The sequence below is a fragment of the Balaenoptera acutorostrata genome, chromosome 3, assembly GCF_949987535.1.
Source record: "Balaenoptera acutorostrata chromosome 3, mBalAcu1.1, whole genome shotgun sequence".
Taxonomy (NCBI): Eukaryota; Metazoa; Chordata; class Mammalia; order Artiodactyla; family Balaenopteridae; genus Balaenoptera; species Balaenoptera acutorostrata.
Window position 1 is genome coordinate 46,366,752 of NC_080066.1, and position 72,089 is coordinate 46,438,840.

General features: G+C 42.3%; 1 long non-coding RNA gene across 1 annotated transcript; it reads left to right on the forward strand.

The window, feature by feature from the left end:
* Positions 1–18,421: 18,421 nt before the first annotated feature.
* On the forward strand, positions 18,422–55,693 carry LOC103019044 (uncharacterized). The gene is made up of 3 exons (XR_449551.1): positions 18,422–18,521; positions 53,184–53,318; positions 55,474–55,693. It is a non-coding gene; the product is annotated as an uncharacterized LOC103019044 (long non-coding RNA).
* The last annotated feature ends 16,396 nt before the right edge of the window (positions 55,694–72,089 follow it).

Sequence of the window (72,089 nt, forward strand, 5' to 3'; positions counted from 1 at the left end):
CTGGGTGGACGAGACCTCAGGCTCAGGGCACAGGCTCTTACCTGCTGAGAAGGCTGGGCCTTTAGCATGCAGTCACCACACAGCAACGCACGGCAATTGGATTTCCTAACCAAAGGCTTACTCAAGTTTTCCAGGCACTCAGGGCCACCTGCCTGGCCCCTCTGCGGCAGTTTTACAACCTTACTGGACTCTCCCTACCTGCTGAGAAGAACCCTCTTGTGGGTTCATTGACGGGCCCAGCAGAGGGCAGGTGGGAGCCAAAGGACTTCCTGCCACCTCACGTGGCCCAGCCCCGCAGGCAACTCTGATCCCAGCTGCAGCTGCCACTTGTTGTACTGCCCCAAAGTAGCTCCTGCCCCAAGATTCCAACTAATTACTCTTGCTTCTTCACTCTCAGGATGGCCAGGCCGTGGAGGAGGAGGGCAGGCTAGCCTTGGGCTCAAAGAGATAGTGGAAAGGTGTTGCTTACAGTGGCTTCCCCTGGGGTCACAAATGCACTCAGCTCTAAGAAACATGAACTTGTGCCTTTTCTCCTCACCACTGCTCTCTTCTGGGCTTCTGCCTCGAGTGGGAAAGTTGGGGCTCCGTCTCTGATTTGATTTGTCTTTAATAAAGCCCTTATGTTTTTCTCCTGGGAGCTAGAGGCCCATCCAAGCAGAGCTGGCTTTGGGCCGCAGGGCTTCTTCTGGACACTTGTTGTACTCCTGGAACAAGTCATAATTTGTTCTTTCCTCATTCATTCATTCATTCCTTCATCCATTTATTCATTTAATATCTATTGAATACCTATGTGCCAGGCGTTAGCTAGGTACTGGGGATACAAAAAGTGTCAGGCAAACAGAAATGGACTTTGACTTGAGAGAGCTCCCAGTCTAAGGGGCCACCTGTGTGATGGGAACAGGATGTGTGGGGCACCTGTCTGGAGGGAGCTGTGTGAGCTAATGGTGTGAGTGAAGGCTGGGAAAGGACGCCTAAGTGCTAATGAGAACTGGCAGACCAGGTTTAGAATTTTAGTTTTGATCATAGAAGCCTTGAAGAACCGTTGAAGGATTTTAAGCAGAGGAGAGAAATGATCACATTTGGGTTTTTTTTTTTAAAAGGAAGGCACTAATTGTGTGGAACACAAGTTAGAAGAAGGCAGGAGTGGAGGTCAGTCATGAGGCCCATTGGGCAAGGCTGGTAGCTGGGATTGGAGGGGCTTGGGGAGCAAAGGTTGGAAATGTTACCCAGTGGTGGAAAATGGCAGGCCATGCGGGTGGATTGCACATGGGGCTGGGGAACGGTGATCACTCAACAGTAAGCAAATACAGGAGGAGAGCTCATCTGAGGGAGATGATTGTGAGTGAGGTCTGGGGCATGTTGAGTTGAGGTGACTTTGAAAGGACGGGACATTCAGGTATGGAACTTGTGCGAGAGATCTGACCCGTAGATAGAAATTGGTGAATTATCTGCTTATAGGTAATACCTCCATGGGCATTGGGGAGCTTGCTAAGGTGAAAGACTAGAAAAGTGCGGGGGCCTTAGGGGAATGGAAGAGGCTCCTGTAAAAGGAGGCTGAGGAGGAATGGCCAGAGAAGGAGGGACCCCAGGGAAGAGTATCTTTGCTGCTCTCCACAACCATTCACCTTGGAAGATGATTTCATCACAAACACATCTCCATCATCCTGAATGTGAGATGTAGGGAGAAGAGTGGGAAACACTGCTCATGTCCTCTGGGAAAGGCAGGGAGGCACTCTTAAAGTACAGGGCAGGAGGACCAAGAAAGTCTCTGGCAAACTCCATTAGATCTAGTGACATAGTGAGAGGCATGAAGAAGCTGATGGAAGTTCAAGGTTGGGTGGCAGCATTTTCTCTATCTACAGGTCCATGGGCTGTGAGTCAGGGAGATTATAAAGAAAGGAAACAAGGAGGCCAAGGGACAGGAGATGGGCAGGCTCTTTGGGGAGGTTGTCGGGATTAAGAAGCTTAATTTGGGGAGGGTGGTCTGGAGGGAGAACAATGTTAGCTCTGACCACCGGCCTCTAAGAAGTGCCAGCTTCCACGGCCTGTTGGGTCTTGAGATAGACAGAAGGTCTTTTCTTTTCATCGCATAGGCATGTTTCTTAGAGAAGGAAGAAACAGAAGCAGTTTGTCACTGTAAAAGGTAAGAGAACAGTCAGAGGGCAGGAGAAGATAGAATATCCTCTTTTTGAGGTCCCAAGATCCCTGAAGGAAACAGGTCAGGGTCACAGGACTCTGATTTCAAATTTATGCAGGTTCCGAGAAAAATCTCTGAAGCCCACCCAGGCTCTCTGTCCCTCCCCCTCCCACACCCCTCTGCCTTTTTAGAGCTCCCCAGGGCATTCATGGGGTCCAGAGAAAAGGGGTCATGGAGAGACAGACCACTCCAGAGGCTGGGAAGGGTCAAAGATGGTCACAAGTCAAGACAACCTCAGCAAATAGAGGCAGCCCATCAGATCCCCTCCACCACTCCCTGGGCCAGCATGCCATGTCTCAGGGCAGGCAGGCCCCCACTCAAAGCATTGGGTCCAGCTGCCATTTTGTGCCTGGACATTCCAGACACCCCACAACTGAAGCCCCACCACGTGGAGGCAGGGAAGTCCTGCCAAGTCGCTGGCTTGAGGCCATGGCCTCAGAAGGAGGTGGGAACAGTGAGGGAGGGGGAAGAATGGGGTAGAAAAAACACTTTCAGACCCCCTTTGGGGTGTGGCTTCCTCATGCCCTCAAGGCAAGACATATAGGGGGGCAAAGAAATAGAGTTTTAGGGGGGAACAGGAGACTCAACCTGTGACCCCATGCTGCTCAAAAAGTAGGCGATCCAAGTTCATGATTGAATAGTATTGATAAGATTTGGTTTTAGGCTTACATGTGAGGATTAGTATGGAGAATTTTTTTTTCCAAGAATGCTTATTAGAGTGGGAGGGATACAGAATTAGGAGCCAGAGGACCACAATTACATATTTGAGTCTCTTCCATATGCTGGGACCAGCGCTGGGGGCTGAGACTTCTTCGGCCATCAAGAGAGAGATGGTACCTGCATTAACAGAGCTGATGACAGTTGGGAGACAGGCAAAATATTTTTTTAAGTAACTACAAAATATGATTAACGCTGTGAAGGGGAAAAAGACTTAATGGGAATAAATAAGATGAAGGTTACCTAACTTTAGGTCATGGAAATCTTCTCTGATAGGGTGACATGAAGCCGGTTATCGGCCACCCAAAAGCTGGGGCGTGGCTGTTTGGGAGGTGGGGAGAACCTTCTGGGAAGAAAATGATTTCCTGTCCCAATTAGGTGATCTTAGACACCTCTGTGAGCACTGATTTCTACATTTGTAAAATGAGGATAATCTTACCTGTCTAGCTGACCACACAGAGCTGGGGTGGGAATGAGGGGAAATGATGTGAGAGAATTCTGTTAACCCCAGACAGATGGGCAGACAAAAAGTCTATGAGGAAAGAACTGACTGATAAATTTCTCTCCCTTTTTCTATCCATTAAATTTGCTTCCCCTGTAGAACATGGCTGTAATACGGGGTGGTATCTCTGGGAGGGGCAGTGGCTGAAGGTCATGTTGAGGAGAAATGACCGTGGAGTCATGAACAGCAGTGAGAGCAGGTGAGGTTGTCCAAGAGAGATAAAGTTGATTCTCTGGACAGGAGATGCCTGAGCTGAGGCTGGCATGATGTAGGGGAGATTCCAGGTTTTTGTAAAGCTGAAAGGCTGACGAAAATGTTAGTGCAGGAGCATTGGTACATATTTCAGTGTTGAGTAAACACCAACCCTTCTCGGACCCTTCCTAGGGGAAGGTCATTGTTAGTGTTCATCTTTGCCAAGCCCCTATTTAGTTTCAGAAGCAGAAAGGCAGACGTGCTTTTCCCTGGGTGCTCGGAGTGTGACTTCCATCTGGTAGATCATCAACAAGTGTTTGGTGAATTGAAGGACATGCCAAAGATGAGAGGCATCCGAGGAAAGCCCTGCCAGACTGCCCTGCAATCCTTCGCCTGTAAAGGAGTATGTGGAATCAGGATCAAAACTTTTCTGCTGGCTTGCAAAAGCATCTTCTTTCACACGCACAGTGAAACAAGATAAGTGCTAGAAATGAATGAATCCAGGAATGGCCCTCCTCTGGGGAGAAGGCCAGTCTCCCTGGGTTGGACAGTGGGGCACTGGCCACTGCTTCGATTCCTCTGTTTGGTCAGAAACCCATGGACCGTGCCACGCTGCTGATTATGTCAGAGAGTCACTGGGAACCTTGGTGACCACCCAGCCACCGCCTACAGTTTCTGAATGGTGTTCTCTGTGTGTTATTGTATTGGTGATTTTGAGAAACTTTAGGGAGAAAGAAACATCAGCTGGTTGGTGAGAGATTTGCTTACAGCAGGACGGAGCAAAGGTCATACCACGAGAAAGACATTTTCTCAGCTACATGTCCATCTCAAAAGACTGAAGAACTACAGGATTCTAGCCAAGGGGCTTTCAGGTGACCTTTAGGTGAGAAGGTAGAGAGGGACCCATTTGAAAGGAAGGAGGTGGGAAGAGAGAAGGTTTGTTTCATCCAGGAGGGGAAGGTCAAAAGGAGAGGCGACTGGGCTTCCCTGGTGGCGCAGTGGTTGAGAGTCTGCCTGCCAATGCAGGGGACACGGGTTCGAGCCCTGGTCTGGGAAGATCCCACATGCCGCGGAGCAACTGGGCCCGTGAGCCACAATTACTGAGCCTGCGCTTCTGGAGCCTGTGCTCCGCAACAAGGGAGGCCGCGATAGTGAGAAGCCCGTGCACCGCGATGAGGAGTGGCCCCTGCTTGCTGCAGCTAGAGAAAGCCCTCGCACAGAAAGGAAGACCCGACACAGCCAAAAATAAATAAATAAATAAATAAACTTGAAAAAAGACCACAAGCAAAAACAAAAAGACTCACAGCAAATATCCTATATAAAAAAAAAAAAAAAAAAAAAAAAGGAGAGGCGACTGACTTTTGCTATGCCATGGGGTTCAGGTTTTCTACGGTCTGTCTGGGGCTCTTTCCCTCCTGAGTCTGGGCCCCATGCCCAGGGGCACTTCCGAAGGGGTCCTTGGAAGGCACCTTCTCAAGATAAGAGGGCTTTTAACTTTGGGAATTGTAAATGTTAATTTTTATGAATGACCTAGCGCAGGTGAAGAGGAAGGGATACAAAAGTGTAGAAAGGGCCGAGGTAAACTAAGAGCTCTGAACAAGAGAGGGAGTTGAATCAAGAGAGATGCAAGAGTCCGGAGGAGTAGATTCCCAATGTCAGGAAGAAGGAAGACAAAGGTATCCAGTATGAGGTGAAATGACTTAGATTGGCAACAGGGATCACAAGGAGGTCCAGGGAAGAGTTTATCTCTGCCTCTTGCAGAGGCGGGGGAAGCCAGGGGCCAGCAGAGAGCTGTTTGGGCTTGTAGAGGAGCAGGGGAGGACAGTGGGCCCAGAGGTGAAGGGGTTGGCCATTGCCTGTTTTTCACGTTTCTCCTTCCCCACCAGCAGTGCCCACCAGCAGTTGGTGGGTTGGCTCTGGACACAGCAGGAGCTGCTGTCAATGCAGGGACCCACTGCATCTCGTTGAAGGAAGACCTCCCATTGCCAAGTGGCCAGTTCTTCCCAAACGAATCGCATTTGACACAACTCCAATCAGCATTGCAATGGGAGGTTTTTGAACTTGGAATGACATTTCCAATATTGATTTGGAAGAATTTATTTGGGAAGAACAAGTAAAATTCGCCCAGAAAAAGAAGTACACCAGCATGCAAAAGCTTGTATTGTTAGATTTTAAAGCATATTTTGCATCTGAAATCGTTTCAACAGTACAAAGCTGGTGGCCAAATAGACCCATGACAAGAAAGTCAGGATACGGGTTTATTTTTGCCTTACCTGCTTTTAGAGGAGTGGGTGTTGTCATTTAGAACTTTGAACGATAGACGATGCATCACTGTTGCGAGCAAAGCAAGGGAGGTGCCCCATTCACTGCCACCGTGGTGCAAAGGCTGGGACGAGGCGGGCACCAGCCAAGAGCCACATTGTTCCCTCTCCGGCCACTGGTTCCCCATAGTTTCATGTCCTGTCACACTGTGTTCAGCTGCTTAGCCATCTTCCTTTTGGTCTTGAATACTTTTTCTACCTGGAACCCTGAGATGTGTCAGAGCTCTGTGCATGCTTACTAGAAGGTGCTCTTGATTTCCTTTAAAGATATGAAGAGAAGGGGGAAGGAGGGTTGTGTGAAGCCTCCGACATCAAGCAGTGCTGCAGGAGTGGATGCAGCTAATGGGAACGGCCTTCCTGTTTCCTGAGCATCACCTGTACATCATCTCCCAACACCGCCGTGGTCACTCTGTAGACTACAGATGCAGGCTTTTGCCCTTGAGTATATCAAGCAAGTAATTTTCCTGAATAAATGTGGCATTCCAAGTCAGGAAGTAAAGCATGAATCATGCAATTATTCATCCAGAAATCACCCAATTATTATTTTTTTCAATGAGTAATTACCGAGTGCCTGTGTTGGGGGTGCAGGCCAGGCATTGTTCTGGGTGCTAACAACCCGCATGTGAACAAAACAAATGAAGTCTTGGCTGTCCCGGGGAGTTGGGAGTTCCTGGGGGAAGGGGAGACACATTGAGCAACCAGTATAGAACTTGACAGGGGGCTGCAGAAATGCACAAAAGCAAATCTGGCCAGGAAGCCCCAAACTGATGGATGTGGGTGTTGGTCACAGAAGACCTCTTGGATAAGGTGGCATTTGGGCAGTGGCCTGAAGAATTGCGGGTCCACGCCCTGGGGCTATCGAGGGAAGAATGTTCCAGAACATGGGTGCAGCAAATGCAAAGGTGCAGCTGGTGGGTTGGCTACCCAAAGTGGATCAGTTTTTATGTGACCTCCTCTGTACAGCAAAATTATTGTCAGTAATCATGTAATAATTAGGAATCATCATCTTTTTCTTAATTGGAGTATAGTTGATTTACAATATTAGGTAAGTTTCAGGTGTACAGCAAAATGATTCTGTTATATATATTTATATATATGTAAACATCTATAGTCTTTTAAAAATTCTTTTCCATTATAGTTTATTACAAGATATTAAATATAGTTCCCCCTACTGCACAGTAAATCCTTATGTATTTTATATATAGTAGTGTGCATCTGTTAATTCCATACTCCCAATTTAAGGAATCATTTTCTTGATTCATTCTTTTATTTTAAAACAATTTAAAGAGTATACATTTCAATTTTAAAGGTAAAATTTGATTTCAGTGAAATATTGCATAACGAACTTACTGTATACATTGGTCCTTACAAAAACACTGCCCCTTACAGAATCACACTGTGTTCACTGTTTACATTTTAAACACAAACGATTCCAAGTGGTCAGAGAGAATGGACAGAATGTAGACACTCAGGTTCTAATTTTTGACTTGATAATCATTGTGTATTTTGAATCTACTGCTTAAAACTCAAACTTAGGGATATGCAGGGCTATAAGGAATGGAGACACGAACTGCACCAAAGCAAGCTCAGATAATGCTAAACCATTATGAACCCAACTCTCAAAACACATGTAGATCAGCCCATGTTGACAGAGACTTAAAATTTATTTGTATCTGTGTGTGCATGTGTGTGTATGTGTATGTGCCTTCCTCCCTGCCCGCCTCCCCCAACCTCAAAAAATGTGCTTAGTCCCAGCCTTTGCCATTTTTATCCTGGCTTTCTCTTCTCCTCCTCAACACAGATGTATAGATTTTCCTCAATCACTTCAGTAGCTGAAATTAGATTAAGTTAGGTAGCTCCCAGCTCACTTCCTAGTTTGTGGCAGGCCCTTTGATACTGCCATAAGACGTCCTCTCAGACCTGTATTTCTACTGCTCTGATTAGATGAATGAAAAACTGGTCTTCATCGTTAGCAACTATCTGAGTTTTTTTGTGTTTGACTCTCCCATGGAATTTTACTGGTAGGGGATCAATTTCCATGTCACATTCTCCAATCACTCACCCACCCTGCACTCTTGTGTACTGGGAATTTCAGTGCCCTAACGGAGTAGCAAGATGAACAGAGGTGATGGGGTTAGAGCACCACCGTGGTCACATCGAGGGCATCAACAGACTTCCAGTGTTCAATCTGGATGGATCCCAACTCTCTGACTGGGTAGCCCTGCAGGGAGGTGGGGGAGGTGAAGTCTGTTTCTACTTTCTTTAAAGAAGGTAGGCAGCATTAGCTCATGTGGTTGAAAATGCAGCAGCTTTGGTTGTTTTCACTAAACTAATCCTGTAAGCTGGCAGAAATTTCTAAATGTCACTCAGTTTACCAAAAGATTGCTTCTCGGTCATAGTGTGTATGTGTCTTCATGTTCATCTTTACTTGTTTTGGGAATTTAGTAGGTGAACAGGAGTGTATGCCTTTGCTGTTTTCAGCAGAAGGTCTGGGGTACCTCACCAAATCATTTTCTTGGTCCTTAGTTTATGTCAGTGCTTCTGCCAGGGAGAAGGTGGAGGAGGGTAAGGTTAAGAGGGACTTTATTGTCTCTTTATAGCCTTGCAGTTGACAGAGAAGACGGCGCCCAGGAGTGTCACCCCTCAGTTTGCTCACAGGGGGCGGTATGACTCCAATCCTGTGAGTCAATCTCCGGAATGGGGTGGCCTTTTCCAGGAGTATGACTGATAATGGTCCCCCTTAGTGTTGGCAGTCTGTGCCTCAAGACTGTTGTGATTGCTCTGTTCCTATAATGTGTCTAATTGTTGTTGGCTTTTCAACGAAGGGTTTATAGGCAAGGGGTCTGTTTGCTTAAGAGTTGAACGTTGTCTGATTTGGGATAAGCCAACCAGGCTGACAGAACTTGCCTCGACCTCTAGGTGGATCCTTGCATTACCAGGTGTGTGTACCCTGAGAAAATAGCCCCGAGTCTCCTGGTTTTCTGACCCAAGGCTACTTAAAAAAAAAAAAAAGGTTTTGACTCTAGAAAAGCGTGTTTATAAATGTGTGTTCTGAAAAGGAGACTTTGATAGCCAACGGAAGCCACTCCGTCCCAGGGCCTCAGACAGAGCGGCAGTGTGAAGTGAGCCTTAACTGAAGCGCTTCACTCCTGCTAAGCCAGGACAGCTCAGGTTCACTGTCAGCCTGAGGGAGAGCAGTCTTGTTTAGCGCTCTTTATTTTTTACTCACAGCCTCTTGTCCACTGGGTGATAGGAAAGACGCCAACTTGTGTTTGACGTTATTTACTTTTTAAGATCCTAATTATTCTCCATCTGGTGCTGTTTATGGAAGGGAAGAGGCCTCGGATAAGCACAGCTGGGGAAGAGATGTCCCTGCCCTGCTGCTCTGTTATTTTGCTCACTTTCTACCAGCACCAAGGACTGTCCTTGATCAGAAGAGTAAAAGGAAGTGTGAAGACCGGATGTCTCTTCCCACTTTCCAGTCAAGTCTTCAGATTTGGGTGGAGATAGATGAACAACAGGATCCAGAACTTCCCACCCCGAAAGATTCTGAAGGAGCCCCTAGAACTCACAGCCTCTCCTTTAAATGCCCACCTGTCCTCCTCCTCCTCCAGCTGCATGCTAATGCTTATCACGTCTCATTGCCCAACTGAAGAATCAAAAGGAAAATTCAAGTATTTGTGATCTCAGATGGGGAAGGGAATCAGAGGAGTCCTTACACCCAATATCCTGTTTTGCACAGACTAATCTGAGGTCCGGTCACCTGCATGATATACCTGTGTCTTTTAAGTGATCAACATTGGTCTATAGGTAATGTGTAGGAAACACATCTTGTTGCAAAGGACAATGATTTCTTTTCTTCATGGCCAGGGATATATGAAGCTAGAATCAGAAGTCTCTGGGCCTTTAAAAACCATTCTGTTTAAAAAAAAAATAGATGTGGTGTGTGTGTATATATATATATATATATCTACATACATATAATGGAGTAATACTCAGCCATAAAAAAGAATGAAATAATGTCATTTGCAGCAACATGGATGGACCTAGAGATTATCATACTAAGTGAAGTGAGTCAGACAAAGATAAATGATATCACTTTTATGTGGAATCTAAAATATGATACAAATGAACTTATTTACAGAGCAGACAGACTCACAGACACAGAAAACAAGCATACCAAAGGGGAAGCGGGGGGTGGGATAAATTGGGAGTATGGGATTAACAGATGCACACTACCATATATAAAACAGATACACAACAAGTTCCTACTGTATAGCACAGGGAACTATAGTCAATATCTTGTAATAACCTATAAGGGGAAAGAATCTGAAGTTGTGGTCATGAGTGTTTCTCTGCGGGAGAAGCCACTTATGTGGCAAGGTGGGAGGAAAGTACCATTGAAATGAAGGTCATTTGGTGATGAAGCTGGACATCTGTTTCCACTAGGAGAGGCTCATAAAATGCTAAGGAGCCTCTTTCATGAGGAATGCAGGAATTCCAGAGGCAGGCTTCCTTAACAGTCTTACAAAGGTGAGGGTAAGGGGAAATGGTCTGTTGCAATGGGGGCCAGCGGGGAGACATAGGAAGGATGTAACAGTGTGGAGGTGGGGGGAGTACGCAGCCCTACAGGTGCTGGGGTCAGGAGTTTTCTGAGAAAGCACATTTGAGGCTGTTGTATTGGAAGCCTGGGGTTTCTCACAACAGGTACAGTTACAGTTTTAAGCGCTCTGCGCCTCAGCCTGAGCACCAAATGCATGACTCTCAAAGGGACTGTTTGACGTATGTGCTTCTCACCTCACTTCCTGACCGGGCCTAACGCAACTTTCAAGGGGCCTCCTCTGGCTTATGGTCAAGGATGAAGACAATGGGTACGTCACGCCTGAAGAGACCACCACGAAAAAGTGGGGAGGCGGCTGATCTACAGCTGGTTAGGTGACTCTTGACCCTCTCATCTATATCAAGGGTATAAATGAGTCAGCACGGAGATTTTGAGGACAAGTTTTTTGAGAAGGAGATTTTTGGAAAAGAACTTTGCTGTGAACCCTGTATTGCCTCATGTAGAGCAAGGAGTGTGTATGTGTCTGTGTGTGAGTGTGTGTGTCTATATGTATGAGTGTGTGTGTCTGTGAGTGTGTGCCTGTGTGTGTGTGTTCTCTGTATGTGAGTGTATGTCTCTGTGTGTGTGTGTGCATGGGGTGGGTGGTGTTGATTCTTCTTCTTTTACTTCAAGTCAACAAAACTGTGTAGAAAACTTGGCATCTGTCACTTTCAGTAAGAAGCATAGTGGCCTGGTGCCTGGCTCCTTCTCAACCAAAGGACAAGAACTGATCTAGTCAGGTGTCGCTGGATGAGCTGACAGCAAGAGGGCTGCTTTGTATGCACGGTGCTTCTAGAGACAAACCAAGTGTTTCTCTGGACCAGAAGTGGACCCTGTGTGAAACCGAATGCGAGGTTATCTAAGGACCTGTTCAAAAGGACCTACTGTGAAGGTAACTGGAACTCAATGGAGAGAAGCTGAAGGTGTTCATTGCTGGATTCTTGAAAATGACAGAATGAATAAGTGGTCATCTGGAAAAGCCAAGTGTCTGAACACATAAAACAAAGTGAGGGGGCTTCCCTGGTGGCGCAGTGGTTGAGAATCTGCCTGCCAATGCAGGGGACACGGGTTCGAGCCCTGGTCTGGGAAGATCCCACATGCCACGGAGCGACTGGGCCCGTGAGCCACAATTACTGAGCCTGCGCGTCTGGAGCCTGTGCTCCGCAACAAGAGAGGCCGCGATAGTGAGAGGCCCGCGCACTGCGATGAAGAATGACCCCCACTTGCTGCAACTGGAGAAAGCCCTCACACAGAAACCAAGACCCAACACAGACATAAATAAATAAATAAATAAATAAATAAATAAATAAATAAAATATTAAAAAAAATACTTAAAAACAAAAACAAACAAACAAAAAACAACAACAAAGTGAGGGATTCCTAGCGATGGTTCAGAGATGGATTCTAAAGGACCATGAAAGCGTCCCATCAGAGAAAGCATCGGGTAAATACATCTGCCAAGCTCGGAACACAAGGCCAGCTTCTAACAGTGCCAGGTAAGTGAGAACTTCCCTTATTTCTCTCTCTGTTTCATCCAACCAACCCTGGAAGTGTCAGCACTGCATCTATTTGCAGAGGGAGAGGTGGACAGGAAAGAGGGAAGTAGTACAACAGACACCGTTCTCCTGCCTACAGGGCTGAGAGGGGACAGGCGTTAAAATGAAGAATGAAATGTAAATTCTTTTATGAAACAACATTCAAATTTCTGAATTTCTGGGTATTTATCCAAAGAGAACAAAAAAAAAAAACTAACTTGAAAAGATGTATAAACTCTCATATTCATTTCAGCATGGTTTATAATAGCCAAGATATGGAAACAAGTGTCCATGAACCGATGAAGAAGATGTGGTACATATATACAATGGAATATCACCCAGCCATAAAAAAGATTGAGCTCTTACCATTTGTGACAACATGGACAGACCTCAAGGGCATTATGCTAAGTGAAATAAGTCAGACAGAGGAAGACAAATACCGTATGATCCCACTTATACGTGGACGCTAAAACAAAACAAAACAACTGCCCCCCCCAAAAAAACCCTTCAAGCTCATAGATACAGAGCACAGATCAGTGGTTTTAGAGGCAGAGTGTTGAGGTGGGAGAAATGGGTGAAGGAGGTCAAAGGTTAAAAAAAAAATGGGATGGGATTCTGGCATCAGTGTCTGGTTATTGAATCCTAAGTCATGGAAGAGTGCTCTCTCATGTATATATATATATATATTACATATGTATCGGGGCAGAGGGTTTTTCCTCTTCCCCTGATATATTAGGCTGTTAACAAATGTATAACAGCTTTCCTGCCTTTTCATAGTTTATTGCATTTTGTGTGTTTTGACTGGAAAACAAGGTAACTTGTTACCTTGTTTATGTATGAGCTAAGGGTAAATTGCCAAGGAGGGCCTGCTTAACGTAAGGGACTTAGATTTTCTCTCCAATCTTTTCCAGATAACACTTTCTAGTTTTATCTGGACAAAGTATATTAACATCTAACTTGCGATTTTGCAGAGAAGTTAAGGGACCTCTGCCTGTGTTCAAATCCTATGAATGTGGACAGTTTTTTACTTACCTTTCTCTTTGCTTCAGTCTCCTCACCTCTAAAATGGGAATGATAATGATCCCTAACCACTTCGTAGGATTGTTATCAAGATTAGACGAGCTAGTGTATATCAAGCACTTAGAACACTTGGGGATCTAAAATTCTATGAGTTAATCATTTGTAATGGAAAACCAGGGGTGTGATTACCTGTGTATGATAATCTATGAAGACTTTCTTGATCTATAATGTTGCTGAACTGCAGCACCAGCTGTAGAATAAAATTTCACCATGCATCCGTGATACTGTGTCTAGGGGAGAATGTGCCTGAGGTTGCAGTTTGTCGCTTTAGGGACATCCCTGCATCACGTGGACAGCAGAATCTCGAACTCCTTCCAGCAGCCTATGGAAAGGAGCTTCAGAATTGTTCCGGGCGTTACTTTGGACAGGAACGTGAAGCCTTCGCGGCAGTCAGCCTGGGTGAGAATCTGGGCCCCGGAATTGTGCACATAATTGCTTGCTTCTTCGAATCATAGTTTTCTTACTTATTCCTCTTGTGTTGGACAGAAAGAGACCCTGGGGCATAAGACACAGGTGGGGCCTGCAAGCTGTTGATAGTCTATTAGGGGAGACAGATACTTTAAAAAAATTATCATACATAGAGGTTATCATATTAAGTGGAGTAAGTCAAAGACAAGTATCATATGATATCACTTGTATGTGGAATCTAAAAAAATGATACAAATGAACTTATTTACGAACTTATTTATAAAACAGAAATAGACTCAACAGATTTCAAAAAAAAACTTGTGGTTACCAGAGGGGAAAATGTGGTGGGGAGGGATAAATTAAGAGTTTAGGATTAACATATACACACTACTAGATATAAAATAGGTAAATAACAAGAACCTACTGTATAGCACAGGGAACTATACTCAATATCTTGTAATAACCTGTAAGGGAAAAGAATCTGAAAAAGAATATATTTATGTATAACTGAATCACTTTGCTGTATACTTGAAACTAACACGACATTGTTAATTAACTATACTTCAATAAAAAAGCAAATAAACAGATACATGGCATATCTTCTTAAATAAGCAAACAAACAAAAAGTTATAGTACATGATTATAAGAATATAAAGGAAACACCATCAAGGAGGGGGAGTACAGAGGGGAGTTTGACTTTATCTCGGTCACTTGGAAGAGGTGGCCACGAAGCTGGGTTTGGAAATCTCAGTGGAAGCTGAGCAGGGTGGAACCAAGAACCACCTCTTTGGGAGGTGAAACCGATGGTGTTTGTTGACTGCTGACCACAGGAGTGGGGAAGGAAGACTGCCAGGCAAATCTTGGGTTTACAGTTTGAGACTTGGAGTCAACAGGGAGAGAAAAACTACTCCCTAGGCAATGTATGGATTCTATGAGGTGATGTCTGGGAAGGGCCAGACACATGGTAGGATCTCAATAAACGTGAGTCCTTCCTTTCTCCCGGGAGGTGTGAGTAAGCTCTACATTTATTATTGTTGGGAAATAAAATGAAGACATGTGGGTTTATGAAATGGCCAAGTTTTCTGTTACAGTTGGGTTGGATTGCATCTGTGCTGCCTTTGGCTGATGAAGCTGGGTCCTGCTGAAGGAGCTCGTGGCAGTGATTTAGCTCTGCTCAGCCATCTTTTGTAAGTGACCACGCTGACTGACAAGTCGATTAGCATAAGGAAATTGGGGGGAAATGATAAGATGCCAGCATTGCATCTGATGATGCAATGTCTTTTGACTTTTGTGTAAAAGACGCAAACAGAGGTTCTGGTTTTCTTTGGTGCAACCCTCTCTGACCCTCAGGGTTCCTTTGTCTGCCTATTATCAGCACTATGGAGACCCTGAGCTACACCTGAGACTGCATTTAGGACCCTAAGCCCCGTAATAGCCCTGGTCTCTCTCCCCACCCTCACTACCATTCTTGGGGGCAGGAAAACAGCTCTGTTTGCTCAGCCTCGTGCTTCATTTAGATTCCCAGCTCTGAGGACCTCCTTTAACCCTGCCCAGATCTCTGTCACTGTTACCCTCACCCCTCCTCCTGGGCATTTCCACCCCAGCATCCCAGGGACCAAGGAAAGGGAATTGCCCGCAGGTCCTTCTGGCTCCCACTCCCAGCCTGCCCAGAGCTCACAGAGCTGTCTGTCTGAGTGGAAGGTAGTGTGTAACTCAGGCAGGCAGGCTGGTTCACATTCGCAGGTGCTCTTGGCTGTAGGGTGAGCGCCTGGCCCTTTGGCACTGACACTGTCTCTAAGAGGGGGCTGGGGGTCCGGGCTGGGAGAGGGAAACTCAATCACAGTGCAGGAGGGGGGAGGAGGCTTTTAGTCGAAGTGCCAGTCACTGGGGGCAGCTGATACCATCGCCCACCAGGTCTGGTTACATCTCCCTGCCTCCCTGGAGTGCTCACGAGAAGCCAGCAGTGGATACCAGAGAATGCAGTTCCCCCGAAAAAGCGGGAAGGGGGAAGGGGCAGCTGAGAGGGGGCAGGAGGAGTAAAGCGGCAGTATGACTCCAGCAAAAGCATTTTGTAGTTTTGTCTCAAATCATTCCGTTAACAGAGATGGAGATCGCTTTCTCCACGGGAAATTGGTAGCGCCTGAGAAATTAAGAATCTCTTTTAAAAACCACGAAGCTCTATCCTTCTGGGACAGATCATACCAGTTTTCATGGCAGGAGCCCTTCTCATCTGCACCGATGATCGTTGCTCTATTTGTCCTGCAATTGCTAGAAAACGTGTGGGACCTTCTCCTGCCTCAGTCAGCAGTAGGTTACTGAGGGTATCTTGTAGCCAAGCTCCGGCCACAGTCAGAACGCCCAACCCTGCTTCAAACCCTTCTCTCTGGGGTGGCAAAGGAGATGGGACTGTAGAATTCTGGATGCGTCAGTTTGATTCTCTGTTCATTAATGTGGAACTAAAGCCAAACTCCTCTTACTGGCCACAGTGTCATCTTTCCTTTTTAAAAAAGGATGCCTTCTTTTTTTTTTTTTTTAGGATGCCTTCTTTAAAAAAATGTTTTCTCCAAGCCTGGTGCCGGTTAAATGCTTTGCATTGCATGTATATCTCATTGATCCTCACAATAAGCCCACCAGATAGGCATTGTTTTTCAACTCCCCTCCCATTTTACAGATAAGGCAACTGAGGATTAGAGAGGTGAAGTCACAGGCATAAGTTCATGACATAACTGAGGTGTGAGGTCACTTGAGCTTTCTGACTCCCAAGCCTCTTGACCTAACATCAAAGTGCCCTCTAGTTAGTAGTTGTTACCTGTCACCACTTGAGACAACTCACCACTGCCTTTTCTTCATTCCTTCATCTTCCTGAGGAAGCTCTTCTGTCCTCTGGTACTGGGGACAAAACTGTGTAAGAGGAAGGCTCGGTGCTTGAGGAATGGCAGGAGCTGAACCCAGGACCACCACAGAGGAAAAGCCCAGGGTTGTAGGAAGAACGATGAAGGAAACCTGAGTGCCCAGGAAGGTGTCTCAGGGTGGCCTCAGGGAAGTTTCCAGAGAGAAGGCACAGCATGGGCAAAGGCCCAGCAAGGGGGGTTAGAGGTCTGAAAGGGTTGGGGCCTCGGGTGGGCTGCATAGAGCCAAGTCAGGAAGGACCCCGCTTGCCATGGCTATTTCCTCCAAGGATGAAAGGAGATCCCCGGTAGCTCCAAGACCTGCTCCGGGGATGCATGCCCTGTGGAGGGACAAGAGCCTGGATAACCCCCAGGCTGACTCTAGCCCACGGGTCTGATGAAGTGCAGATGCTTCTGGAGAATTCTGGCTGAGGTGTCCCTTGCCACTCCTGAACTGTATTTCATTTTCCTCGCAGGGAACTTTTCTTTTTCGGTCACCATTTGAAAATGCTTCGTACATGTTTAGAAAAGTCCAGTTCAGGCACAGAAAAGACTTGGGGATTTGATCTCAAGACCCTGCCTGGGGGTTTGGCCACATGGTTTCCACTAGACAAACTGTCATAATTGTGCATGGGGATCATTTTTTTGGAGCCTTGGAAATTCTCTTCTTCATGAGTCCCATTAAGTTTGGGAGGCACCAAGGCCCTGCTTAGAATTTCAATGATAAAACGTCCTATTATTTTGAGTAATTTTTTTTATTGTGCCCAACCTCACAGCCTCACGGGCTGTGAGTCAGTCTCACCCATGGTTCCTCAAACACAACCTACTGACATCTGGGGCCAGATAATTCTTTGCTGTGGGCAGCTGTCCTGCACATTGTGGGATGTTTAACAGCATCCCTGGACTCTACCTCTCAGACCCTAGCAACAGCACCCCAGCTGTGCCAACCAAAAATTTCTCCAGGCAAAGTCCCTGGGGACCAAATCACCCAGGCGGAGCACCGCTAGTCTCACCTATGTTCGAATCCTAGCTTCTTTACTTCTGAGTTGCATCGTCTTTGGCAAGTTGATGAAACCCCAAGAGCCCCAGTTTACTCACTTGCAAACTGGTGATCTTTGTTTTTCCCTTTCAGGGTTGCTGTGAGATAATGCTTGTTAAGTGCTGACCATTTCACTCAATTCTCAGAAAACTGGAGTCCACTTTCCCCATCACCAACCCAACGTTCATGATATAGAAATCCTTTCCACTATTCACATGGGTCTAGGTTTCCTCCGACGCCTCTCTGCCCATGAAATCGTCAAATTCAGCTACATAAAGGTGCAAAGGGATGGACTCTCTCTCCTTGATGGGCAAATGATTTGCTGGCTGGGTCGGCTTTTTGTGTCTCCGTAGCTGAGCATCCTATTTGAGGCAAGCAGCTTATGAGCTGCCCTCTGTCCCCAGCCATGGAGCAGAGTCTGGTCGAAGTTGATTTCAGCATTCCAAGTTGCTGCCATTCTCATTCTTCCTTGTCTACTTTCCACAGATCCTGTCCTAGAAGTTATTTTTCTCTTTTTCTTTTTTGGGAACCTTCTTTCTAGATCCTTCTTTCCCTCCGTCTCGGACTTGCACAGTGCACAAACAGTTAAGGGCACTCAGCTTGGCTGCCTCCCCAGTCCCTGTAGACTACCCTGGAAGGATTGAATGAAATTGATAGGACTAACATTACATTGCTCAAATCCCCAAAGAAAGAGTATCTGGGCGGATAGAAAGAATGACCCCGAAGAAAACAGCTGTCAAGGGCAGCTATTGGTTTATCTTTCATGGAATGGGAGACATAATGAATTCTAAATTAAGATGAACCAGAGGCAGAGCAGTTTATCTGTCTGGCAAGGCTGCTACAGCATGAGATGGCACTCTAGCTGTACCCACTGGTGTCTTGCTTACACTGAATCCTGGGACCGTCTGTCTAGCCAGCCATGTCTGAAGAAGGGTGTTTGTGTTTCTTGCAGAAGAACAGCTTTTAAAGGCCTGGGAGCCTGCACGGTGGGAGTGCTGACACTGCCAGTTTGGGCCGGCAGCCGGATGTGGGCCACACGCAGGTGAGGCCTGCATGCAGGCTGGGCCCACGCCTGGGGATCAATTACACAGGGCTTGGCCCCAGAGGACCACGCAGGCCTCCTCTGGCTCCTTTACTGCCATTCTTTCTGCCTCTGCTCTGTGCACTTATGTTTCCCCAGAACAGGCACAGGCAGGCGCTTTATAAGGGAGGCTGTGAATTTGAGCACAAGGAGGTTGGCCTTTGGCGGGAAACTGACCCTAATTTGAAACTTGCCTCATTTACCTTTTATTTTTTTATTTTTATTTCTTGACATTGTTTGGAGTTTTATTTATTTATTTATTTAAAAAATTTATTGGGGTAGAGTTGAGTTTTGATGTTGTGTTAGTTTCAGGTGTACAGCAGAATGAATCTGTTATACCTATGCATATATGCACTCTTTTTTAGATTCTTTTCCCATATAGGCCATTACAGAGTATTGAATAGAGTTCCCTGTGCTATACAGTAGGTCCTTATTAGTTATCTATTTTATATATAGTAGTGTGTATGTGTCAGTCCCAATCTTCCAATTTATCCCTCCCCCTACCCTCTTCCCTCTGGTAACCATAAGTTTATTTTCTACATCTGTAACTCTATTTCTGGTATGTAGATAAGTTCATTTGTAGCCTTTTTTTAAAGATTGCATATATAAGTGATATCACATGATATTTGTCTTTGTCTGACTTACTTCACTCAGTGTGACAATCTCTAGGTCCGTCCATGTTGCTACAAATGGCATGATTTCATTCTTTTTTACGGCTGAGTAATATTCCATTGTATATATGTCCTACATCTTCTTTATCCATTTCTCTGTTGACGGACATTTAGGTTGCTTCCATATCCTGGCTATTGTAAATAGTACTGCAATGAACATTGGGGTGCATGTATCTTTTTTGAATTATGGTTTTCTCTAGATATATGTCCAGGAGTGGTATTGCTGGATCATATGGTAGCTCTATTTTCAGTTTTTTAAGGAACCTCCATACTGTTCTCCATAGTGGCTGCATCGATTTACATTCCCACCAACAGTGTCGGAACATTTCCTTTTCTCCACACCCTCTCCAGCATTTATTGTTTGTACATTTTTTGATGATGGCCTTGCTGACCCATATGAGGTGATACCTCATTGTAGTTTTAATTTGCATTTCTCTAATAATTAGTGATGTTGAGCAGCTTTTCATGTGCCTCTTGGCCATCTGTATGTCTTCTTTGGAGAAATATCCATTTAGGTCTTCTGCCCATTCTTGGACTGGGTTGTTTGTTTTTTTGATATTGAGCTGCATGAGCTGCTTGTATATTTTGGAGATTAATCCCTTGTCAGTTGCTTCGTTTGCAAATATTTTCTCCCATTCTGAGGGTTGTCTTTTCATCTTGTTTATGGTTTCCTTTGCTGTGCGAAAGCTTTTAAGTTTCATTAGGTCTCATTTGTTTATTTTTGTTTTAATCTTCATTACTCTAGGAGGTGGATTGAAAAAGGTCTTGCTACGATTTATGTCAGAGAGTGTTCTGCCTATGTTTTCCTCTAAGAGTTTTATAGTGTCCGGCCTTACATTTAGGTCTTTAATCCATTTTGAGTTTATTTTTGTGTATGGTGTTAGGGAGTGTTCTAATTTCATTCTTTTACATGTAGCTGTCCAGTTGGAGTTTTATTTAAATTTCTCTTACAATACCTGAATATAAAGTAAAACAGTGAGCCTGCTGTGAAAGGAACAGCACTATTTAATTCTCAGTTTGTTAATGCAAGACCTGACCTTCAAATAATTCATTTTTTAAAAAAAATTTTTATTGGAATACAGTTGATTTACAATGTTGTGTTAGTTTCAGGTATACAGCAAAGTGAATCAGTTATACATATTCATATATTCACCCTTTTTAAGATTCTTTTCCCATATAGGCCATTATAGAGTACTAAGTAGAGTTCCCTGTGCTATACAGTAGGTCCTTATTAGTTATCTATTTTATATATAGTAGTGTGTATGTGTCAGTCCCAATCTCTCAGTTTATCCCTCCCTCCTTCCCCCTTCTCCCCTGGTAACCATAAGTTTGTTTTCTACATCTGTGACTTCTCATTACCTTTTAAATATGTGACCTTTCGTAAGTTACTTCTTCTCTTGGAGACTCAAGTTCCTTTTTTTAAAATTTTAATTAATTAATTAATTAATTTATGGCTGTGTTAGGTCTTCGTTTGTGCGTGAGGGCTTTCTCTAGTTGCGGCAAGTGGGGGCCACTCCTCATCACGGTGCGCGGGCCTCTCACTATCGCGGCCTCTCTTGTTGCGGAGCACAGGCTCCAGACGCGCAGGCTCAGTAATTGTGGCTCACGGGCCCAGCCACTCCGTGGAATGTGGGATCCTCCCAGACCAGGGCTCGAACCCGTGTCCCCCGCATTGGCAGGCAGACTCTCAACCACTGTGCCACCAGGGAAGCCCCTCAAGTTTCTTTTTTAATTTAATTTTTTTTCTACTTTTACTTTTACTTATTTATTTTATTGAGGTATAACTGACATATAACATTATATTAGTTCCAGGTGTACAACATAATGATTCGTTATTTGAATATGTTGCAAAATGAAGCAGGGGGTGAGGGGTAGGCCAGATGGGTGAAGGTGGTCAAAAGGTACAAGCCTCAGGCTTCCCTGGTGGCGCAGTGGTTGAGAGTCCGCCTGCCAATGCAGAGGACACGGGTTCGAGCCCTGGTCTGGGAGGATCCCACATGCCGCGGAGCGGCTGGGCCCGTGAGCCACAATTACTGAGCCTGCGCGTCTGGAGCCTGCGCTCCGCAACAAGAGAGGCCGCAATAGTGAGAGGCCTGCGCACCGCGATGAAGAGTGGCCCCCGCTTGCCACAACTAGAGAAAGCCCTCGCACAGAAACAAAGACCCAACACAGCCATAAATAAATAAAAATAAAAAAAAAAAAAGAAAAACATGCCTTTAAAAAAAAAAAAAAGGTACAAGCCTCCAGCTGTAAATAAATAAGTCCTTGGGATGTCATATACAGCATGGTGACTATAGCTAATAATACTACATTGCATATTTGAAAGTTGCTGAGAGAGTAAATCTTAAAAGTTCTTATCATTAGAGACTCAGTTTCTTAATGTTTAAAATGGGGGCAAAATAACACATTCACCTATGAGAGTTTTTATAAAGATTAGATGTAGTGTATAGAATCTAGCCTAGAATGTGGCTCAGAGCATTGGCCCAAAGATGGAAGCTGGTACTATTTGCAGGTGAGAATTAAGGCTCAGTGCATCAAAGAGACTTGGATGTTGTCACCAAGCTAGGGAGTGGCAGAGCAGGAACGTGAGCTCGTGTGTGTTGAGTCCAAGAATTGCACTCTTTCTCTTACATTGCAGCTGCTAAACCTTAGGATTCAAACTGTAGGACACCAAGTAAACTGGAGTATTGTGATGAGGACAACAAATCCCATCTTAGAATGAGGGTCCTGCATCCCCACTCATTACATACATGTATCTGCATTCTTGCCCATTACACGTATGTATCACCACCGGTAGCTTACTTTATTCCAGATCATAAGCACCTGGCCGGGTAGCGCCTCATATGGAGGATGGTGAGTTTTCCTTCCATCAATCTTCAGGAAACATACTTGGGTTGGAACCACAGTGGTGAGGGAGATAGGATCCCTCATCAAGGCAGACTGATTGACAGACAAATGATGCATTTTGGTAGGTGTAAATGCTAAGAAAGAACTACGTCTTCTGAAAACCACATCAGCGATTGTATTAGGTTATTGATCCAGTTTGGGTGATGAAAGATGAAAGGAAAGTGAGTTTCAAAGTGGATTAAAAATCATTGTTTTGTCTCCAACAATTCTTCAGTTGCTTTAAGGCACTTGGATCTGAAAAGGCACTGGGGGTGGGGAGGAACCTCGTCATTGCCAGTGTGTTGCCAGAGGCCAACGTTGGGAGGTGGAATGGCTTGATCAGAGCGAGGGAGGGGAGTGGGATCATTAGGGTGCGGGGTCAAAGCTTGTGGCTGCGCAGAAAGAACAAGAGCTTTGTAGCTACAAACTTGCTTGGATGATAGAACGTTGACTCTGCTACTCGGAGGGCTGTGTGGTTTTGATCTGTAACTCAACCTATTTAAGCCTCAGTGTTCTTGTCTGTAAAATGGGAAAGCACCACCCATCTCCTAAGACTTCTGAAAGTATTAAATGAGAAGGCACCTGTCGAGTGATTGGGAGATGCCTGGCTGGAGCAGGTGCTGCTGAAAGGAGTGAGGAACACAACAGCTCAGGAGGCGGTCAGATGCGTAGATACTGCCTGGCTCTTCACTTCCTTGGGGGGGCAATGTGCGCAGCACTTTATGATTGATACTTACTTGGTCCTGCAAAAGGAGTAGGTAAAGCCTTCTCTGGGAGATGGTCTTTCAGGTATAGGAAGATAGCTGTTTTGGATGTCCTGGGGACCCAAGCTTTTATTTTATCTGGTCTGCATCCACAGATGGCTCCCTTCTCTCCGTCCTCCAGCAGTGCTGGTCCTCTTTCTTCCCGGGACATAGGAAGCTTGTTCTTGCCCCAGGGTCTTTGCACCTATGATCCTTTCTGCCTGGAGCGCTCTGCCTTGGATTTGCTCATATATTTGACTCTTAGGCTTTAGCCTGCCACCTCCCAAGGGTGACCTTTTGACCACTCTCATCCCTACACTCACCCAACCTCCACCCCTGCATCACTTTATTGCATCACTTTGGTTTATTTTCTGTATCACTTACCCCTTTAGGCAATGTCTTGTTTATTTATTCATTGCACTTTTTCCCCAGTTAGATTTTTAAGCTCCATGTGAGCTGGGATCTTGTCTGTCTTGTCCATATTTTCATCTCCAATGACATTGTTGAAGAAACGAGGGAAGGAAAGAAGGAATGCCAGAGCTGGTGGCTTGTTGTGCCTCAGCTGTTGAAAGGCCTTGCCGTGGGAGCTGGTTTCAGGCTTCCAGAGAAGAGAAGCAAGGAGGGCGGTGTAGCAGTTCAGGGGTAGGTGTGTGCTGGATACTAGCCATGGGGCATCCTGCTGGGAGCACAGGTCCAGTGCCAGGCCCTGCGATGGAGCCCACCAATATGGTAGCTGTGAGGGGAAGCATCCCCCAGAAGCTGTGCTCTTCTGCAGCTTTCAGTTTTCTTGCTGGGATTGCCTGATCAGGGTGTTATTTCAACCCTCCTTCCCCTGGGTCACGTGACCATCTCGTTCTTGCTCTTTCTTGCTGTTGCCTCTGTCCCCCTCGCCACCCCCGTACCTCCTCTTGAAGCCCTGATTCTCTCGGAATCCAGTTTTCTCAAACTCAGCCCATTCTTCTTTCTGCTCTCCTCAGATTTGACTCCACATTTGTGTTTCATATTTAGACTTTTCCTAAGTGGAGAGGAGGAAAGAATGAGCCCTCCTTCCACCTATAGCCCACCGCTGTGAGACAAGCAAGGGCACCTTGGATAAATAGCTGGAGTGAGGTGAGACTTTTCCAGAGTCCCTGGCTTGGCCCCCTTCATCCCAACTCTGAACCCTGGCATCTGACATCCTCGTCCCACTCTCCTCCCTTCACACCAAACCACCTTTGCTTTCCAGTGCTTTGCTGGTTAGCACTCAGGGCCATGGGGGCTTTGTGGAGAGAGTCATGCTGGAGAATGCTACTGATGGGAGTCAGTCTGGCCGAGGAGAAGAAAATAGCTCTCGTCTGACCCTGGTGTTAGTCTCTGCCCAGTTCCATTCCGGGTAGTAACGATAGCAGGTTCCCCTCCAACAGCCAGTCAATTTTTCAGGCCAGTGCTGGCTGCCTTGCTGATCCAGTGAACACCAGGGGAGAGCTGGAGCCTTCGGGTCTCAGCAGCTGGTCCCTCACGTCTCAGGAGGTCACGTTTCCTCTCAGCCTTGGCGACCCAGGCCTTGGACTGGAGACCAACCTGCTAATGATGAAATCAGCACCTCCACAGGCCACACAACTATGCCACGTGCTCTGAAAGTAAAAGTCTCATCTAGCGGAAGATATCCTTGGTGCTCTATTCCACTGAACCAGATACGCACTTTGTCGGGCCCAGTGCAAATGAGAATGCAGGGCCCATGTGTAAAAAGTATTCAGGATTTCAAAGACAGAGATAGTAGAGCATTGAGCCAAACACGGGGCCTTCTGAGTGTGGCGTCCTGAGTGCATGAACGTGTCACATGCCTGTGGAGTCCACAGTAGCTGTGACCCCTTTATAGGGTTTCAAGGTCATGTGCCTCTTTGTATTCTTGAACAAACACTGTGACTCTCTTTATTTTCAAAAATAATAGCCTCTCCAGGCTTGATTACTTGGGAGTCTCAGGTTCCTTCCCCATGGAGGGGTGCATAGCTAACATTCATTCCAAAAGGAACAAGTAAGATTGATGTGTTAAGAACCAAGGTGTGAGACTCCCAGACTTCTCTCTGCTGGTCGGTCTGTCCCTGGCATTTCTTCCTGCCTGCAGACCCGTTGTATGAAAAGGAGGGCCGAGCTCAACATTTCACATCCACGTTCTTTGTTTTCGTAGCAGCAACTGTTTCCTTTGGTTAAAGGGCACCATCGTTCTCTTGTTACTTTCCTTGTATGTTAAATAGGGACCACTCAGAGGGTTTTATCGATGGTGGAAAGAAGTAGCTCCTGTAATGTTTGCGTGCTCAGTAATTGTTCACATGTTGTCTTCCTGTCCTAGGTCCCTAATCACAGTGGAACAGGACATTGGATCTTATAATTGACCAGGAGCTGAGCATCAGAACAATGTTGAGAAATGGAGGGATTTTGCCCAGCAACTCTGGGTGTGTGTGTGTGTGTGTGTGCGCGCGCATGTGTACGTGTGTGTGTGCGCATGTGTACGTGTGTGTGTGTATGTGTGTGTTTACACACAGAAAGAATTCTCTATGACATCAATTTGTTCTTGTTCAGACTTAACATCTTTAGGGTAATGTCAGACACTTACCTGACCCTGCTCTAAGAAAGCCGCCTTCTGTATAACTGGTGAAGTTCATCTTGATTTGCGGGTCCCAGGACCAACCTGGGAAGAAGTGAAGTGAGGCACTGAGGACTTTTATGGGCAGGAGAGATAGACTCATAGGATACTGCACAGGGATGGCACTCAGAGCTCATCCTCCTTTTCGTTCTTACCACATCAGAATCCCCTGGAGAGAGTTTTCAAGAAACAGGTGCTAAGACCCCAGCCCCAGAAGTGCTAGATCGTGATATTCTGAATAACATCTGTCTTGAGACTGGACAATATTTTCAGGAAATTCTGATTCATATTCTTAATTAAGTACCACTGGACTAGTCCAACCCTTTCATTTTACATAGAACGGAGCTAATAGCAGGAATCATACCCTCCTAAATTTAGAGATCGATTTTAGTTAGGGACAAAATAAACATCCCAAATTTGAGGATTTTTAAAATAAATCAAGGCAAATGGAAATAGCCACAAGCTTTGGGCCCAGTTCATCATTTTTCCAGCAGACTTAGTGAGAGAATTAACTAATGTCACACTTCTGGTAAATGATAGAAACAGGGCTAGAACCTGGATTACCTGATCCCTGAGACAATTTTTCTTTCCAGCATGCTCTCTTGTCCTCTGTTTTGCTTAGAGCTAAGTCTAGTCAATGAACTGAATTAACTCCAGTAATATCAATACTATCTCCCTTAATGATCAGGTCAGTTGGTTATACCTCCCCAAATAATGTGTACTTTGTTTAGAAGTTTAGATTTTTTTCATTTTCCTTTATTGGGGAGTTTCAAAATTTAACACCCACTGGGCTCAGAGCACTAGTCTTCTGGGGGGCACAGAAGGCATAGCTCCCCAAAGCAATTGTGAGATTCTGTCATTGCTCTATGTGTTGGATGTCTTTCTTGGGTATGCCCCAGTGAAAACTGAAGCCCATCTTCCTCGTCACGCCATTACGATTATGATTGGTTCTCTCTGTGTAGCCCGAACATGTTTGATTTCTGAGTAAAAGGAGCATTTGCTGATTCCTTGACAATACACAGTTCCTGTTTTAAGCCAGGTTCACACACTTTCACCTCTTTTATGTCTTTAATTAAAAACTGCAAAGGTCCTTTGACCTGAGAGATGAATGGGGCTAAATGCCTTATTATTCGCACACACCACCTTTGGAGTGAAATGATTCAAGCTGAGATTAAATGCAAATTGGTGCTTAAGAATAATTAGCCCAGGGCTTCCCTGGTGACGCAGTGGTTAGGAATTCGCCTGCCAATGCAGGGGACACAGGTTCAAGCCCTGGTCCGGGAAGATCCCACATGCTGCGGAGCAACTAAACCCGTGCGCCACAACTACTGAGCCTGTGCTCTAGAGCCTGCAAGCCACAACTACTGAACCCGCGCACCACAACTACTGAAGCCTGTGTGCCTAGAGCCCGTGCTCCACAGCAAGAGAAGGCACCCCAATGAGAAGCCCCCGCACCGCAACAAAGAGTAGCCCCCGCTCGCCACAACTAGAGAAAGCCCACGCGCAGCAACGGAGACTCAACACAGCCAAAAAAAAAAAAAAAAAACAAAAAGAATAATTAGCCCAGGTGGCCTGCAAACCCAGTGAGCACCCTCATCCAGTTGCTTCTTTCCTACAGGTTCAGTACCTGATTGATCACGCTTCTTGGCTTTGGAAGAGCTGGAATCCCACCCTCCTAAGTTCAGAGATAGACTTTAAATGGGATCAAAATAAATATTCATAATTTAAAAGATTTTTTAAAAATCCTATCAAGGCAGATGGAAATGGACACAAGCTTTGGTCCATGTAATTATTTTCCTGTCGTGACAAATTAGCTTTAGGGGCAAGTCATCAGAATAACTTTCCTTGAAAAAGGCACTGTGATGGGGTCGAGGTACCCGAAAACTCAGTGAACCTGGCTTGGTTGGGCATATCATTACAGAACCTGCTCTCATTCCTTAGCCTGTGGCTTACCCATCAAACTAACGGCTCAGATAGTTTACGGTCCTCTTAATGTTCTTAATGATAATAGCTACTTCTGCAAAGCCCTTATGGGTCAGACCCTTTATGAGGTGCTTTGCATGTTTTATTTCGTTTGATTCTCACAACCACTCTATGAGAAAGGTACAGTTATCACCATTTTACACACGAGGAAACAGAGGTACAGAGAGGTTAAATACCCAAGGTCACCAAGCTAATAAATGGACTTCTTACAAATCCACAGTGTCTGTCAAAAAACGCTGGATAACAGAATAGGGGTGTATCAAGATAAACTCTAAAACAACCAGAAAAACCTTTCAATGATTGCCTTGCTCTTGCTGAGTCAGAAGCATCTTTAAAAAGGAACAGTACGTAACAGCATATGCGTCGATGCCTGTGTTCTGAGCAGCTATGTCCTAAAGCGTTGGTCACTTTCCTCCCCCAATTCATATGTGTCTCTGAACCAGAATAAAGTTCACATCTTTCAGATACTTAGGGTTTGGGGAAAAGTTAAATGGCTGTTTGTGGAATAAAGGAACTAAAATATTTTTCAAGAAGGCTGTAATGAATGCTTTTAATTAGAGATTATTTGAAAAGAGAGACAAAAGGAGGAAAATGCTTTGTCATCTGACTACTGTGCCTCTGTTTGTATTTTGGTATATTTTCCTGTAATTTTTTTCCTGTATTATATGTATCAGTTATCTTTTCTGCATAAGAGTTTATCCTCAATTTAGTGGCTTAAAACAACAAACACTATTATTTCACAGATTTTTTCTGGGTCGAGCCTCCCAGAACAGTTTAGGTGTGTGATTTGACAGTCTGTCCGCGGTGATGTTGCCGTCAAGTTTTTGGCCGGGGTGAAGGTCATCTCAAGGTTTGTCTGGGGAAGGATGCTCTTCTGAGCGCCCTCCCGTGGTTGCTGGTTGGCCTCTATTGATTTCTCATCACCTGGGCCTCTCCATAGTCTGCCTCAGTGTCTCCTCAGGGCAGGTGCCTTCCCTCTTTGCAGGGCTGCCTTTCATCATGGTTTCCTCCAGATCAAGTGATCAGAGAGGGAAAGAGAGGGAGGGAGAGACTGAATCCTGACATGGAAACTGCAGTCAATCTTAAGAATTAACATTCTATCACTTCTACCATATTCTATTCACTAGAAGCAAGTCATTAAATTGCACTCACATTCAAAAGAAGGAAAATTAAGCTCCCTTCCTCAAAAGGAAGACACAGCAAAGAGTCTGTGGGCATATCTTGAAAACCATCACACTGTATCCTTAAAAGTGTTGTGATGATAGTACATATGCGGTTGCTCTTTATCTTTTCTTTTAACATAATAAAAATTATCATAGCTGCATAATACACCTTAAAGTGGATTTCCACAATTTTCCCAAATACATATCTATACGTACATACGTATATACATACTTAGGTGGTTTTCTAAAGTCTGTGTACCAGCAGTGATGCTGAATGGACATTTCTGGTCATAGTTCTTTGCTTTATTTCATTGGGATAGGTTTCTACAAGTGTGACAACAGTCTAAAGGATATGATATCGTTAGAATTTTTATACCTATTGCCATTTTCCTTTCTTTTTTGTAGATATCATTGTTCTTTTTATTTTTTTATATTTTATTGAAGTATAGTTGATTTACAATGTTGTGTTAATTTCTGCTGTACAGCAGTGATTCAGTTATACATGTATATATTCTTTTTCATACTCTTTTCCATTATGGTTTATCACAGGATATTGAATACAGTTCCTTGTGCTATACAGTAGGACCTTGCTGTTTATCCATCCTATATATACTAGTTTGCATCTGCTAATCCCAAACACCCAATCCTTCTCTCCTCCACCCCCCTCCCCCTTGGCAACCACAAGTCTGTTTTCTATGTTTGTGAGTCTGTTTCTGTTATGTAGATATGTTCATTTGTGTCCTATTTTAGATTCCACATGTAAGCGATATCATATGGTATTTTTCTTTCTCTGACTTATTTCACTTAGTAAGATAATCTTTAGGTCCATCTATGTTGCTGCAAATGGCATTATTTCATTCTTTTTTATGGTTGAGTAGTGTTCCATTGTTTATATGTACCACATCTTCTTTATCCATTCATCTGTCGATGGACATTTAGGTTGCTTCCATGTCTTGGCTCTTGTGAATAGTGCTGCAATGAACATCTAGGTGCATGTAATTTTTTCAAATTCTGGTTTTGTTTAGGTATATGCCCAGGAGCGGGATTGCTGGATCATATGGTAACTCTATTTTTAGCTTTTTCAGGAATCTCCATACAGTTTTTCATAGTGACTACACCAATTTACATTCCCACCAACAGTGTAGCAGGGCTCCCTTTTCTCCACACCCTCTCCTATTTTCCTTTCTTAAAACGTTGGGCCAGTTTACTTCCCCATCTTCCATATATGATGGAGCCAGTGCAGAGTTAAGTCATGTTTTGAGTCTCCCTGATGATGGCGCAGGGACATATACCACGTGCAATGACTCCTTTCACCCAAAAAGGGCAGTGGCTGATCCTTCACATCCGGGTCTCATGGGCAGATACTGACCTCATTAACACAAAGGGTAACTTTCTCACCTAGATTATAGTGAGCATGTAGGCGTGGCTAAATAAAATCACAATAATACTATAGCAATCTAGTATTACATAATTATGTACCCATATAAATTTTATTTGTTTCGGTGAACATTTTTGAAAGATTATTGCTGAGGTAGTCAAATTGCTGTTATTATCTTTCCAAATATTTTCTTCCCAAACTGTAGTGATATTGTGAAAGTGGTTGCTTGCATCGTTTAACTCTTAAAAATAGTTGTATGACAAACTATCGTGGCTTAATTCTTTTTGTTAATACAACTTTACTGAGATGTAATTCACATACCATATAACTTCCATGGTTCTTAGCACATTCACAGAATTGTGAACACACAATTCTAGAACATTTTCATCACCCTGAAGAGAAACCCTGTACCCATTTGCACTGTGGCTTAATCTTTTTATTCTAAAACAATCACAAATACCTCCACTTTATGGGAGCCTAGGACAATTTTTCTACATTCCTTTTTTTTTTTTTTTTTTTTGATTACAGATTTGGAGAGAGAGAGTAACTTGCCCAACACTCTCAAAATGTTGTCTTTTGGAGACAGGAATAAAAGTCAACCCTCTGAAGCCATTGCCAGTGTTCAAGGTCTAAACATGAGATATATAGATGGGATATTAGACCTCACTTCAAGGACAATCCGTTTAATTCCATTTCCCTCAGACTGGGGAGTTGAGGGATTAAAAAAAATCTCTCTAAGAATATATAGTTCAAATATGTGGAGCGTATTCTGGCAAACATCTTGATGAAATCTTTAATAGGAAGTGAGGCCACTTACTGAAAAAGAGTTGCAGGCAATCAGCAACATGCCAGGCATCTCTTTACTGACCATAATTTAGACATGTTTTCAATAATCTTTTCTTCTGAAAAAGACAGTTCCGGTGACTTCACTTTCAGGTCAATGAAATCACTGCCTACTGGTGTCAATAACAAAATGATGAAAAAAGGAACCATTTTGCCCACAAACAGAATGGAATGTCAGCTGTGACCCAGGGTCTTGGGGACATAATTCACTTCCTCTGGAAGCAGAGGACACCAATTCCTCCCTAGGAGGTCAGGAGCGTGAGGTGTAGGGTTACCGTGGAGTCTAGATTCCAAGAGAAGCTCGAAATGTAATTGCCCTACGGGTTTTGTTCAGCTGCAAGGTTATCCTTAGATATAAGCAATAACGAGGGAATAATAGCTGAAATGGTCTTGGGTTGACCCATGCAGAGGAAGAAGAACTTTTTTTTTTAATGTGAGGAGGGTGGTCGTTATGACTGCCATTTCTTCCAAACGCAGCTGGCGTTGTCAACTGAATAAGACAAGAATTCTTAGGTCAGTTCATTTTCTTGAATCATGAGACATAAATCAACGCTGAGCATCAAAACTTCAGACTGTCTGTGACTCTGCTCCTCTGTAAATGGGGAAGAGGGCTTCCCTTCTGGCCCTTGGGCGGAAGGCTCCTTATTTGTATTCAGTGATTGAATTGGGCTGCTGGTGGCATAAGCTTTGCTGACTTTGCAGCGGTAAATAATTCTAACAAAAGGACTACAATAAAGACCAAAGCCATAGATATTTCTATAACGTTAGCCAAGCTGGAAAGACCCTTTGAGACCAGTTCAAGATACCCACACACATCTTGTTGAAGATCAGGTATTTTCTGCCTGTAATTCTTTCTAGTACAGAGAAAGCAGAAACCTTCCTGCTCCCTTACAGATTCTGCACCTGAACTTGAACCCACATGGAAACACTTGAAAGTTTTGAAAAAAAAACCACCTTTCCCAGTCTCGAAATAGAAATGCAGATTTTTGAAAGTCAGAAAGTTTTTAATGAATTCTTATGGAAAAACAGTTCTTGTCAGAGTAAAATGCCTCTGTTCAAAGTATCTAGAAGTCTATACAGCACTGCAGAATTTTACCACCTGCCTAAAAGGTCAAAAGACTCTCTCTCTCTTAAATTAGATTGCTATTCATGTTTATTGGTTCAATCTAAGGTGAACATCTTGAATTTCTGGAAAGACCTTGTAAAATGTCAAAGTATTGCTGCCTATATTCAAGAATACCTGCATTTAAATGCATGCAGATATTCCTTTGGTCAATCTCTCATTTTGATTTTTAAAATGAATTAAAAAAAATTAACCTCTAATGTTTCTATAATAATGGAGAGGTTTCAATTTTATGAAACCTGCACATTCTATTTTAGGATTAATTTTGATCAGGAAACAGCCCTTTTGGTTTGTGAAGGAAGTTTGATAATAATAAGACTAGCCCTGCTCAACTAAAAATGCCATTCTGAAGAGCAAAGGATAACAAATGTGGAAAATGTTAGTTACAGTCAGTGTTTTCTTCTTAGTCTTTACACTATTAAAGAACACACTGTTAAATGTGTTCTCCTGCTACCTTGTTTTTTTTAGGGAGCTTTAGTATTTTGGAAGAAGCCATTTACAATGTCTTCAAGTGTCTTCTGAGTGATCTTTGAGGGTTCAGCAAGGTTATTTAGATTAGCGGCCTCAGTCTTGCTTTTTATCTTTCATTTGATATCTTAATAGATGTGAAAGGCACATCTTCCCCCTGCGTGTGCAGATGTGTTGGTTGCCAGAAAGATTCAAGAGCATTATTACTATTTTCCCAGCACTTCCTCCACGGAGCTGTGATATTTCTTACCAGACATGTGCAATTTCCTTGTGGCTGGCTGCTACACGGCCAAGTACTGATGAAGTAGAAGGACTTCTAAGAAATGTTTGCCTCTATAGGATTTCCCCAGGAGAAGGTATCCAAAGCCATCAGTATTTGTGGACAGCACCCAGTTGACTCCAGATCAGCCCTTCTGGTCCTTAAGTCCATTAAGCTGAGTGGTAATGAGGGGGCCAGCCAAAATTAAGAAGAACCCGGCAGAGGGACCATCACTATAGATGCTGTTAGCCTGGGTCCAACAGTCTGGCCAGCAGAGTCCAACTTTATATCTATTTGCTGTTTTCTTAGCTCATGCTTCCCTATTAGTATATCCAACTAACCGTCCTCCATCCAGTCTTCTAGCAGGAGGGACTAGCGCATTGGTCAGAAAATAGCTACATGTTGAGTCTTTTTGACATTGCAAGTTTCTCTTCTTAGACAGACTCCCCAGTTTACACACAGAGATACTGAGGGGAACTTGCACCCAGGATTATAGTTCAAACTGGGACTCTCAGACACTGATGATGGGAGTGTAAGTGGGCACTATTGCTTTGTAAAACTGTTTGGTGGTACCCACTAAAATGACATATGCTTGTATCCTTTGACAGGGTAATTCCACTCTTAGTAATATAACTAAGAGGAATGAGTACATATGTGACAGGCATAAGAATGTTCAAATTGACTTTATGCATGATATCTCCAATTGAAAACAACCCAAATATCCACCAACAGTAGAACAGACAGATAAATTGTGGTATATGGAGTACACCACAAAAATAAAAACAAGCTATTGTTGTATGCAGAGAAACATAGGTGAATCTCACAGACATGAAAATGAGCAAAAGAAACCAGACACGGGAAACTATGTTCTGTGTGATTTCATTTACATGAGGTTCAAGGACAGGCAAAACTAATCCATGGTGATGGGAATAAGAATGCTGTTTTTTTAAGAGCTAGAGAATTCAGTATTTGACAGAATTTAAGAGCAGGCATTTAGGAGTCCATACAGAAAAACAAACATCAGCAGAATGTTGGTTTATTTTCTTAGTGACAAGGAAATCTCAATTTACATGTTATAATTTGACTCAAGATGATAGTTTATAATAAACAAATCATGCAACAACAACAAAAAAAGAATGGTGATTATTTCTAGGGAGTAGGTAATCACTGAGACAGGCATGAGGGAGCCTTGTGGGTGCCGGGAATGTTCCCTGTCCTGAGTCATGTTCTAGGTAGTGCTTACTCGGCATTATACTTATGAAAAAAATTCATTGAGCTTTACACTTAAAATTTGTTTACTTTAAATATATATGCCTTTAAGAGGACCACTGGTACCCACTGAAAAACACATCCCATTTGCCTTTTACAGTAGCCTGAGCTGGCTAGCAGGGAGGCCTTGGATGTTCCCAGAGCTCCTTTTCAAACCTCTCTCCCAGCAAAGGTTGAAGTTTGACTCTGATCTCGGAATCCTGCCTGTCATTTGTTGGTGACTTTCTATGACCTTCGAACTTAGCTTACCCCCTCAGCTTGGCTCTTGCCTCTCAGCCCAGTTGTGATGTGTCAGCTGCTCTCTGTGTGGACTCTTGGGATAGGCTTGCTTTTTTTTTCTGGCTTCATAGACTGCATACTACAATTCATGCCTAACTTACTGACCTTGGGCAAGAAATTATTGGATTGGATTTACCTAGTAAGAGTCAAGGCCACTGGTTTACTTCAAGCTCATAATCCTGACTTAGAGAAATTGGGTCCAATAATGTAGCAGCAAGGAGAAAGTGTTATTGATCCATAAGGAGTGGGAAAGTTCAGCAGGTAGGATTGGGTTGCTTCAGAGGGCAATTAGACTTTTGGGGATGTAGTCCTCTTTTGTTTATTTATTATTTTTGTTTGTTTGGAAGTTGGAGCTAAAGGGGTTGGTGATCTCTGTAATGAGTTAATTTTCAGAATTATGGGGAAAAAAACCCAGTTTCTTTATATTGTCCAGCTAACTCTCACTATGGGTGCTTCAAATAGTACAGAAAGACTGTTATAGGTTGAAATGTGTCTGCTCCCCACAAATATGTTGAAATCCTCACCCTTAGTACCTCTGAGTATGACCTTATTTAGAGATAAGGTCTTTAGGCCCTAAGGCAATGTGACTGGTGTCTTTATGAAAAGGGGAAATTTGGACACAGAGACAGATGTGTATAGAGGGAAGGCAGTATGAAGACACAGGGAGAAGGCTGCTGTCCTCGTGCCAGGGAGAGAGGCCTCAGAAAGAACCAACCCTTGCAATCAGACTTCCAGCCTCCAGAACTGTGAGAGATTATATTTTTGTTGTTTAAGCCACCACCAAGTCTGTGGTACTTTGTTACAGCAGCCTAAGAAAACGAATACAAAGACCTATGAAGGATTTTGATTACAGGACCTAAAGAAGACTTGTGAATATTGAAAACTTTGGTGTAAACTAATTAAAGCCTTTTTTAAATTTAATTTTTATTTTATATTGGAGTACAGTTGATTTGCAATGTTGTGTTAGATAGGAAAAAGAATCTAAAAATTAAAATCTTTAAAAAGAAGGAGGTGAATAGGTAAAAGAAGATTGAAAACATGATTGTTTTCAAAGTAAGAGATACGATCTGTAGGGAAGATCAATGGGTCAAAACAAGCCCAAGCAAAACCACCACCTTGAATAAAGAAGATGACTAAGTTAACAATAATCCTTCCTCCACCAGCCTCCCTGGGATGGGCATTTGTGAGTTGTTGCATCTCTACCAGTGGGTTTGCTGAGCCTGGGGCCATGTAAACGAATTCTCTTTCTGTCTTCCTGGTCACGGGAGTTTATTCTTTTTCACAGTCAATTGGAAAATAACAATTGTAAAGGCATTTTGAAGAATACAGACTTGGGGTGTTGGGCTACCTCTTCTCGGCCTGAAAATGTAGCAGTGGGATCAAGAATCACAAAGAAAACCATATAGCATAGCTTTTATTTTTCAGCAAACACTTCTTGAATGCCTGCTCTGCTCCAGGTGCTGGCTGGGAGCTGGGGCCAATGCATGGTTGAATAAAAAGCACACAGTCCCTGCCCACATGGCACTTGGACCCATTGTTTAAGAAGCAAGCTTAGACTTGAGCCACACAGGGCGAAAGCAGTGGCAGGAAAAGACAATGGTTTAATAATTTGAGTGGCAGCAGGTTTGGGAGGAAAGAGTGAGGGCAAGGAATGGGGAAGGTTTGGCAGGCTGACAAGACAAAGGTCCCCAGCCTAAGTCTTTGAGTCAACTAGTGCTCTTCTGAATCCACTTTCTGCCACTGTCAGCTTCCCCCAGTCAGAAACTTGCATGGTCTCCTGTCAAAGACAAGTTCTAAAAGAAAAGGATGGGCTTTGAATAGCAATGTCTGTGTTTCTATGGCTGATTCTTCCCTGACAGTGAGAAGGAAATGAGTGAGCCCCAAGACCGGTGGAAAAGCAAGTACTTCTTTGGCATGTTTCAATTTAAAAGGCAAATTTTGTTTTTAGATTGTTCTTGCCACCCAGCTTGAAAAAAATTAATTTTTGAAAGTATATTTCCCCTCAGCATCTATTTGTCTGGAAACAAAAACCAGCTCTTAAAATTGTGTTGCAATATGTATACTTTGAGGTGTGAAAATAGAGTCTTCGAGAATCTTGTAGATACTTGAAAGATTCAAGAAAAGTTCATGGCTCAGCATTACATGGTGTTCTGTGAGAGCCCAGAGGGGCCAATTCTCAATGCAGGTGGAAGATAATTATGCAACTTCTCTCAGGCTTCTCCTGCTCTCAGACAGGGTTTTTTTTTATCCTTCTGGGGGTTTCTGGGAAAATCTTCAGAAGCCACCAAGAGGCCCAATAGCCATCAGGAACTTTGCAAAGGTATGAAGCTGGGAGGGGCTGAATCACACCCAACTCAGGCCCTTGATTTCCCCTGGGCTGTTGTACTCGGTCAGTTTCCTTCTCTCTCTTCCACTATCCACCTTTGCCTGCCCTCCTCTTCTACCTAGACACTTGAGCTTTCCAGCAATACACCTTGGTTGTAAGCACCTGCTTGATTTAGCCCTTTAAGCTAAAGAAACTCAGACCTCTGTTAAATTAATTAAACAAGTGTTGACTGAAAAAAATGCACAACGTGAGAGTTGTGAGTTAAGTTTTATTTGGGGCAAAATGAGGATTATAGCCTGGGAGACAGCATCTCAGATAGCCCTAGAAACTGCTCCAAAGAGGTAGGGAGGCTGCTCAGTGTTATACATGATTTCAGTGAGGGGGGTACCTGCAGTCGAGCACACGTTTTGGCAGAGGCTTGCTGCGAGTCATGAGGAGCAGATGTCACCGTTAGTGATTTCAGTGCTTTTCTCGATATGGGGAGATGCAAACCCTGGGCTCATAAAATCTTCTCCTGAAAATATCTAACTATTTAAAGCCCTGTTCTGCCAGTTTTTCCCGGAGCACAGAGGGCCTCATTCCTGCTCTCCATCTTGAACGCCTTTCAGGGGGTGTTGAAGGTCAGCGGCTGCAGCAGTTTGTGACTTAGTCCTTGTAGAAGCAGATGGCAAGTGCCAATTTGTAGTTGGCACAGGAACCATTAGACTGAGGCGTCTCTAATCCCATGGCAGCCTACGTAAGCAAGCCCAAATCTAAGCCTGTAAATGCCTCAGGTTTACAAGATCAAACAGATCAAACACTAAGGACAATCGATCACAAGCAGCCAACTAGGATTCAAGCTATAGCCAATCAAATCACTTCCTTTCTTTGTTTCTGTACTTTCTCTGAGTCTTTTCTCTAGCTTCTGTCCCGGGAGTGCTCCTAACCACTTCTGGTTTGGTGTTGCCCGACTGGAATCCATTTTTGCTCAAATAAACTCAAACTTTTTATTTGCCCTGGTTTATCTTTTAACACTCCTAATCTTAACTGTCTGGGAATTACAGACTATCATACAGGATGGAACCTCTGACAGAAGAGCTATTTTTCAGCATTTGATCAGGTTTTCATTACCTATTTGAAATATTAAAATGATCTATAAAGATGAAGGAAACCAGGGAACTGTTAAACCTGAGAAAAAAAACCTGATTTTATTTTTTATTCATTTGCTAGTTGCAGAGTGCCAGCACATATGCCCAGCCCTGAGCTAGGCACGGAGATAAATAAGACTCTATTTTTGTCCTGAGACCACAGCCGTTTAGTAGGGAAGAGAAACATCCAAGTGGTCATAATGCAGTGTAGCACAGTATCACAGTGGTTCTCCTAAGATGCAAGAGGGACCTCTGCGGGAGGTGGGTGGGGAGCAATCATCAGGGAAGGATTCAGGCAGGAGCTGGTGCTGGAGCACGATGGGGTAAGCCAGTAGTTGTCGGCCAGTTGAGAAAGGAGTTTCAGGCAGGGAAGAGCAGAGAAAATGTTTGAAGACATGGAGAGCATGCCGCATCCAGCAAACTGCAAGGGGTGGGGAGAGTGTGGCCGGCAGGTAAGGTATGATGGAGGTGGGAAGGAGGGCAGGAAAGGTGGATCGAGCACAGATCAAGAAGACCCTAATGTGGTCTGGAGTTTATCATGCTGGCAATGAGCAGCTCTGGGGGGAACCATAGGGTCGGACTTGGATCCTGCTGGTAGGAGGTTGGAGGTGGATTGGAGCATGGTGAGCCTGGAGGCAGGGAGGCAGGAACAAAGCTGTAAGAGTGCAGTTTCTGGTCCCAGAAACCGGGGGTATGAGCAATCACACCTCCGGTGAATCTGTTACTATGATGTCAGGAGCATTTGTCCTGTAATCTCACCCCATCACACTGAGAACATCTGATGGGATGCATTCTACTTCCTTAAAGATTGACTAGACCAATTGTTTAATAAGCATACTAGCCGCTTCCCTTAACTGTGACAATCTTCCCAGCTTTCCAGCCCAGAGAAAATGGACGAGTTATTGGGACTGTCTCTGGCACTGGGGACACAGCAGTGAATGAAATGGACTAAAGTCGCTTCCCTGGAGGAGCTTACATTCTAGTCGGGGGTAGAAAACATAAATAAGTCATCACATTAGATGCTAGGTAACAAGGAAGGTGCTGGCCAAAATAAACATGGGAGGAAAACAGGGAGTGCCGGGGGAAAGGGGCTTGCAATCTTCACTAGGCACCAGGACAGCTTCAATGAGGTGATATTTTAACAAATATGATCCCTGAGGACCTTCGTGTCAAGGGTTAAGTTGTCTAAAGAGAGGCCACCTGTGATCCAACAGTGTTTGCAGAGGTGGGAGACCAGGTTGACCATAGGAGACCTGGTGATCATTCTGGAAGGAGGTTCTAATCTGTTCCTCAGCTTGGAGCTGATCCTGAATATTCAAAACAACTCACCACTCCCTCTTTTCCTTGACCTCCAATTTATTTACTAAAAAAAAACAAGTGTGCAACTCAGCTGTAGCATCTGTTTTGCAAGGAGGCCGTTGTCTCTTACTCAATTTTCCAGCTGGTTTGACTATCAGGACACAAGCAGGTCATCTCACTGGCCCAAGGCCACACAGTGAGCAAAGGGTTCAGCCAGACATGAACCCAACCTTATTATTATTATTATTTTTTAACTGCACAGTTTCTGGGAACTTTGTAGCTTTGTAGCAAATGGGATGCTAATCACATTCACTGAAAACTTACAGGAGGAACCTCAGTGCAGAACTCTGCATCTGGCTCAAGGAACGTGTATGAATCGTTTCCCTAGTGGAGAAGACAAAGCTGGGAAATACACCCTGCCCCCCATTAAAAGGCCATTTTGCATATGATGGCTGTTCTAGTGCGGCAGCAGTTTGGTTTGGCATCTTCTTCAAAGAACTCACTGCAAGGCCTCAGCTTTGCCCAATTAAGTTACCTTTTCTCTTCTTGCCCCCTTCTTCTTGCCTCTTCCCCAACCACACCCCCCTCCCCGAGCAATTTCAAGTTCATACCCAAACTACTACAGTGTGAGGGAATTTCTGGGTACAAATTGCATGCAGTTGTGGGTGAAAGCTTTGGGATAACTGCAGTGAGGTTGAATCTGACACAAGTTTAGACAATTTGAAAGTCACCTTTTGGGCATTCTCATCTCTGACTGTCCTTTAAGTTTACATTAATGTTTGGGTTAAGTTTTTCAAGCTAATATATTCAGCTTTAATTCTCTCAGTTTTGGATTTTTGTGTCTTTTTAAGCTACAGAACCTTATTTTCAAATGAAGATTGATGCAAAAACTTGGTGTTGCTTTCATGGAAGTTCCATTGGATCCTTGTCCAGTAGGCTTCTCCACTCTCCTCCTTACCCATCAACAACCCTCTGTGACTCATGGAACCTCAGGCAAAGGTCTTCAGCTCCCTGTACCTCAGCGTTCTCATCTGTCATTCGGGTCCATGAAGAAGAAGTGTAGTGAGGTGATGCATGATGATGTGTGTTTTTTGTTTTTTTTTTTCCACACCACCAAGCAATTCTCCGACACCGGCTGGGTGTCTTACGATTCAACTCAATTCTGACACTATCTACTCAGAGATAGCATCAGATCCCACAGATTAAGGGCTCAGTCGTACAACATTGCCCCCCATGTCAGATACCAATTGCAAATCTAGGTTATCATCTGGGCTTCTGACCAACCAGTTATACAATGGAGGTTTCCATGACCTCTTCCTTGGGTTTGATGAATTTACTAGGACATCTCACAGAACTCAGAGAAACATCTTACTTCCTAGATTACCAGTTTATTGTAAAAGGATATAACTCAGGAACAACCAGGTGGAAGAGATGCATAAGACAAGGTATGGAGAAAGGGCCTGGAGCTTCTGTGTTCTTTCCGAGAGCACCGTTCTCCCAGGCACCTGTGTGTTTACCAACCCAGAAGCTCTAAAAAGCCCATCCTTTTGGGACTTAGCAATACCTTCATTACAAACCATGGTTGATTAAATCATTGGCCATTGGTGATTGACCTCAATCTCCAGCTCCTCCTCCAACCCCAAGTTGAGGGGTGAGGCTGAAAGTTCCAATCCTCTAAGTTTCCCCTGGCAACCAGCTCCCATCCTTAGGCTACCTAAAGGCTTTTCAAAAGTCACCTCATTAACATAAATTCCAAGGGTTTTAGGAGCTTAGTGCCAGAAATGGGGATGAAGACCAAATATATATTTCTTATAAATCACAAAATCACATGCACACACAGTGACTTGCATGCTAGATGTTCAATTAGTCTTCCATTCCTTGACTCATTCTTATTTGGGCTCTAATTCGTCCTCTTTATTTTTTTGGTTAGTATCGCTGCTTATGTGGATCCTTGGATTCACAGGGCTGAAGCTTTACTTACCTCATTCCCATTCTCTGACTCCACTCCAGACTAAGCCCCTTCACCCCAGGGAGTTTATTTCTTGTTTTCATCCTTTTCCCTGCCTTTCTAGGTGCCCCCAACATTTTCCCTCCAGATCATTTCATTCTGCTCTCTCTTCTCCCACCCCCTCCTCTCTAAACCCCAACAAATTATTTTCCTTTTATTACAAAAAAAATTGGAACACACATAAAAGTAGAATGGATATATGCCTTACAAAAATAAGGATATTTTATTATATATTATTATATATTCACAGGAACATTATCATACCTTACAAAACACAATCCAAATACTTTGTTAATGTTATTTAATACCCAGTCCTTATTCAATGTCTTTTTATGTTTAGTTTCTTAGGATCTGAATCCAAATAAGGTGCACAGGTTGCATTTGGTCCTCTTGATCATTCGTACTCTTTTCCACAATTAATTCTCCCAAGACAAGTCCTGACCGCTGGGTTTAGAGTCTCCTGTTTTTATCCTCCTTTTGGAAGTGATTAGAAGGCAACGCCAAAGATTAAAGACAGTCCCCATCTTGATAGGGTATTTTGAGCATTCTCCATTGCATATTTTAAAGTTTAAAGCCCTGCATTTATAGTTTAACACGTAAACTTTCCATTCTTTTGGGAAAGAGACATTTTGTTAATGACACTCTCCGAGGAAAATGGAGATGGTTCAAGTAGAATGCTTAACACTGCCCAGCACATAGAAAATACTCAAAAAGTTTATGGATTCTCAATTGGCAATGATGAACATTATAATTATTGCATCTCAGAAAGCAAGACTTAGGGTCAGCTGACCTATGTCGGAAATCTGGGTTTTCTACTTGTGATTAGGCATGTTATAGAAGGAACATCTCTAAATCTGCCTTTCATTAATTATGAACTGAGAATGATAACATCTCCTGGCACTTCAAGGAAAAGAGATAGTGTGGATAAGACACATATAATATTACTGGGTACACAATAGGCCTTCAGCAAAGGGTACTGTATGTACCATATATGTAAAATAAAAATATTAAGTCATTCATTACCATCCACCTTATTTCTGTTTCTTCCCTATCTTTCCTTCCCTATCTTTCAATTCACATGTGGACAGGAATCTATATACGTTTCAATGTATACGCGGTATAATAGAATATTTATTTAGGATTCTAGGTTTGGACTCATTTTTTGGTAGCAATCTAGCCTTAAGCAATTCTCTCTATCAGCTTGAGCACAGTTTATTCATTTGTAAAATAGGAAGACTCACATCTGTTGTGAGAACTTTACAAAGTCAGTATAATATTCACATAGCTTCCACAAGGGTGAAAGGACTTTCAGTAAGAGTGCCTACTGACAGGCTGAGTCCAAAGAACACAGAATGGATTTTTAAATAAATGAATACAAATTCCAATGGTATGATTACATTCAGGAAGTAATTCATAAGTATTGTCTTTTTAAAAAAAAGTCACATTAATCTTCCTGGGTTTACTTGCTTTCCTTTGCCATTGAATCATTCCACCAGGATTTCCTATGTTTTGAAGATTAAGAACCACAAAATGCTAAAGATAAGTTGACTCTTGGAGGTCATGTGTTAAGTGGGAAATCACCTTGATGCAATGGTACCCTCCAAGTGTATGACCATGTCACCTACCGCAGTGGTCAGGAACATAAAGACTCAAGTGCCAGATTAAGATGTTTGAATCATGTGGTTTAATAAACACACAGTGAGAAGCAAGGGGGAAGAGACGGATGATTGACACACCAAAGGTGGGTACAAACAGGGTAAAAGGACCATACTCCTTGAATCCTGTATTAGGCAATGCCTATAGTCTCTCTCTGTCTCTGTCTCTGTTGCTTCTTCTGTCTCTCACTCTCTGTTTGTTTCTCTGACACACCAGCCTTCCCTGCTGGGGTTATGAGGTGGACCAGAATTCATAATGAACAAGGGCGTCTGGAAGGGGCTTGAGGCAAACACAGACTTGCTTTTACGAGACAAACAGACAAGTTTGCTTGGTCACAGCTGTAGCTTGCCAGTTGGCCTGCTGGCTTTTACCTGTGTGCTGTAGGCAGAAAATTGGTAGAGCCAAAATAGGTGTTCCCAGTGAATGGCCAACTTCAGGCCTGGTGAATTCTGAGTACCTTAGTGTCTTAGTGTAACTGAATATTTCGTCTTTCCCACGTACCACCAGTACTCGTGCTCAACTTACTTTATCTGTGTTTAATGTGTCTCACCAGCCGCTTACATCTCTTAATTTCCTCTATCCTCATTGGTCTGTTTTTCTTAGTTTACAGAGTTGAATCGAACATCCTTAAACAATACAGCAAACATATGTCAATCATGCACTACAATTCTTGTGTGAAAGAAGCCTGGACTTCCATTATCCCTTAACCTTCCTCCTGTTCTCAGATTGAGACAAGGAAGCTTGAGGGAAGGAATGGAGACCAGGTTCAGACATTAGAAGCAGACAAACATCCCAGCAAGCGCACTGGGTCTTTTTGGAATACATTTAGAGGCAAAAGGACTATCAATGCATGTCAACCTTCTGCAGGCCACAGGAGACAGTGGCAAAAAGGCCAGGTAGGCCTGGATTGAAACCCCAGCGCTTCCAATTGACTGAATAACATGACCTTGGGAGAATTGCTTAAACTTTCTAAGCCTTCTTTCCCTAGCTTATGAAATAAGAATAGAATCATTTTCTGGAATTATATGAGAAAAGGCATGCAAAGAGCTAATTGTCTAGGGGGGCTTAAGCTGAGACTCATATAAATGTGAGTTCTGCTGTTCTTCCACACACGTCTTCTGATGTCTCTTCATTCCAGCCTTCAAACTGTCCCCAGGCCAATGGCGTTTACTGTACCCATCAGACTCCAGCTGCAATTTTGACTCAGGATGGTAACAGGGGGTGCCACTGCTGGGTTTTGGGGGTCCCAGCAGTGAGGGGGCTTTGCCTTTTGGTGGGAACTCTCCTGCCGTGGGCACCATTAGCTGCTTTGAGTGAGGTTTCTTTGGCGGATGCTTCATTCTAGGCCAAAAGTGATTCAAAGAAGACACAATAAATTGTGCTCAGGGCTGACAACCACGGCTGCCAAGGACAGAGCTGCACACAGCAGGCCTTCTTGTTCTGTTAGAAGCACTTGGAGCCCCTGGGGTAAAGTTTCCTGTAAGTGTGGGTGTTAAAACAGTTTGTTTTGGTGTTGTTTCTGATATGTGCAACTCTGTCCAGAGGCTAAGACATGCAAAGCCTTGCCAGAAAATCATCACAGAGGAATAAATAATAGCATAACCACATCCTGAAGCAGTCATTCTCCACGCTCTCAGTCCCCGACGCCCCTTCTCTGGTGTCCAGCTCCAAACTTGTAGAGGTTTCTGCAAAGAAGTGCTAGGTGGAAAAATACTACAAATCTCTCTTGGCTCAGCAGGGCCCGCCCATGCTGGGACGGGGAGAATTCCAAGGTGAACAGGCTGCATTATCACCCCAGACTTTCTTGGCACAAACAGTCCATTTCCAGCCCTGAAACGTATTTTCAGAGGGTAATGGACAACCAGTCCCAGAGTAAACACAACACGGCCAGTCTGCAGGTGTTATGTTCCTTTGTGTTTGCCAACCAGATGTTCCTCTCTGGGACTTGGTCTTTGGCTGTTTGGGCTCCCTGAGCTGAACAGAAATGTCACTCTTTCTTGCCCTTTTCAATAAAAGAAAGCAAGGTTCTCGCAGGACAGGTCCCAAAATGAGCTGTAGATTTCACTTGCAAACTATTAATCTATTTGTGTCAATTTCTTTCTTTCTTTTTCTCCCCCGCCCAATCTGGATTAGGCCAAGAAACATAAGTCAAAATAACCATGTGAATCTTGACCTTTAAAAAAAAAGTAACTACTATAGCAGAGCTATAAAAATTACCCTGGGGAATTTAGGCTGCAAAATTCACGCCTGTGTCCTTGTGCTCTGGTTTGGCACGGGGTGCAGCGGACACCGCCACACACTCCAAACCAAGGCCAAAGCGGGAAGGTGTCTGTGCTATTTCTACCGTTCCCGGTCAAGACAACTGGCGTGCTGTGGACACTTGGGAATATTTGGACGGCATATTCTCTCTCTCTGTTTGGCCAGCTGTGCTGTGCAACAGTGGGTCAGCTTGGAGAAGGCTGAGTGCTTCTAGAATGTCTGACAGATTGAGGGAGGTGGTGAAGTAGATGAACTTGGATTTAGGAACTGAGACTTTCAAAAGCCACTCCGAAGTTCAATCTCATGTGTCATTAGCCTCGAAAGGTTCCACTTGGTTCTTGTTGAACAAATCTTGGTCTGAGCATTGAACTGGTTTGATCATAGTTAGGTGGAGATTTACAGGAGGCCCCTTTTACTATTAAACCTTAGAATTTGTGGGCAGAAAGGAGCTTCTCATTCTTTCATTCCAATTTTCCCCAGTTTGGGAGCAGCATCAGGTCATCACTCCTCAGTCACTGACTTAGCATTTTTCGTTCTCCCTAGGATATTCCCAGAGCAGAGCAATCTGGGCTGCCCGGGGATTCCTGCCACTTGGGAACCCCCAGTCTTTCCCCAGCTCATGATAAAAGGAGGTAGCCCTAAAATATCCTAGAGCTTAAAGTTCGATTGTGGAAAATGCACACAGCATGGTTGACTGCATAAGAAATTCAATGTCACAGGTACTGTGTTCTCCTCAAAGCATTAGAGTTATAAGATCTTCTTTGTGATCTTCTTTGATTCTAATTAATAATACCTTCGGCTACCATTAAGTGGTTGTGGTTTGTAAAACACTTTGGCTTACTTGATTCAGGACATATTTATAAGGCAGGTGGAATTAGGCCCCCTTTGCAGGTGAATTAACTTGGTGAGTGTATGTGATTTACCCAAAGTAATTTGCCAGTCAGCGGCAAGACCAGACTCCAACTTTAACCTCTTAACGCTAAATCCAGGGCTTTTCCAAGCAGCCTGGGAGTTCAGTGCGGTAGGTGCCCCTGTTCACGTGGTACAGATGAGGACATTGAGCAGGGATTAAACAACTTGGCGTACAAAAAGTAGTTTGTGACAGAGCCTGAGAAACCTGCTTTTCTTGACTCCTAGTCCGATGTTCCTTCTGGGTCTTCAGGAAGCTGCGAAGGGGGGAATCTGAAAGTGGCAGAGATTTTGTGATCAGATGAAAAGAAATCCAATATATAGATCCTATTTTCGAAGTGATTATAAATTTGTAGTGTGTATGTCATCACAATGCATAAAATAAAATAGCAGCAAAAAAATCTTTACTACGCATCTCTTCTATTTATGGAATCTATTGTCCAACTCTCCTTTTATATTATTACAGTATTTGTGTGTGGAATGTGTCACCGGTTAAATCAGTAATTTTGTATTCAAGACATGATGGGTAATTATATACAGGCGTTGCGCTTGAATTTCCCGTCTACTGACAGAAGTGATGGAGTCAGTCGCAGCCTTGCGATTTCTTTTCAATGAAATGCATTTGTTTTCCTTTTCCATCCTAGTTTTATGAACAAGATTCAGGGGGTCGCTCCAGACTGACAGAGAAGATGGGGACCTGGAAATTAGTTCTGTCACCTGCAGAAGGATTTGCTTTCCTTCCCGTCCATGTGTATTCAGAAAAGCACATTCAAGGGAGGCGCAGCAACTCCAGGGGACGGGACCCGCTGGTGGAATGTCAACTATTAGGTTTGCTTGGACATCACCCAGTGGGCTTTCCCAGTGAAATACCACGGGGCAATTCTCTATGGCATTTCAATTCTAAGGTATGGACCCCTCCACCCCAGGCCAGGTCAAGGGTCCCTGCTATGGGCTTTCTCTGATGCCCTGCACTTATATTGTTTGGCCAACTCTACTATTAAACCCTTATGTGTCTATTTTCATTATTATTATTATTATTAATTTATTAATTTATTTTTTGGCCACGCTACGCAGCTTGCAGGATCTTAGTTCCCTCACCAGGGATCGAACCCAGGCCCCGGTAATGAAAGTGCTGAGTCCTAACCACTAGACAGCCAGGAAGTTCCCTATTTTCATTATTATTTAGAGTCAAAGGGTCTAATACAGTGCTTGGCATCCTGCAGGGACTGATGTGAAGCAGTTGAATAAAGGCATGGAGGAATGACAAACGAACCTTAAATATGGCCTAATAGTGATCTCCCCTTTCTCTATAGGCTAAACATTTCAATATCCACTCAAAATTTAACCCAGCCAGGAGGACTGTCATGTTTTATTCTCTAAGCAAAACGAAATAGCTCTTTGTGTGTTGATAGACTTGCTCTTGGGTTTAAATTTTCTAAGCCTTGCTTGATGAAGTTAGGGTGTAGGTATCTGAAAGCACCCCCCAAGTGAAGGGATGAAGCCCAAATTCCTTGCCGAGCCCCCAAGATCTTCCTGCTTGTGCCTGACTCTGCGGTGTGGAGTCGTCAGCCCCAAGCATGTGGCCGTCCAGCTCTCCTGGCCTTACTGTCCTCGCACTCTTGTTCCTCTGCCTCTTTGCCTGTCCTGCTCTCAATCAGGAATGCCTTTCCTCCATCGCCTTTGCTTGGGAAGCTGTTACACATATTGGGGAACCCAAATCAAATGCCACCTCCCTTTTTTCCTTAAAACTTTAAAAATCCCTCTTCACCCTCCCCACCTCTTGCTGGTACCTTTTATAGCATCTTGTTTATGTAGTAATTATTGTGTCAATCATATTTAACCAGAATTACTAGAAATCCTTGCCTCTTTATGGGCAGGTACTGTATTCTATTAATTTGGGTATCCCTTGAACCTAGGAAAATATCTGATACAGATTAAATGCTTAAATCTTTGTCGGATAAGCAACTGACTGGCTGAATGAATGAATGAGAGAGAAATAGAATGTAGAATGACGACGCAATTTTAACTTATGGAAAAAGATGAGATGGTTTATTCATAATTTTAGATCAATAGACATTTCTAGCGTGATCTACTGGATGACAAGCTTCTGGGTGACAAGCCGCCCAGCTCAGTACCTGGCAAATATTAGGGGCTAAGTAAAGTTTTGTTGATTGAATGAAATAGATGTATGAACAAGTGGTCTGAGATTCTCCTGCAATTATGTAGGTTGACCTCTGGCTTCGTTTAGCTTACATTTGGTGATCTTTTATTACAAGCCTGCCCCTATGCATTTCTTCTCTCTGTTCCTGTTTAATTCCTAAGCATTGGGGACGTTAATGCCCTTATGATATACTGCAAAAAATGATACAGGGAAGTTTAGAAACTTTGTGAAATACGGTATTGAATACCAAGTAAAGGCTCACTGGTTATTTTCAAATTTGACTTTCCTTCCTTGGGTTTCTAGCATCCGAGATCATTAAAAATAGATAGCATTTTAAGCCATTTTAAACACCTATCTTACTTTATTTCCACCATTATTTTTGCTTTCTCTTCCTGTGGTTCTCTGAGGTTGAAGAGAGAAACCTCAAGGTTACTTTCAATATCAGACTGTTTCATTGCTCAGGGCCCACGTTCCTAGGTTACTTTATTCTCAACATTCTGCAGCTTTTTATAAAAAGATGGTTTGCAAAACCGTACTTTATAGTCAAAATGTAGGATTCGAAAACTTGAAACTCAGATTAATATGACCACTCTAGTGTCATTTGGATTTAAATTGTGAGGAGAAACCTGGAATGATGCTCTTAGCTACCTAGGGAAATTGCGTGTACCTCTTCTCACAGAACAAACATTTTTGAGCACCTGCCATGTGCCAAGTACATAGTCATGGTCAAATGCTTCAGGATGACAAAAAAATTAGTGTCTTTTACTACAGATTTTTAACAATTCAATTTAAGTTTAGGTCATGCTTTATAACTGTTTACAGAAGTTTTATGTGTGTACAAATAATCATGAATATGTTTATTGTTTTTATTAGTTACACTGTGCTTAATAAATATCTGTTGAATGAATAAATGATTGACAAGTAAAAAAATAAGTAAAATGTGGGGAGAATATTCAGCTAGATGATCTATCTGATGTGGAGGTCACATTCAAGGCTTTTATTGATATTAACATTTCACCAGCAACTAAACAGCAGGCAACAGTTTCACTTTTAATCCTAATATTCTCTCTTTTTAATAATCCATCTGGGACAAGGCTGAAAATCCTTACTTACCCCAGCATCAATGCAGCTCAGCTCCATCTCCTATTTCTTATTTCCTCACCCACTTTGATTTCCTTCCTTGTAGCATTTGTATCCATATCTGTTTCCTTCCTAGATTGCAGGTTTCTTTGAGGCAGGGACTTCCTGATTGATTTCCTTATCCCCATCCCAAAATCTACTATAACGTGTAATAAATGTCTGTTGAATAGATACGGACTTGCTCAAAAGAACAACAGACCCCCAAAAGTACAAAAGATAGAGGCATCTGAGCATGTTGACATTTTATATTCTGCTTGAATCTTGTCCACACCAATGACTGAAGGTCTTCTGTTTTCCCCTCCCTTTTCTCCTAGTTGGAGGACTTTATGTACACTTGTTAAAAGAATGCAAATGTTGACTGGCGAGTCATTGATCGCATCTCAGAGAGTGAGGAAACAGGCCTCGGAGGGCCTGACTCCACTCTCCCAGGCACCAGGCACAAGGCTGCTGGTGCAAAGTCCCTTGTGAAAGTCGGGCCTGAGTTCTTGACAAGCTGCAAAGGCACACGCTTTCAGTTTTGCTCTGAAACAGTGTCTGAAATCAATACCCATCACACAGAACATGGCGGAGGCTGGGAGGTTGGCAGGGCTGCTTCTGACATTTCAGGAGCATCTCAGCTGTCCCTAAGGGTGGTGGTCTGGCCTTGTTCAAGCCCACGTGGTTCTGGGCAGGGGGAGCCTGAGCTGTTCTCTTCAGATACCCTGGAGTAATTTTGATCCATGAGAGCCAGTGGGAGGAAAGAGGATCTGACACCCTTGGCTTGTGTTCTGGTCCAGCAGGGCCCGTTTTAATTCATTGAATTGATTTGTAGGGCTGATGTCATAAAAAAAGCAATTCATTTTGTTGCTGGGCAAGAGAAATGGAGAGAAATGAGCCATGCTTGGTGGATTGCTAAGGCTGATCCACGCAAAAGGTAGATGTTTGGCCTCGCCAGTGGGTCAAGACATGGGTGAGCTCCTGACATACAGTCTTTGCGACAATGTGTGCAGTGTCCAGCATGGTGCCTGGTGGATCATCCATGTTCCCGAGTCTTAGAGCCTTTCTCCGATGTGTCACACCTAAGTCTTTTCTTGGAATTAATATAGATGTGTACCCATTTTAAGCAAGATATACAATAAGGGCCATGTATACTTCTGAAGTCGGGAGCTATTTCTGCACTTCTCATTGGGTCAGTTAGCATCCAGTTATCCTTGTGGGGTACCCCCTTTTCTCTCTGATCCCTTTCTTCCTGCAACTCCCAGCAGCCCCAGTTGTTTATCTGATGTGCCCTGAGGCCCATCTCTCTCCTGAATTATGGTAACAGGGCATCTTAATTGATCTTTCTGTCCCCAGACTCTCTTGTCTCCAATTAAGTACATCCTCTGCATTCAGAGTGCTCGTTGTCATGCAGATAGATCATCTTCATTTCCAAGTATATTCTCCAAAGCTTCTCACTATCATCGGTAGAGTATTTCCAAAAGTATTTGAATTGGGTTATTGCATCTTTACCTCAGCCCACATACCAAACCCTGTCTCTGGTCTCTCCTTTCTGCACATTTCTAAGAATGTAGGACAGTTTGTCCCCTCTCAGACATGACCACTGTACTGTCAACTAACTCTGTTGTATGACAAGCTCCTCTTCACCTGCAAGACTCTGCTCAAACACCATTTCTTTTCTGTAACTCTTCATGTTTTCCTGACACAGAGAATTAATCATTCTACCCTGTTCTGATCCCTTATAATGTTTCACGTACCTTTATAGTGACATTTACCATTCAGTGTTATTTTACTATTGATACTTATTTTCAAAAAATCTTCCATAATAAGCTATGAAGGCAGAAATTTTAATATATGTTTGAATTTTTTGTGCCCATCATGGCACCTGCTAGTTGTCTAGTAGGTGCTTTGACAAAAGTCTGGATTTCATTTTTTTAAAATAAATTTATTTATTTATTTATTTTTGGCTGCGTTGGGTCTTTGTTGCTGCGCGTGGGTTTTCTCTAGTTTCGTGGTGGTGTGCAGGCTTCTCATTACTGTGGCTTGTCTTGCTGCGGAGCGCGGGCTCTAGGCACACGGGCTTCGGGCTCAGTAGTTGTGGCACACGGGCTTAGTTGCGCTGCGGTACGTGGGATCTTCCACCCGTGTCCCCTGCATTAGCAGGTGGATTCTTAACCACTGCGCCACCAGGGAAGTCCAGAAATCTGGATTGAATCTTCAAATTTGAGGCACATGAGTCCCTGGGGTTTGACCACTCATGAATATGACATATTGACATATTGATATTTATTGGTTGTTGCTACTACTTTAGGAGTTGGCTATGGATATTATGCCATCTTAAAATCAGATCCTATTGGATCTTGGCACTAAAAGTTTCTTAATAGGCTTCTGATCCGCGTACTTCTTTTGGTTTAGCACAGCGCTTCTTAAATTTTTTGTACCAAAAATTCTGGTCTCTGATGCATGCAAAATATCTGCATATATTGATAAAGTGTCCATGGACTTTCCAAAATCTACTCAAGAGATAGACTCACTTAGAAGTCTCTGATGGAGAAGAATCTTTTAGAAAGAGGACTCTTTTTTATCATTGATATTCTTTTTTATAAATTAATTTTTATTGGAGTATAGTTGTTTTATGAGGACTCTGTCTTGATTTTTCTGCTACGTGACTTATCTATGAGAAAGATAGGCTTACAAATGGGGAAGCCAGTTTTCATGATTTGTATTTTTATTGCCTGGGACTAATATGTGAGGCACTGAAATCAGCATGATCTTCAGGTGGTCATATGTTTTAATAGGACTGGTTTAAGTCATTGCTTCCATGGTAACTTGGCGGCAAGAGAAACCCACACTCTCTTCATATCCATTACCCATTTATACTGAGGCGTAATTCCTGATGGATAGAAGCCCAGCTAGAGTGCCTGGGTTTCAGTCCTGGCTCCCTTAAAGGGCACGACCTTGGGCAAGTCACTCAGATACTTTCAGTTTCGGTTTCCTCATCTGTAACATGGGAATAATAAAAATTGCCATGGGGGATAAGATCACAATATGACACATCGTAGAACATCAAAGATTTATGCAGAGGGCTTGGCTTGGTGCCTGGTGCAGCCTGAAAAAGTAGCCATTTATAATGATTACTTTTATTTGATGCTCTCTTTTATTTGATGCATTGAGTTGGTTCTCCTAGGCTTGGTTTTTTTCAATTTATTTTTCAATTGAAGTATAGTTGATTTACAACGTTGTGTTAATTTCTACTGTATAGCAAAATGATTCAGTTATACACATAGATATTCCTTACTAGATTTGGTTTTGATTTATATTTCATACATTTGATAAGTGTTAATATTTGGTGAAAAGGAATGCTGTGATTTTGAATATTTAAAATCGCCATTCTTTACAACAACACACATCCTGTATGCCAAATGATTTTTGGAATGAAATATCAGTAGGAAAAAAGGCCAACCACTTACTTAGAGATCAATGCTTGTTAAATTTTAAGAAGTTAGGATTAGAAGGTTACTTTATATGAAACTTTTGTCTGATGTCTTTTGTGTTTTCTTGAAACACAAAAGTAACTAAATACATTAGTAAATGATTAGTGTCCTAATTCTTTTAGTTTTTCTTAACCCTTTGATTGTTCAGTAGGCAACAGGAGGTGAAAACAAATTCTAGTCTTAGTTCTCATATGATATTAGAGAAACTGACTGAGAAAATATATTCGAATTGGTATTTAAACACTTTTGAATATGTATCATGTGCCAGCTACTGCCTTTGTATGTAATGTCTCAATTTTCATAAATCTGTTAGACAAATCTTATTACTTGATTTCAGAGGTGAGGAAATGAAGGCCTGGGGAGGTTTATAAAAAGATTATGTTGTAAAAAGATTCTTTTTCTATTGAATTAACATTAATTTGGCCTTCTGTCTGGTTTTGCTGATTTCAGGTGAACTGGATTGAAGGAGGACTGAGTCATTGACATGGTAGATCAGTTCTCTCATTTGAACAGCAGGGTTTTTACAGCCTGCTTTGTCAGGAAAAACATTCCTGAGACTATCACTTTTTGTTTAAAACAGAAATCAGTGTGTTGAATGCTTCTGATTTGGCTGTAGAGCAAGCAAGCACATGCCCTCCAGAAATATCAAGAAAGGAGAAGCTTACCGCATGGCAAACTGCCTCCACTTCTCATCCAAAATAGAACTCTGGCTGAGGTAATGTCAAAGTCTGTTTCACATTCTTTTGGTGGGGCTTACAGATGATCTCTTTAGGATAATCTCTTTGGAGCAACATCATTTGCCTAAATATTAATTTGATACTATTCTACATTTTGTCATTGTTAAAGCACTTGAAAAGGTAGCTTTCTATAATGGAGCTAGAAGCATTTTTATCTGTGTGTGATGGGTTAGAGCAGTGGTTCTCAACAAGGGGTCCATTTAGACCCTTGGGACATTTGCCAATGTCTGGAGACATTTTTGCTTATCCACAACTGGGGGTTGCTACTGGCATCTAGTGAGTAGAGGCAAGAGATTCTGCTAAGCGTCTTCCAGTGCCCAGGACAACACCTGCCCTCAACAGAAAATTACCTGGTCCAAAGTGTCAATAGTGCCAAGAATAATGAGTAGTCCATAGTGAGTAGAGGCAAGAGATTCTGCTAAGCGTCCTCCAGTGCCCAGGACAACACCCGCCCTCAACAGAAAATTATCTGGTCCAAAGTGTCAATAGTGCCAAGAAACAATGGGTTAAATTCAATTGCCTTAAAATCGCTCCCATATTTCAAATCTGAGCCCATTTAAAAATATTTCTCCCTTCCAGCACAAGCAGAGTTAATGTGGTGTTGAATTCTGTGGCTTTATCTCAACTCCCAAGTCTGAGATGATCAATGCCTCGAATTCTTTCCTTGCTGTCAGTTATTGACTTTCTCTCAGTCTCTGGTATCCAAGCTCTTGTTGCTGGGGGATGCTTGTAGGATGGTGCGGGAGACTAAGGAGAGCTTGCACCATTTCCTACCTCCCTGAAATGTGCCTTTAACTAGATAGAGAAAAATTATCTAATAAAATAAATTTACCACTAGGCCAATGAAGAGATTCTGGAGACAGGAGTAGATGATCTTGCTGATAAGAATTAGAAATATGACTTGAATATCTTTGAGGAAATAATTTATTTATGCAGTGGATAAATTCCTCTCAAGTCATTTAAAAATATGATTGTTGCATTCTTAAGACGAAGAATCCCCCATTTACCTGCCAAACATTCTGGGTGTTTCTACTGGTATTCCATCTTCAATCTTCAGTACAATAAATGAAATATGATGCTTGTGTGGTTATTTTGTATCAAATTTCAATCTGATTTCTCAAACCTTGTCTACATTCATGTATTTAATTAACAAACTAATTTTTAAAACCATGTTTTTGATGCCTAATATCAATACATTTCAGCACTCTCTCATCTCCTGAGCAATGCAAATGTGAACAGAATATGGTTCTTGTGCTTGAAAAACTGATTAAGTTTAGTGGAAAAAGAAGACTTTTAAGCAGATATTTACAATTAATGGGGTCGGTGCTATACAAGGAGAAATGCAAAGTGCTCTGGGAACACACATAGGACAAATTATGTTTTGGGAATTGAGAAAAAATTTATGCACAAGGTAATAAATGTGTTGGGTATTGAAGAATGAATAGGAGTTTTCTGGACAGAAGAGTGACAGTCAGAGGCAAGAAGATATTAAAGAGCATGGGTTGATTGATGTTCTGTGGCAGGAATATGACCTGAATAGGAATGAATGGCATGAGATGAAGCTGGAGATTTTTCTCCTAAATATGATGAGCTCTTTGGGGGAAGGAGATCTGTCCTATTCTTCTTTGTATCCCTGGTGCCTGGGACAGTGCCAGGCACATAGCATCTCACAGCATCAGCAGCAGTAGCAACATGAACACAGCAAGGGATTGTAGATTGTGTGCTCCAAGTCTCTAAGCAGAGAAACAATACGGTTAGAGTTGAAGGTACAGGGAGAGGGTAGATAGGAACAGAAGTAGGAAGTCTCATCCTAAGGAAACTGTAATCAGGGCAAGTTGTCATAAGGACCACAGCAAAAGAAAAGAATGGAAGAAAAGGGATTCTAGAGATACTTGGTAGGTAAATCTAGTAGAACTTGGTGAAAAAATGAAATTGAAGAGTGATATAAGTGGTAGTTGGAGGTGTTATCATTCATAGTGTACGCAGAGTATACTTAGAACAATCTAGTTTTCAGAAAGTCATATTTGAGGGAGCACCTTCAGATGCTGTGGATAAGAAGTCCTCTGGTTGAGAAATATTGGCCTGAAGACTTGCTGGCTCACATGGTGATTGTCTCCCATGCTTTGTCTTCAGGAACCTTGGCTACTGGCTTCTGAACCATCTTGCTTGGTGTTGGCATCTCTGTGACCTCCCAGGATGGGTCTTGGCCTTACCATCCCTTTGCCATCCTGGCCCACCACTCCCAACTTTAATCACAGACTCAGACAGTTGCCTGATCTCTAGATTCTGGTGACAGCCTGCCTACTTGTTCTTCTTGCCCTCACCAAACTCACTGACCAAGCACATCACACAAGAAGAGGTGAGTGAATCTTTTCCTTACTTTGATGGTAAAGTCAGCATTCCTTTTACATTCCAATGACCACAGGAAAGTGTGTAGTCTTTCTTGGTATCCATGGGGGATTGGTTCCAGGACTCTCAGGCGAGGATTCCAAAATCTGTGGATGTCCAAGTCCCTTATATAAAATGATGGTAGTACAGTTGGCCCTCCGACTCTGTGGTATCACATCTGCGGAGACGGTGAGCCGGCTGTATTTTAACACAATAGCCCTAATCTATTTCCCTCCTTAATAAGATATACCACAATTTCTTAACATGTCTATTTCTACCAAATTAAGTTTTGAGAACCATTCTTGTTAGTAACACTGATCTAGGATATTTTCGTGATATGAAATTAACTTCGGCATGTACAACAAAAAGAATAACAAATTCTACATAGACCACCTTTGCTGTGAGATTTACATTTCTGAGTGTCTCAGGAAATAGAGCACAGCAGCTCTGACTGTCTTCACATTTTTATATTTGATGGTGCCAGTAGATTTTCTCAACATTTATTCTAAAAGGGACATACTTAGTGAGTTCCTTAAATGCAGGATGATTCTGATTTTATTTGTGGAATAGCTCCTCCTTTAGCATGGCTTAGTACAACAGAATGCATCTGAGACCTGCTATACTGTTTAAAATTAGGAAGTTTCATGCAGCATATTGCCAAATGAACTGCATCATTTGGGAAAGTACGCAGTCCAGTGAGATCTAGGTTTGACTTCCTGGTCTACCACTTTCTTGATGCAAGATACTTAACTTCCTTATGCCTCAGTTTATAAAATTAGCATCCCAGAGTTGGCGTGAGTATAAAACGAGGGAGTGTATTGAAAGGATCAGCAGGTAGATAGGTCCTTCAACAGAAGTTAGAGATTCTGGCTCAAGGTCTGGCTCACTTTCAAGGAACACCAAACCACAGAAATGCCCTCATCCCCTGTTAATGCATCAAAAATTTAAGCTAGTCAGTCAATCTGACACAAAGTGGTCATAAAGATATATTTTCCAATTTTAGTTTTTTTATACATGGAAATTGGGTAGACATGGAACCCAGGGACTTACAGTTAATAATAAATAGTTCAGTCCATGGCTTACAAGGCAGAGTTGGGGCCAGGTTGTGAAGAAGGGGCAACAGAAGACTGGACATATTTGAACATAGTCCATATACTGTTAACCAACCTCTGCACAGAACCAGTTTCCTTCCATTTGCTCTTTATGACCACCCTGCAAGGATATACTGATTCAGTTTACATATGAAATAACACAAGCTTAAAGAAGTTAAGTAACTTTCCAAGATCACTTGGCCAGTGAGGATGGATAGCTGGGTTTGGTTTCAAATCTCATGCCTTTCCAATGTTCCATGCTGTTTCCCAGGGACTGGAAAGGAGCCCATTTGTAGATACTGAAAACAGGAGGGAGTTTTGAAATCTCTGCTCCCAGGAGGTAGGCTGTCTGCGTTGGCTATGTCGATAGAAAGGAGGACAGATTCAACCATGGGGCAGTCAATCTAAGTCTTCTGGAAGGCTCTGCCTGTCATCCCCAGGAGCCCTGCTCAGTCTCTGTCATCCTTGTCCCCATGGGCCCTGCCCTGCTCCTGGCTGAGGAAGGGTCTTGTCTTTATAGGGTGCGTCAGTGGTACTCAGTCAGTGAGGTAGGGACATTACACAACTGGGTTGCTGATTCTTAACGCTAACATTTGGTTTACAGTTACTAGAGTTTTCTATGAGCATTCTAGGCTGGTCTGGTTAATATTTATCTATTGCCTCATTTTAAGAAGGGACTTAAGCAGTTTTTAGAATATAATAATAGCAATAGCAGCAGATTAAATGGCTATAATGGGAAAATAAAATGAAGGCGGGATTAAATCAACACAAAATGCACACCTCAAAGACACATCATTGAGTACCATGAATGTTGGCATAGAAAGGTCCCAGGGAGCCTGTTGCTGAGATTTCTGATCTAAGCTGATACCAGATGAGGCTCTGACCTGGAGACTCTACCTGCTTGTCACATCCTTGGAACAGGTCATGCCTTATCTGCTGGTACATGGTCTGGATGTTGGACTATGCAGAATTCTGCCAGGTCATCATTTCCAAATGGCTTTATGGGAGAGGATGTGTTGAAGGAGAGTAACAACTAAGAAAGCCTAGGTACAGGGCATCGTGAGGGCAGTCATAGGTTGTATTGCTGTGTCAGAATTCTGGGTCAGAAGCAAACTATCCTGCTGCCTCAAAGCATGGCACTGTAGGCATGAACCAGTGTCCTATTTATAGGGAGCTAGTCTATCCTAGTGGTTAGGAACATAGATTATAAGAAAAGTAAGACAGGTTGAATCTACTTAGTAGTTGAGTCACCTTAGGTAAGTTGTTTAATTTCACCTCTCAAAGATAGAGCTGTTTTCCATGTTATATACCTTACTGTAAAGTTCCATACAAACACAGTTTAGAGCAAAAACACTTATAATGGCTATTTTTAAACACAAGTTAATGTTAGAAAGTGTAGATACATTTCCAGACACCCATCCTCCAAGAGTTTGATTCATCAACACTGCCCAGAATTGATTAAATGTTATTTAATAAGCTTGACATAAGTCATAAAGAAACAACAAGAGGCTTTGTCAATCACTCTTAGCTAAAAAATGTTAACTCTTGATCCGATGCAGGAATTATGGCACTCAGACCACCTAGATAAAAGTACAACCTAGAGAAAGAAGTGAATTAGGGATGAGAGTAAAGAGGAAGGCAGAGTGGTAGAGGAGCCCTATATTCATCTCCTCCAACTTCTTGGCATCCAGGAAGGCAAATGCAGATGGGGGTGGGGGATGACAGATTTTATTCAGTCTGAAGATTGCTTCCTTTTGAAGCTTTTCTTTGAGACAGAAAATAATGAATGTCACTTCAACTTCTTTTTACTATGAGTGTTACTGTCCCTGGGATACCATTTTAAAAATATACTATGACAATGTACTTTATTCTCCTTAACTTATGTCCAAAGGGCAACTCATCTACCTAAAACATTAATTTGCTCAGGGTACACTTAGACCAAAGAGATCAGTGCTCACTTTTGAGTTTCAGAACAGGTTTTCTTGTGTCTTCATTGAAAGCTAGGGTCTGTTGAAAGAGAAAATGGTTATTTAAGTTCCACTCTTTTTCATAATCATACCAAGAGCCAAGACACAGTACAGAGAGAAGCAAATAAAAGGTTTAAGGGAATGTCTTACTAGATAGGAAATGGTAGCAAGTTCTTTTACCATGGGAAAGAGCAGCCTATTTAATGGAGGCAAGAATTAGAAGGCAAAAGCTAGGGTGAAAATTCTTGTGGGGTTGCTCAGAGGGACCCCGTGGCTCTATCACTTGGAAGAAGGTGGGAAAGACAGATTGAGGAGGGAAGCCAAAAGTAAAGGATTGGGAGAAAAGAGGACACTGGTGTCCTACTACCTGTTCCCCTCTTCCTATTTGAATTCTGGGGAGAACACTTACCCGAATGCCCCAGGCCAGTGTGATGATGTGGTCATGGGTGAATACTAATGGATTTGGGAAGGTTAGGCAGAGAGAATCTGAACTAGTTCCCATGACCTGTGTCGGGTATGTAAGAAATCCATATCTGAGATCCTCAGAGTCAGGAGGCCTACAAGGTAGTTGAGAATTAAGATTTTGTATCCTATACAAATATAAACAGTATGAGTTCCAAACAAGTGTTGGCCTCATAACCTGGATTCCCTGAACTGACTTCTTTCCGGGTAACTGTAAGGATTACCTTAGAGACTGTGTGTATATGTGTAAGGACTGCTTTATATACTGTATGCAGTGTGTGTTCAGAATAGATCTAGTATTGAGCAGGAAGTCAATCAATGATATCTGATATTATCGTTGCTAATGCAGAATGGGCGTTGGTTTGCAGGAGGAGGCAGATTTGGAAAGCACCAGTGTGGTTTCTCATCCAGGAACATCTGCAAATATCTTAGGTTAAGATATTCTGGCTTGGTTGTGCAGTAGGCATAAGATGTGGTTGTGTGAAGGATGCCTTCATAGGTGCAGCCGTGAGAGTGGCATCACATCCTGAGATAGGCCAGGCCAGTGTAAACTCATGGACATTGTTGGCCCCAGATTGTCATATTATGGCATCCTGGGAGTCAGTGGGACTGCACTTTGGAAAAGGGATTGAGGGGAATGGATAGTTGGAGCTGATTCTCCTGCAAGGAAGAATTTGTGGACCAAAAAAGCAAGTTAGACGAAGTCAGGGTAAGGTTGTCTTTCTATAGTCTGAGATTAACTGAGGGGAGAGACCATGTTTATTTGGTCTTCTGGTCCCCAAAAGCTCACACAGTACCTGGTATATATTAGGCCCTCAATTAATGTCTGTTGAAAGACATTATGTCCCATGTATGTATTACATGCATAAGAAACTTGAGGAATGTCGGGAGCTTTCCACCGAAATTCAAGGGTGATATTTAATGTGTTTCTTGGTCTAGGGCCAAGTTCTGCAGAATAAAATCCCAACACTTGACCCTCTGCTACTGATAGATGTGATTTTAAAAAGAACTTAGAGATTTTTAAAGTCTCACTGAGAAGAAAAGAAGAAAGTTTTTAAAATGAAAGATTCATTCATAGAATATGTGTATTATTTGTTTGGTTCATCTCAGTGCCTGGGAAGTTGTAAGTTTTTAATAAGTATTCATTGAATTTAAATCATTTAATAGGGGCTTCCCTGGTGGCGCAGTGGTTAAGAATCTGCCTGCCAATGCAGGGGACACGGGTTCGAGCCCTGGTCCGGGAAGATCCCACATGCAGTGGAGCAACTAAACCCATGCACCACGACTGCTGAAGCCCATGCGCCTAGAGCCCGTGTTCTGCAACAAGAAAAGCCACCACAATGAGAAGCCCGCGCACCACAACGAAGCCCCAACGCTGCAACTAGAGAAAGCCCGCTTGCAGCAACAAAGACCCAACGGAGCCAAAAATAAATAAATAAAATATAAAAAGTAAAATAAATCATTTAATAGATGATTCTGTAGCACCTGGTGTGTGCCAGACCATTGTGCCAGGTGCAGACATACTCCCTTCAACAGGCAGCTCAGGGTCTAGTGAAGGAAACAGGCAAATAAACAGATAATGAGTGCATAAGTGGTAAGTGTCATGACAGAGCAATAAATGGGGTTTTTATGAGAGTGGTACTCTTCTTCCATGTCAGAGACCATCAAATGTGGCTGAATGCTACCTACATGTGTCTCATTAGGTCCTTTCTGTGTTGGTCAAATCAGCATTAAAATTTTTTTCTTTTCATCGGTCATCATCATTTACAAATAAGTTTTATTTTCCTGTAAAAATCTGAATTACTGGCTTTCTTTGAAAATGTGGCAGCTCTGCCAATCCTGGGTCCATATTTCCATGTGGCAATGATTTGGCTACTGAGTGATGGAGGCTCCATTTAGATGGGGCATGTGCTCCCCAAACCATACTCTACTGGCCCCTCAACACTGAGGCTGTCAGTGGGCCCTCACAGTCATACCTGCAGTGCTGTTTTCATGGCATAGAATTAAGAGGAAGTATCTTCTGTATCTATTCACACTGGAATAATGGAAGATACATTGAGAGGGTATTATGTTTCATGCAAGAAAGAAGAAAGCAAATTTCTTTGTAGATATGAAACACATTCCTAGGTGTTTAAGGTACAAATTAATTGTATCTATGCAAAGTGATGTAATTTAAGAATTCTTTATGAAATAACCACATTGAGGACCATGGGCCAAACTGAAAATAAAATTACTGAAATTTCAACAGGTTTTACATTTCAATGAAAATAAATTAAGATGTTGTAAATTCAGTAAGAATGAAGATACTTTGGAGGCATTGAAGTTTTTATAAGGTAACAAGTTTATCAGAAAGGATCTTCTGGGTGCAGTAGAAATCATGTGTCATGAACAGACATAAACATGTACAACCAGAAACATTGCTACTTAGTGTGCTGAATGTTTGAGAACCAGGACCAACTTCACAGGCAGGGCTCCATGCTTAGGGCTTAATGCCCTATGGTTACTGTCTTAAAATTCTTAATAATTTTATCTTTGAATTTGTGCTTTGTTCATGAAGTCTGATGGGACAATGGAGCGTGCCCCAGGTCTGCAGCCTCAACCCACGTGCAGTTGCATCTCTAGCACCTCACTGCCTGCATTCCTGGGAAAGATGCTCAGCCACTTACTTCCCCACTTCCTGGTGCCCCAGACCTTGCTTGGACCCTGCTCCTCATCCCCACCTCATGACTACTGCCACCGTCTCCCCCTAGTGGGGGTCTGGGCATTGATGTGTGGACAGTCAGTGCTGGACAGGCATGTCCTCCTCCTATCTTGGAGCCGGGCACGGTGGTGGCTGTCTCCACCCTGGGCTAGCAGTGCCAGGGTGTTGATGGTGGGTGACTTGGCAGGAGTGACCCTCTCATCTATCCTTAGTCTGTCATGTCCTGGACGAGAGATTGCAATGCTCCTGGGGGTTGCCCATCTGCCATGACTTGGGGTGGTAAACTCACGGTAAGAGAAGATACCTTCCACACCCATGGTTGGGGCATGGTGTGCTGGTCCAGCAGCGTGTGGGAGGGGGATACTGGCAGTCGGTGGATCACGGCAGTCGGTGGATCACATACCAGCATGTACACATATGCCTGCTCATGATGTCACAGGGCAGGGTCTGTGAGAGTCTATTTTGATTGCCTCTTCTTCACTCTGTTGGCAAAGGTAAGAGTCATGCCCTGGGATTATGGGGATGGCTGAACACATGACACTTGACACAAGACAAATGAGATTGACAGCAGTTATTAGTCATCTGTACTCACAGCTCCAGGGAGGAAGAAGTCACGTGCCACACAGGGTCACAGAGGAGTTGCACTTGGGAAGAGTGTAAATAAGCAGAGGCTGTGAGAGCAGGGTTTGTGGTAACAAGAGGTAGAGGTGACCCCTGATTTCCGCGGGAGGATGGAATTGGCTTGTTTGAATAATTCTGTGGGCTGGCAGGGGACTGAAACCTGCTTCTCAGGAAGAAGCAGGCCCTGTGTTGGGGCCCCGTGATAAGGAGGGGTGTTTGGCGAGGGGACCTTATCTGCAGGAGCAGAGTGGGGAGGGGAACTTGTCATTATGCCATCTGAGGCCCTCTTGGCTTCAGATGTCAAGACAGCATGTAATATTGAATCTTAATTTTAGGTCTTACACCATAGGGTCTGCACTTGCCTCATGAGTCTGCCTGTGCCTGAAGAAAAGCAACATTAAATAGCAAATAAAATCATCTTGACAGGACACGTAGAGGAAGTTGTGGGGAAAGAGAGACAGAGACAGAGACAGCATGAGACTGGGGAGAAATGAAAAAGCTTCATACTTTAATACCTTTAATGTCACTTTTTTGCTGCTTTGAGAACAAGGGGCCTTGCATTTTCATTAGGCATTGGACTCCACAAATTGTGTAGCTAGTCCTGCTGAGAATTTAGAGAAGTTGTGTGAACTAGTAAACGGGGTCCATGTTGCTTACTTCCATTACGTATTTGACCCTGCAGGTATTTGAGTTTGGGGCTGTGACACATAGGATGCACCTTGAAATGAACTGTTAAATGTGCAGTAAAGGTCCCTGATGATCCATTTGCGGTCTGTGAAACCCCAGAAGTTAGGTAATCTCCTGTTTCTCCTGGGGTACAGTGTCTCTATTCCCAACAATAATTCTGATTCTCCATTTGATCATTAACATGTAAATGTGAGTCATAAAGCACTGAAATGAATCCTTGATCATTGCCATTTTCAGCTATTTATGCTATGGATCATCTGATCATAAACCTGCTCTATTTTTTTGCCAGAATTGGTAATCTGGTCCACAGTTCTTAACCTGGTGGTCCCCGTATGAGTTTAAAGTCATTATTCTGACTTCACTGATTATTGACTTTTATTATTTAAGAGCTGAAAAACAGCAAGTAATGTAACATGCTGTGAAATATTTTTCCTCTTGCTAAGAAAATATGTTGGTTGTTGGCAAGGGACTTGTATTCAAGGGAATCCTGCAGGAGCTGAGCTGGCTTTGGCTCTATGTACCTCTGGCTCTATTTATATTGTGAGGCTTCTTGGGTTTGGTAGCACAGCAAGCTGTGTTACTTTCTACTTGCAAGTTGAAAGGGTCTCAATATTATTTAAACAGGGGAAGAAGCTTAAATAAAATCTTAAAGACTCATTGTTATGCGGGAGAATATCAATCTGATTTATAGACTCCCCTTCCTTTTAAATGAAAACCTTTTTATTGCTTTCAATTACAGAGAACATTTCTAACCAACAGCTAAAAATAAAAAAGTAGGTACTGCCAAAGAGAAGTCCTATTGGGCCTAGTTAAGGAATAAAAAATGTTCACTTATAATTAAAGTTGTTCCTCAGAGGCAAATTAACACATATGTTCTTAACCTAACTTCTCCATGTGTGCATGCACGCAGGTTAAACAACTATTGTGTTTGGTTACAGTATGGATTTGCATAGGGAACCCTCTTTTTTAATAAACAAAGGCAAAATCCACCCAAACCTAGGAACACATATTCTAAAATAGTGATGTCAGATCATAGAGTGGGCCCAATCTTCCCCATTTGGGTTTTGAACCAACTGAGAAATAAAATAAAGGAATAAGGTAGGTGGAAAACAAAACACTACCCTTATTAGTGGCAAAAGTGGTTAGCATGAAATGTGGCCTAAGAATGAGAGCCAAATGTAAAGATTTAAGTATAAGACATAAAACTCAGGAAAACATTCTCTGGCATAAATCATACCAATGTTTTCTTTGGTCAGGCTTCCAAGGCAGTAGAAATAAAACCAAAAATAAACAAATGGGACCTAATCAAACTTATAAGCTTTTGCACAGCAAAAGAAACCATAAACAAAACAAAAAGGTAACCTATGGACTGGGAGAAAATATTTGCAAATGATGTAACTGACAATGGCGTAATTTCCAAAATATACAAACAACTCTTACAACTTAATAACAACAACAACAAAAAAAGCCAAACAACCCAATCAAAAAATAGGCAGAAGACCTAAGTAGACATTTCTCCAAATAAGACATACAGATGGCCAATAGGCCCAAGAAAAGATGTCCATCATTGCTAATTATTAGAGAAATGCAGATCAAAACTACAATGAGATATCTCCTCACACTGATCAGAATGGCCATCATTAAAAAGTCTACAAATAACCAATGCTGGAGAGGGTGTGGAGAAAAGGGAACCCTTCTACACTGTTGGTGGGAATGTAAGTTGGTGCAGCCACTATGGAAAACAGTATGGAGGTTCCTTAAAAAACTAAAAATAGAGTTGCCATATGATCCAGCAATCTCACTCCTCAGCATATATCTGGACAAAACCATAACTTGAAAAGATACATGCACCTCTATGTCCATAGCAGGACTATTTACAATAGCCAAGATGTGGAAACAACCTAAATGTCCACCAACAGATGAATGGATAAAGAAGATGTGGTACATATGTACAGTAGAATATTACTCAGCCATAAAAAAGAATGAAATAATGCAATTTGCAGCAACATGTATGGACCTAGAGAGTATCATACTAAGTGAAGTAAGTCAGACAGAGAAAGACAAATACCATATGATATCATTTATATGTGGAATCTAAAATATGACACAGATGAACTTATTTACAAAACAGAAGCAGACTCATGGACACAGAGATTTGTGGTTGCCAAGGGGGGAGGGGGAGGGATGGATTGGGAGTTTGGGATTAGCAGATACAAGCTATTATGTATAGAATGGATAAACAGCAAGGTCCTACTGTATAGCACAGGGAACTATATTCAATATCCTGTTAGAAAACCATAATGGAAAAGAATATGGAAAAGAAAAAAAAAAGAATGAGAGCCAAATTGACTTCTCAATAGTAAACCTCCAGAGTTAGCTGACATCTTATTTCTGGCACAGTAGCTGGATGGGTCAGGCCTCTACACTTTGGGAACTAGGTGCTGAAGTTATTAAGGAGAGTGAAAGTCTTGGAAAGTGATAACACAGTTCTGTTGAGAGATGTAGAGAGTGGAAAGGAAGTAGTAGATAGAACACAAGACACAGGCAGGTGGACTAAGTTTAGAATTTTAGCTCTATCACTTATTGCTGAGTGAGCTTGAGCTTAATCTCTCTGGCTATTTGTGTTCTCATTTTAAAAGGTAAGATCTTCTTTGCATGATTATTGTGAGGCTTGGTCTAGAGTATACACATGTCTAGTGAGTGCCAGGGCTCAAGAAGGCATTCAAGAAGTAGTAGTGATTGTTACAGAGTTGGAGGGTGTGATAAAATAGATATTTTATTCAAAATTTAAATGACAGAAGTCTACTAGAGAAAAGTGACTTGAAGGATAAATTGGAAGAAGAATTGAATTCATGTCTTTGTATCTCTGTGTTTGAACAACTTCACAGGTGTCATCACCAAGAAGAGGGTCTCTCTATCAACTCTTAGGAATGTCTCTGTGCAGAGCTGGGAGGAGTGAGAGGTAGGTAGAAGAATTTCAGATCTTTCTTTAAGGAGGAGTCATTATTAACATGAAGTTGGTCATTGTCAGACAGGCAAGGACCAATAAGATTAATATGACTGGGTAATGTACATATGGTTCACTGTCCTGGTTTAATGAGCTATGTGCTTTGATTAAACAGAACGGGTAAAAATGCCATAGTGCATAGTGATTTGAAGTAATGTGTTTTTATCTTCCATGTAGAGTAGATTTCTAAATCAAAACCTTTTGTTTAACTGATTCTAGGATAATGATTTAGTGACATTATACTTTGGAACTCAGTTTCTATCTGCTACTTATAAGAGAGATCTCTGTTTAAAATCATATAAATCTGATAGTCCTAAGTTTTGTGGTATATTCCAGTTTTATGTCTGGGTGTATCTGAGCAGGAAACTTTCAAAGTAATTGTTGGGTTTGTGGTGTTCTCAGTAAAGGTATTGATTTACGACAATTGCATAGAATAGATTAAGAACAACCTAAGAAATATTGAAAGAATTTTTCAGTGGAAGGGAGGCACACATATATTTATAAGTAAAACCTTAGAGGAATTAACAGTTTTAAAAAATCCTTAAACTTTTGAAAATACAAACCAGAACGTTTAGAGACATTGATTCCTCCAATTCCCCTTTCTCTCCCAAAATGGATTTAACTTTCTCCTATTCATCAGAAATGCCAATATTCTGTGCAGAACATGGGACAAATAGTTTATATTATCCCCAGAAGGATACAGTTATTTCTGATCATCCAGAAATAAAAGTAGAAATAGTGTTTTAAAGACATTTCCCAGGGTAACCTCAGACTGAGGCTTTGGAGTTTTGCCATGATGGCTGAGTGAGAGATGATTGGTATTGAAGAACATAGAAATTCAGTTTCTGAAAAATCTCGGTGAAGTGTAATGATCCCCTTCACCTCGAAATTATGTTGGGAGACTCTTAGACAGTCTTGCCTCAGGAGGCCAAGACCTTGATCATTGGCTTTGTGTCAGTTCCTCCTTTATCAGTTAATGTATGGACCTAGTAAAACTATCACTAACTAAGACAGCATGGTAGAACAGGCTTGAGTCATTCTACTGAATAAAATCTATCCCCATGAAGTTGTTTATGGCTTGGAAAGGGAATAAAAGTATAAGAAATTCCCTTTACATCTTGTATTATGTGAGGGGAATACATATGCATGCTAACCTTATTTTTAAATATTTTATTATAGAAAATTTCAAATGTATATAAAGGTAAAGAGAATAACCTCCTCATTATGTATCGCCAAAAGATAAAGACTTTAAAATACATAATCATATACCATTATCATGCTAACAAAATTAACAGCAATTCCTTAGTGTCATTCATTATCTGTCATTCACATTTTTCCTTGTACCTTTTATGTATTATGATGTGTTTTTTATAAGGAGGTAAATAATGTCACACAGTACACTTGTTACTATGACTGCTAAGTATCTTTTAATCTATAGAGAACTCCATCATTTTAAATTATTTTCAGCTTTATTGAGGTGTGACTAATTGTGAATTATAACATACAATAAACTGCACACATATTTGGACATATGCATACAGCTACAAAACCATCACCACAATCAAGATAATGAGCACATCCATCACTCCCTAAAGCTTCCTGTGCCCTTTGGTAATCCCCCTCCTCTGTATACCCTCCTATCTCAAGACAACCACTGATCTGCTCTCTGTCCCTATAGATGAATTTTCATCTCTATAATTTTATACAAAATAAATCATTCACTATGTAGTCTTGTTTTCTTTTGTTGAGGCAAAATTCACATAACATAAAATGCACCATTTTAAAGTAGACAGTTCAGTGGCATTTAGTACATTTACAGTATTGTGTAGCCATCACCTTTATCTAGTTCCAATACATTTTGGTTGCCCCCAAAAGAAACCTCGTACTCATTAAGCAGTCATTTTTCTTTTCTCTCCTCTACCCAGCCCCTGGCAACCACTAATCTGCTTTTTGTCTCTCTGGTTTTACCTATTCTGGGTATTTCATATAAAAGGAATCATGTACTGTGTGGCCTTTTATGTCTGGCGTCTTTCACTTAGCATAATGTTTTTCAGGTGCATCCGTGTTGTAGCATGTATTAGTAAGACATTCCTATTTTATGTCTGAAAAATATTTCACTGTATGGCTATACCTCAATTTGTTTACTCATTCATCTTTTGATATACATTTGAGTTGTTTACACACTTTGGCTCTTGTGAATTGTTCTTCTATGAACATTCATGGACAAATCATGGTTTTGTTTGATTGCGTGTTTTCAATATTTTGGTGCATATACTTGAGAGAGTGGTTGGTCATATTTTAACAGTATGTTTAACAGTTTTCCATGGTGGCTACCCCGTTTTGTATTCTCACCAGCAATGTGTGAGGATTCGAATCTCTCCACATCCTCTGCAACATTTGTTATTTCCCATTAAAAAAAATTATAGCCAACCTAGTGGTGTGAATTAGTATTTCATTTCAGTCTTCATTTGCATTTCCCTAATGGCTAATTATGTTGAGCATCTCTTCAACATTTTGAAATTGTTCATCTTCAGGGAAATGTCTGTTCAAGTCCTTCATCCATTTTCTAATTGGATTGTTTGTCTTTTTGTTGTTGTTGTAAGTGTTCTCTGTTTATTCTGGATTCTAGACCCTTATCAGACATATGGCTTACAAATATTTTCTCCCATTCCGTAAGCTGTCTTTCCACTTCCTTGCTGGTGTCTTTTGATGTGCAAAAGTTTTTAATTTGGATCAAGGACAATTTATTTTTTCTTTAGTTGCTTGTGTTTTTGGTGTCACATCTAAGAATCCATTGCTTAATTCAAGGTCACGAAGGACCCCTCTGTTTTCTTCTAAGAATGTTATCGTTTTATCTCTTACACTTAGGTGTTTGATCCAGTTTGAGTTTATTTTTGTATGTGGAGTGAGATAGAGGTTCAACTTCATTCTTTTGCATGTGGCTGTCCAGTTGTCCTAGCACCATTTGTTAAAAAGATAGTCCTTCCCCATTAAATGCTCTTGGCATCCTTGCTAAAAATCAATGCAGCGTAGCTGCATGGGTTTATTTCTGGGCTCAGTTCTATGCCAGTAAACTATTTGTCTTTACGCCAACACCACACTGGTTTGATTACTGTGTCTTTGTAGTAAATTTGAAGTCAGGAAATATAAACCCTCAACCTTTTTTTTTTTTTTTATTTTTCAAGACTGTTTTGGCTATTTGGAGATCCCTTGAAATTCCAAATGAATTTTAGTGTCATTTTTTTCATTTCTGCAAATAAAATTTGCTGGGATTTTAATAGAGATCACCGTGAATCTGTGTACTCTTTTTGTCTTGTTTCTTTCACTCAGTATAATTATATTGAGATTCATCAAAGTTTTATGTATCAACAGTTCTTTCTTATTGATGAATAGTATTCCTTTATATGGATATACCGCAATTTGTTTATCCATTCATCTGTTCATGAACATTCAGTTTGCTTTCAGTCTTTGGCTATTAAAAATGAAGCTGCTATGAACATTTATTTACAAGTCTGTGTATATATTTATGCTTTCATTTTTGGGGGTTAAATACCTTTGAATGGAATGGCTGGTTCTTATGGTAGGTGTATGTTTAAACTGTTTTCAAAAGTAACATTTTATGTTCCCACCAGCAGTGTATAGAATAAAAGTTCCAGTTGTTTCATATCCTTGCAAACACTTAGATAAATGGTAGACACACACTACCCACACTTTTTTCTCCTTTGCATCTTCTACTTTCTACTATATTTACTATATCCTGCAATTAACCCATAGTAATATATGGAGATGCACCTCATTCCTTTTGACAGCTTTATACTACTTCAATGCTTGGATTTATTATAATTTTTCAATCTGTTCCCTATTGATGTACATTTGGGTTATTGCCAGTCTTTTGTTATTAAATTTGTGTTTCAATTAATAGGCTTGTGCATGCATCATTTTATATTTTTGCCAGTGTATCTTTGGGATAGATTCCAGAAGTAGTACCTCAGGATCTAAGAGTAAATCTATGTATGGTTTCACTCGATGTGAATCAAATTGTTCTCCATAAGTATCACAGTATTTTTTAATTTCCTTAACAATATATGATTGGGCCTGTGTTCCCACAGCTTCCATCCAACATAAAAATATATTTTTATATATCAGATATTCACTGATTCTACCTCAGTGAACTTTTAATATGCCTTTCTCTTATTTTGAGTAAGGCATCAATCAGAGTTCAATCTAAAAGTCAGAAACAGTGGGAAATATTGATAATAAGCCATGATTTTATGTATTTGACCTTACACAATTGTGAGAACTGGTTAAACAATTTATATGTGGCTGTTGCTTCTGTTGTGTGATGTTGGAGCCTAAAGTCAGCAGGGTAGGGAGTTAGCAGGGGAAACTAAGAAGCAGGAACCTGGGAGGATAAGCCAGAATCCAGAGGTTGGACTGGAAACTGAGTTCATCTCTTAGTTCTTCTAAGCCTCAGACTTTAATGGTGGTGGTGGGGAGGTGGCAGGTTAGCTGCAAGAGAAACTGTTGCCCTTTGACAAAGAGCTAAAACGCGCCAGGTCTGGGAGAGTGAAAAGCCAAAAGTGGAGATTGGGCAGGAGTGGGAGTTGATGCAGGCTGGCCGTAGGTTCACTGCAAGTTAAGCCAGCAGGTAGGCATGTGTGAATAGCAGCAGCACGTGGTATCTTGCACTGACCTTCTAAGTATAAAAGGAATATGTCTCCTGCTTTTCTTCCATTCTCCAAATCCCTGTACCAGGTCTCTTTTGGTGCACATGAACTTGGAGCTATGTAGTGAAGGGAGTTCTGGGAAACATAGTTCTTCCTTACCTAGGTTAGTACAAGAAAATTCCACCACAAGCAAGGTTGAGCATCTTTCTGTACAGTTCAGGACCTCTCACATTTTCAACTCATGGGCTGTGTCTCTTATTAGCAAACCATTTTTAAAAAGTAAATCTATTGCTTTTTCTTCTCCATTTTAGAAGCTCTTGGGATAATAATGCTTTATTTGTCTGTGAGATAAACTGCAACACCTACTTTTACAAACATCTCTCACAAGGGAAACAAAGAAGCCAAATCCTTAAAGTCCCAAATAAAAGGAACAACCCAAACAGAATTGGATTATTGTCCATTATTTTAATTATTAGAGAAACACCAAGATTTCTTTAATGAAGAGGAGTAATGACCAATTTGTGTCTGAAGAGTTGATCATGGATGGATGGCAATTTGTCTCCTCCTAAGATTGGTCTCGAGTGCGGATAGATTGTGAATGCTGATTGACCCTTTAAAATACAATAGTTCAAGAATGAAGACTGGGTGCCAACAGAATGCTAAGAAACTAGTGTGGGCACAGGATGAGTGTCATTTACTATTATCTAAACTAGTAAATAATAGTAATTTGCTGATAAAACCTTTCTCATCATGCCTATCTCATTTAACAATGTTTTGTAGCTAGCCTTCCGGGTGAATTGGTTTGGCTCTAATCCATTCTTTGTAATGGAGTGTAATGCCCTGTGATACAGAAACACCATAATTAATTCAACTGTTTTCTTATTGACGGACCTTGACTTCATTTCTATTCCTTTGCCACTATGTGTGTGTTTATGTGCATAAACATATCGGTGTTTTGATTTCTCTAGAATAGACAAACAGGAGTGGGATTTCTAGGTCAAAGATAAACATATTTTTCCTTTTTTTTTTTTTTTTAAATGGCAGCTGCTATTCTCGTTATTCTTTTTTTTTTAATTAATTAATTAATTAATTAATTAATTAATTTATGTCTGTGTTGGGTCTTCGTTTCTGAGCGAGGGCTTTCTCTAGTTGTGGCAA